Source organism: Perissodus microlepis, chromosome 3, assembly GCF_051167445.1.
Source record: "Perissodus microlepis isolate ML-2025 ecotype Zambia chromosome 3, ASM5116744v1, whole genome shotgun sequence".
Taxonomy (NCBI): Eukaryota; Metazoa; Chordata; class Actinopteri; order Cichliformes; family Cichlidae; genus Perissodus; species Perissodus microlepis.
Window position 1 is genome coordinate 24,040,336 of NC_140463.1, and position 54,060 is coordinate 24,094,395.

Here is a 54,060-nt window from a genome sequence, read left to right on the forward strand (position 1 = left end):
ATGAAGCATGAGGTTTCAACAGGTCAGAGATATACTGGGGAGCTTCACCGTGCAGAGCTCTAAAAGTTACAACTAAAGTTTTAAAATGAACCCTAAAATTTACAGGCAACCAATGAAGAGAAGCCAAAACTGGAGTAATGTGTGACCTCTTGTTTGTACCAGTTAAAAGTCTTGCCGCTGCATTCTGTACAGACTGAAGGCGATCCAGAGCTGATTTGTTGAGACACATAAAAAGACCGTTACAATAATCCAAACGAGAAGAGATAAAAGCATGAATAATCATCTCAAGTTCTGCCTTTGACACCAGTAGTCTGAGTTTAGAAATGTTTCTTAGATGATAAAAACAGTTCCAGACAAGTTGTTTAGAGTGTTTCTCAAGAGACATCGAACTGTCAAATATAACACCTAAGTTTCTGAGACTCGACTGAAATGAAGGGTCTAAAAAACTGATATGCTGCCTAATTTCTGAGAGCATGTGATCAGGTGCAATAATCAAAGTTTCTGTTTTATCTGCATTTAACTGAAGGAAATTGTCATTTAACCATTGTTTGATTTCTGACAGACAATTATTTAAACAAGACAATTTATAAAACTCAGAAGCTTTGAAAGAACAGTACAACTGAATGTCATCAGCATAGAGATGATAAGAAATATTATTGTAATGTCTGATAATGTGGCCTAGAGGGAGTATATACAGCAAAAAAAGAATAGGACCTAAAACAGATCCTTGAGTTACCCCAGAAGGCAGAACTGATGTTTCCGACAGCACATGATTTATACAGACAGTAAGGGATCTCTCAGATAGATACGACATAAACCATTTTAAAACAACACCATTAATCCCAAACAAGTCCTTCAGCCTATTTATCATGATGCTGTGATCAACAGTATCAAAAGCAGAGCTGAGATCCAACATAACCAGAACAGTGTACTCTCCAGAGTCTGCTGCCATCAGAATGTCACTAGACACTTTAAGCAAAGCGGTTTCAGTGGAGTGCAATTTGCGGAAACCAGACTGGAAAATGTCCAGAACATTGTTCTTTTCCAAAAAGTTGTTAAGTTGTTCTGCAACTGTTTTTTCCAAGATCTTTGACACCAGTGGCAATTTTGATATTGGCCTGTAACTGCTTGGAAGAGATGGGTCCAAATTTGGTTTCTTTAATATTGGTTCAACAATAGCTTGTTTAAAATAGCTGGGAACTGAGCCAGTATAAAGAGAAGTATTAATTATTTCCAGAATACAGGGGCCAATAGAGTCAAACACACTAATGAAAAATGATGGAGGAGGTACATCAAGGTGGCTTGAAGTCAGTTTCATTCGACCAAGCAGAGCACTGATGTCCTGTAAGGTAACAGGAGTAAAAGAGGACCAGGTATCAGAGGTAAGCAACGTGTCTGTGTGATACTGAGAGGATGATGGAGAAATATTAGACCTGACAGCAGTGACCTTATTAACAAAATAGTTTAAAAAGTCATTACAATCAGATTTAGTATAGACTGGTACATGAGGAATGTCAGGAGAGACAATGTTTTTAATTGTATCAAACAATACTCTGGGATTTTTCTTTTTTGAAGCTATTAGATTAGCAAAATATTCCGTTCTGGCATTTTTTATCATGTCATTAAGTGAGAAAATTGATTCCTTGAGATGTACCCTATGGACCTCAAGCTTGGAAGCCTTCCATAAACGTTCTAATTTGCGACAATATCTCCTAAAATTTCGAATATTTTCATTTATCCAAGGACAGAAATTTGAAGAATGGACAACATTTAGTTTCAGAGGTGCCACCGTATCTAAAATTGATTTACATTGATTGTTAAAAGACAAAATAAGTGAATCCATATCATTTTGAGCCATGCGAGGGACAAACATGGCAGAAAACCTTCTAGCAGCATCCTGGTTTATAATCCACCTTTGGATCATCAATTTAGGAGGTGAAGGATCCACGTAAAATGACAAATTAAAGAATATACAACTATGGTCACTCACATGGACATCTTCCACACATACATCATGTATATTTAAACCCAGGGAGAAAACAAGATCAAGAGTGTGGCCCTTTGTATGTGTGGGGCCAGAAACATGCTGCTTAAAGTTAAAAGACTCAGTGATAGTGATGAGCTCAGCAGCAGTGTTACAGGAAGCGTCATCAATATGAAGGTTTAAGTCTCCCAATATTACAACCTTCTCCAGTTTAATGATCGATGTCAGAAGGTCGTTAAATTCAGTTAGAAAGACCCCAGCAGGTCCAGGAGGTCGATAGATTAAAATACAGTAAAAGATTTTCAGAGAACTGACCTTCATCATCTGTGACTCAAATGAAGAAAAGAAGTCCGAGGTCACCAGTTTGCATATGAGTTTGTCCTGGTAAACAGCAGCAAGTCCTCCGCCACGTCCTAAAAGATTATTTAGAATAAATGATTTGTTCGTTATAGAGCGAACGTTTAGCAGGGCGAACCGAATTGATGACGGTTTATCTGCGGAATCTACAGCTGACTGCAGCGGTACTTGAATTAAACACCTGTGCAAACCTGTGGACCTGCCGGGCAGGGCAGCAACTCCAGAGTTGGGAAAAACCTTGATCGATGAGCAGACGTAGCTGTCACCAGCAAAACGGAAAATGGATGACAGACACAGAGTGAGCAAACTGCTTTCGAGCCATGGGGCTCGGGTCCCAGGCGGCGGCGTAACATCCCCAGCAAACGACAGGAGAGGAACTGGTCACAGGCACCGAGAGTCACCCCACAGCAACCAGCTAGCCTCCGGTACCTTCTCCGTTTCACCTGGACGCCGGCCCTCGTTCCCCTTTTTCGTCTCTTGAGGGTGGAAATGCCGCGGGTTGTGCACAGTAGCACGCACTCAGGTGAGGAACACTCCAGAGGAGGAGGAAAAGTTTTTCTGTAGCTGTCCCAGTAGATCTCCATTGAGTCTTTGATGTTTAACAGTGTATCCTGATCATAAATTAAAGCAGCAGAAGCAAAGTCAGAATACAAAAGAGCAAAAAGTATATTGCAAACGAAAAGTGATCTCCGGATGCTTCAATGTTTTTAGTAAACTCTAATTTTGATATGTTATTATGTTAGGTGACTTTAACAGGAGGATTTAGTAGCAGAAACAAACACGGGCTCGGGATTCTGGTGGATGCTGATTTATTTACAGTGATAGGGGAATATTTACAAGGGCTATGTACAGTGACAGGGTAAATGTGCGAGGAGATGGAGCCGAGGGGATGAAACAGAACCAACCCAGCCAACATTTATATGTGGGGCCCATATGGTTTGGAAATGGGCTGAAAAATGGGCCCCATATAGGATTGTCCACGGGTTCCGTAATGGCCCCATATTAAATGCCCATATAGGTGTTATGTTAGGAAAATCTGGGAACTAAATGGGCCCCAACTGGGAAAAGTACACAGAAACCCACCTGGGCCCAATCTTTCAAGTTTTTTGTGGGTACCATGTGGGCACCACATAGGCTAAAAAGTGGGTTTTAAGTGGGATTGTCCGCGGGCTCCATAATGGCCCCATTTTATAAGCCCATGTCGGTGTTATATTGGTAAAATCTGGGAACTAAATGGGCCCCAACTGGGCAAAGTACACAGAAACCCACCTGGGCCCCATCTTTCAAGTTTCTTGTGGGTACCATGTAAGTACCACATAGGCTAAAAAGTGGGTTTTAAGTGGGATTGTCTGCGGGTTCCATAATGGCCCCATTTTATAAGCCCATTTTGGTGTTATATTGGTAAAATCTGGGAACTAAATGGACCCCAACTGGGCAAAGTACACAGAAACCCACCTGGGCCCAACCTTTCAAGTTGTTTTGTGGGTACCATGTGAGTACCACATAGGCTAAAAAGTGGGTTTTAAGTGGGATTGTCTGCGGGTTCCATAATGGCCCCATTTTATAAGCCCATTTTGGTGTTATATTGGTAAAATCTGGGAACTAAATGGACCCCAACTGGGCAAAGTACACTGAAACCCACCTGGGCCCCATTTTTCAAGTTCTTAGTGGGTACAACATGAGGAAAACATGAGCTAAAAAGTTGGAATGGCATTAGCAGTGGGTTCTGTATTTGCATCTTACTTCTAGTTTGAATTGACTAAGTTCTGGCACTGAGTGGGCCCCATGTAGTAAAACAGTCACAAAATCAATTTTTCAGACGGCTAATACGGGTTCTGTGACACAAAGACACCAAATATATTAAAGCTGACCGCAAACAAAATCTAGTTTGTAAATAAAACCATTTCAAAAATCACGAGGGTACACAAAACAACATTTTTCACATTTATTTTGTCCAACAACTGTGATTTTACGTAACTGTATTCCAAAGTGCGTAAACGTTTAAAAACTACAAATGTCAAACTACAGCAAAATTCCTTAGATATTTGGAACTGTAGCAACATGGGGAAAAAGTCAGATGGAAAACTCAAAAGCTTATCTTGAATCAGCAGGGTTTCTTTTTTTGTTTTTTTACAGAGCCGTAAGTCTATTTTGTACCCTTGCAGCCCTCGGTCCCCCTCTGTCTTTAGCTCCAGTGAACCACTTGGACAGAGCCTTCTCTGCTTCTTGCAAGTTGACTTTTGATGTTAAATAATTCTTCAGTGCCTCTGCAAATGAAGAAGAAGAAAAATGGGCAAGCCAAAGTAAAGTTAATCTTAGCTTACTTCATTTGGTGATGATTTGCAAAGAACAATGTTTATTTCACTTTATTGCCTCAAAAAATATATACAAATTGCACGATAACCGATCTCAGTTACACTTTCAAACACTTTATTAAAAAAGTTTAGTTTTCTAAAGTTCAAATGTCTCAAGTGAAACTAACTTACCATACACAACATTAAAAAGACGCAAATCTCTGAACTTTTTTTCCCCCATGTCGGCCAAGCATGTTGTACTCCACAGCCAGCTCAGGTGATATGAGGAATTTCATCATCCTTCTTGTGGCATCGTCTACACTTGTTTCCCCTGTATCTGCTACCATGGCAACCTGAGGGGAACATACAAAAAGGACAGATTAGATACTGGCATCTGGTTAGGATGCCTCCCTGGTGAGGTGTTTTGGGCACGTCCCACCAGGAAGAGACCCAGAACACCCAGGATTTGCTGGAGGGACTATGTTTTTCGGCTGGCCTGGGAATGCCTTGGGATTCCCCCGGAAGAGCTGGGCCAAGTGCCTGGAGAGAGTGAAGTCTGGGCCTCTCTACTTAGTACCGGATTGGGTCGAGGGGCAGCAGCCTAAGCTTAAGATAATGGACCGGAATGGAGGATAAATGGACGCTTTACATATTACTTAACGTTTACTGTGTGGTGATAAAAAAAAATATGGTAGTAAACACAAGCTAAACTAAAAAAATTAATTGAGGTTCCTTAACCCTTTATCCCCAATAATGTTACGCAGGATAACTGGTAGGTCTGGTAGGTTTTTTCCACTACTGTATACTATATGAATGTAATCAAGGATTAATAACAGAAAAAAAAAAGAAATTGAAATTTTGCCATTTTTACTAAATGCAATCAAAATGTACATGAATAAAATATTTAAATTAGTCAATTCAAATTAATAACTCTAAAACACTGAACAAAATCAAGTATTTGACCCTGTGGTTTATTTTCGGACATCTCTTTTCTTCTAAAAGTCCAGGCGTGTTGGGCCCCTGGCAGAGCTCAGGTTTGACGAGACAGGTTTGGAAAAACCTGTCGCTGGCGACTTTTTGGGGGCTAAAGGGTTAAAATAAATAGGAATTGGCCAAAATTTGTATAAACTATGAAATAGCAGAACAAAAGTAAAAAAAAAATCTTTATCTGTTATCAGAATCAAATATTTGATTAGAATAAAAAATTTAACTTTCTGGAAGATTTCTCGTTACATCTGTCATAAAAGTAACAACATCTCAGAAAAGAAACATGATAGCAACAGAAAAATATGATAGCAGTGTGATGTGATGGTCCCTGGCCAGATTTTTACACATATTATAAACCCTGTGACACAAAAACCACTGAACTCTGACACGCACAGACTGTTTTCCTTCGTGCTAATGAAGAAAAATGTTGGTCTGGTATGTAAAAGGGAATTTATTCTTCCAGGACCTGAAGCTCCGTAATGCAGCCCTCCAACAGCCAAACCTATCTGTTCTCTGATTGTCTTGATGCATGCTCAATCATCCAGGTAAGTAAATCTCCAAAAGTTGATTCTGTTCATCTGGACGTAGCGCTTGCAGCATTTTCTCCCACTGAAAATGCTACGTCCAGATGAACAGAATCAACTTCTGGAGATGTTCTCTGATTGGATTGTTTAATTGGTGATTGACATGAAATTGACCAATCAGCTGAAAGGAAGAAAAATAGGGTCAAAATTTGGATGTGTAAGTATAAATCCACACACAGCCAGGAAAGCCGAGCGCAGAGTTGTTTGTAGCACCAATTCAGCCAGAGTGGAGCCAGATGGATTTTCCATCCATCCACACTGTAAAGTCTATAGACCAGCAAGTGATAAATTAACAGTGTTGTTGATATTTTCTAAAACAGTTGTATGCAATAGGAATTGCTGTTTATAGTCCTCCTGTATATCTGCATGTTGCCTCCCAATTAAAACCTGTGATAATGGAGATTCAAATTCATGTCATACCTATACCAACAGTTATCAAGTATCCGGATCGACCTTTACTGATGTGCTTAAAGGAAAATTGTTATTTCCATGTATTTTCCTGTTCTGCCTTTAATTTTGAGGACTTCCCCCCACATTTCTAGTTGTGACAGTGCACCTACAACAAAAAAAATCTGCTGTGATTTACATTTGTTGAAAGAGCAATTTTGTAAAATAGTCTATTTTTGTATGCACAGTTTACAAATCTGTCCTGTACAGCATGGACTGACTTCATGCTAAAAAGTTGTTGCTTAAAAATAAAACAATAAATTTTTAATTAATAACACCAGCAGAAAGCCTTGTTATTAATTAGATGTACAATTTCTATAGAATACGAAACAACTCAGTTCATTTTTGATCACATCAATACCAGCATATTACACAACTAGTGATGTTTCTTTTTAGAAAGCCGGCTCTTTCGGCTCCCAACCGGCTCTTCAGGTTGTTTTGTTGCTTTAATTAATTTATTATTAACAACAATATAAAATTATGCACAAAAGGAATTACTAATGTAAAAAAAGAAACGTGGTTCTATTTATATATGTTTATATATAAATATATATGGTGGCCCCTAGAGACAAAGCATGTACAAACTCCAAAACCCATTTCTAGCGTTAACTGAACTTCCAAAACAGAGCTATCTAGATCACTTAATTTACACAATTGAAATCATATGTGTAATGTTTGTGTATTTATACACAAGCACTCATATATATTCATAAAAAATTCCAAATACTGTTCATTTACCTGTTACTACCACACACCAAATCCGGTCGTTGGTACTTCCTGGCTTGTGTAGCCACTAGGTAACAAAAGCTCAACACTGTGCCTAGCATCCTGGAGCACTTCTGTTGTGTTTTTTACGTGCTTTGGAGTTTGTACGTGTTTTGGAATTTTTACGTGTTTTGGGGTTTGTACGTGCTTTGTCTCTAGCGGGCACCGTAAATATACTTTTATTTATTCTCTCCACATAAAATGTAATAAATAAATCATATAATACAAAAAACAACTATTTACATTTCAACTTTTAACTATTTAAATTTTCAGCTTTTTCCTTTTAAACAAATTTAAAGTGAAACAACACAAAACACTGAAAACCACAACACAAATATAAATTAAAATACGAAAACAAAAAGAATATGCACATTCTCTGTCATATGGGCCTGCATGAATAAACTTTCTGAATCCTTTATCATCCGCAATTGAAAATAGTTGTGGATGATTACTATACCTTTCTAATGTGACGTTGTTGTCCCTGGCTCTCTCTCGCTCATCTTCTTCCATCACCATCAGCTGATTAACATTGAGCTGCTGCTGTCAACACCATCAAACTAATTTAGTGTTTAATGTTATGTTATTGAATGCTTTTATTTTTAAATCTTTACCAGCGCTTAAAGTCTGTAGATGTTCACATCTGGTGTTAGAAAACCGAGCTCACACTGTTTTTTTATAACAGGAAATTTAAATTTTTATTGGTTACCGTGTTTATTACCACTTTTATCAGTAATGTACTTCCTATAAAATATGGATTTGATAAGTTACCGGTTTATTGAAATCAGCTAGTGAACACATCGATCACTTTATTGAACTACACGCCTTACACTCTTGTGAGCTCTGGTTACTAACAGCAGGTGTGAATGTTTGGAGTCCAAAACGCAGATAAAGATTAGAATAACAAGGCAATGTAAAATCAGTTTAATGCAGTTGACAGTAGCAGCTCAGATGGAAATCAGCCAATCCGGTTGTTCAGTGATGACGTGACGAATCCTACTTCCGGGTCTAAAGTAGTCTGCGTTTAATATGGCTTTTGTGTTGTTAACATGTTTAATGTTATGTATTTTCTTCTATTTGATCTCAAAAAGCTCCTAAAACAGTCAGTGATCACTGCTGACCTCCCTGGCTTTTATTACCGCTAATCATTTATTTAAGCTCAGTTTTTAAAACCTTAGGATGTAACTACAGCCCAGTCCATGCAGCAGTATATGAATGACTAACCTCGTATTGTGGATGGATTATCTCAGTTGTTCTCCTGGCTGAAGTTTGGTCCTTTTACAGCATCCTGCCATGCGATTACATTTGTTCCTGACCACCGAGAACACTCACGTTAACTTTTATCGAGTGGAAAAAAAGTTAGCTTGTTCATATTATGCTAACATAGCTGTGTCGCTAGCGGTCACGTAGCACATCATTATATACCAGCTAGCCAAACTTCAGTAACCCTACAAACGTCACTGCTGTTTAGTTTTCTGTCTTCATTTATGTTGGAAGTGATAACAGAGCTGTACGTTTGAATTTGTTTCCAAAACTCCGCAGTCAGGACATGCTATATTGTATTTAGATAGAAGCTAGCGAGCTAACTTCCTGCTAACTTCTAACTCCGTTAAATGTCATAAATTCCGTTTTCATGGATGCCTGGATGTTAAACTCAATTGTTACACCTGGTAGAGCAGAACGCTGATCATTTTATTAAAGATGAAAGACTTTAGACAGTTTTTCAACTCTCAGTAATGCCATAGTGATCGTTTGATATATGGACCTGCAGCAGAGTTTAGACCCAGACACGGCTAGTGACGTCAGACTGAACAATCGGATTGTGAGGAGAGCAGAGGACCAAAACTGTCAGAGTTGTGGGACAAGTGAAGAGAACACTGTTGGCATTATTGTTAGCATAAAAGATGGAAATTTAAATAAATGTTAAATTTTAAAATTGATCATTGCCTCCTGTGCCTAAATAAATAAATAATATATATATATATATATATATATATATATACTGAATACTAGTAAAAAAAAGGATGCCCCAAAGACCATCACTTTTCAAAAATAATAATAATAATAAGTAATACAAATAATATGAAAGTTACTTACATGTCAAAGATGGTGCTTGTGATTTTGTAGAATCTAAACGTGATAAGGAAATTAAAGAAAGTGCATGAGAAAATACAAACATTTTTGTTTTTTCCCAGGATAATTCAATATAAAAGATTGTCTTACTAATGCACAAAATGAACAGTGTAATTAAAAGTTTGAAAGGCACTGCATGTGTTTATATGATAAACTGACTAATTCAAGCAGCAAACACTAGCAGTGCAAAAATGTATCTAACTAGCTGACAGACTTTAAAGTCAAAGGGAGATATATCAAAATGGTGACTTATGCCAGAACAAATGACTTGACAGACATAAATCCTAAATTCCTTTAAGTAAAAAATTGGTGACATAGTAATAAGTGGTCCCTAGTGGTTTTCAAATTATTACATGGCTTGTTAATTTTTTATTAAATTATTAAGAAGCCAGATGAGTTCAAAACATTTACAAATTACTATAAAGCACTATCCAAACTTCAAATCAAGTGGCAAAATCTCCAAATTAAAAATACTCGCAAACTATAAAAATTTGATTATACTTAAAAATATGCAAAAACTAATTTAGTGGAATTTTTACCTGCTCAAGAATACATTAAACATGCACTATTTAATTGAAAAGAACAAAATTTGTGTACTTTTAGAAAGGATTATTAAATATTTGGGGATACTAGCCATAAAGAGGGTCTCGTACATTTACGGGCATCTAATTTCCTGGATTTAATGGTTTAAAAGTTTAATAGGTCTTTGAACTTGATAATAAAATTGAGTCCATTATTAGCAAAAAGAATTAAAAAAAAGGAGCAAAAAAATGCTTAATATATAATAATTGTTTTAAACTTAAGCTTTGTAATTGTAGCAGATTTCATTATGTCTGTAATTTTTTATTTAGCCCCACAGTAGTAAAAGCCATAAATGGGAGTTAGATTTATTACTAGTATTTTACACAGCATTCAGCTATAGTAACATGTTCTGCATTTTCCTACTTCACCATCTGATCTGAACAGCTGCACTCTCTTAATTAATTAATGACCTAACATTTCTCAGTAACCAATACCTAGATGGAACAGCACAGTATCTAAGAGATCAGAAAGTGTTTGAGCTAAAGAAGCTGTGTGTTTCTTTTGGGGGCTTTTTGCACACTGATCCACCACCGTTTTCCTATAGTACAATGCATATCTGGTAACATTACCGTAAACGTGACCAGTAGGTTCACGTTCAGATCAGAAAACCGTTTCAGCTGCAGGCACCTACTGCTGTAATTTAAACAATCACCTCATACGCCTCATGTTTTACACCCCTATAAGGTGAGCTTGCTACACTGCACATGAATATTACGTAACATGGTATGACTAGCTCATGTTCAGACATTTAAGATACTGTTCAGCCATTTTGTTTACTGGGTAGTGCATAATGGCCAAGTTAGCTGAGCGGGAATCCACTAAAGCCAAAAAAATAATATAAATTTTTTTAATTAATTACAAAAACTTTATAGGAAAACCTAAGAAACAGTTGCAGAAGCACAGAAAAAAAAACTGCCGTGTACGTTATAGTGTGTAAATTCAAAAACTGTATAGAGAGAATGGTGCGATGAAAACAGAATAAGAACTTTATTGAGTAGAATATAGGCAGTAAGAGTTTTGTAATTAACTTTAAATTATGTTTGCCAAAGACAATGCAGTAAATTAACCCAGTTCTACCTGCTAGCTAAAGATGTTATGCTTCTCCCCCTTATACCGTTTAGGACGACTATAGAAAGTTACTAAAATAACCATTGATGAAAACGTATCGAACTTTAAGTATTTACCTTTGTCATAGTTTTCGATTCTTTGGTATCCTTTTGTCCTCCACGTTCTCAAACACCAGGGAGAGAAAAGACGAACAGACGAAAGACCGCGAAGACTAGACGCTAGGCGGTGCAATCTGCTCCTCCCTCTTTTTAAACAAGCCAATAGGAGCTGCTCACATTAAAAACAACTTTATTTAAAAAGTCGTTTTACACCTGATACAAAAATTTTAAAAGTCAAACAATGCACAAGTTTAAAAGAACAATTTTATTTTTAAAAGTTTTTTAAGCATAGGGATGGTTAATATGTTTAAAAAATTAATATATAATATTTATCAAAAATTGTCGCCCAAATCAACATCATAATAAAAATATAATTAATAAAAATATAATAATGATAAGAAGAAGAATAACAGTTTACCTAAAAGCTCTTCTAACATTAGACTGCTTTTGAAAAGTTTCAATAGTGTCAATACACCATAAGGACAAGGGAGCTTCACAGTTGAAGTGTGACTGCTTGAAAGACCCCATTCCCTCTCCTTTCCACTAGTTCAAAGAAAATATAAATTATTTCTGATTATATAATTTGAGGGCACAAGTTTGAAGAGTAACATTTTAACAGATCGGTAATATACTTCAGGAGCTTTACTGGATCTGATTAACCAAAACTTCCATCTTCCATGTAGCTAACTGTCTTTTCTCTAATACAGTAGAGTGTGTCTGATCTACTAAAAATCCTCAACTGCATGTTTGCTCAAGTAAATAGTCTTAATTGTTTGAACAACCAGTAATCCTTAATTTGCAAATGCCAAATCTGGATTTTGTCTGTGTAATTCACTGTTATCTTAGGTTTTTTATTTGTATTTTTTGCTTTTCTTTTTTTCTACTCTTGTGTCCGTTTTAATCACTTATTATTGCTACTGTGACAAGTGAATTTACCTAAGAAGAATCATGAAGTCCTTATTTTATCTTATCTGAGCCTCACCATGCAGCCTACCATGCAGAGCGCTGAAAGTTCACATTAAGTACTTAAAATGAAATCTAAAATTAAAAAGTAACCAGTTTCAAACCAGTTATTTGGAATAGTGTGCAGAGTGTTTTGAGTAACATTGAATGTTCAAAAACACCAAAGTTCCTATAGTCTCACTTGACAGGTGGGTTGTAGTGTCTGATAACACATAACATCTTGAGGTCTCAATGTGGACTTTGAGTACATTTGCTAGCCAAGGCTAAATACTGAGAGGGTCAAAAATGAAGGGTAAAGAACATCTGACTGTACGTAAGGGTAGCAAAAGTGATAGACTGAGGTTGTGCCAAATATGTTAAAGTTAGGGTGATTTGTTAGAGAATGGTACCCCATGGGTGCCGTCTGCAGGTTATAAAAGAGAGTTATGTTCATACGTTCTTTTGAGATTCTTTTTACAATTTGACTTTCAGAACTCCCTGGGTTGTGTGCAATCTGTGATGGGCTTGTTTGGAATAAATCCTCCTTTATTCAAATAACACTTTCTCAGGCTCTTCACAGAAGAAGAATCCTCACATAAGCATGTGCTACCATTTTGAACCAATGTACACATTTACCATCACTGACCCAACTAGGACCTACATTGGATGCCCACCCATGTGGATTTGATGTTAGAAACCCAAGTGGGTCCCATATATACTAAACAATCTTGAGCCCATGTAAAATATATGCCCATATTAATTTAACATAACCCATTTGGGGCCCACATAGACATGTTTTCAGGGTCTGACTTGCATTTGCCCATGTGTGACACATATAGTTTGACCAGGTGGGCCCCACCTATGTCATCAGTACCAAAAAATATATACTGATTACCTCACTTTGCCCCACCTGGGTCACACAGCAAATGATTTTCTTTAAATGACTGTGTTTGCCCATGTCTAACCCAGGTGAAAAACCCAAGTGGGTCCTACATGTGTTTCCCATTTTGAAACAAGTGAAGTGTTTCCCATGTTTGACCCAGCCAGGACCTACTATATGTTTCCACTTGGTTTTGCCCATATGGCTTTCATGTGAGAAACCCAAGTGGGTCCCATATATACTAAACAATCTTGAGCCCACGTAAAATATATGCCCATATTAACTTAACATAACCCATATGGGGACCACATAGATATGTTTTCAGGGTCTGACTTGCATTTGCCCATGTGCGACCCATGTAGTTTGACCAGGTGGGCCCCACGTGTGTCATCAGTGCTAAAAAATATATTGACTACCACACCTTTGCCCCACCTGGGGCCCACATAGACATGTTTTCAGGGTCTGACTTGCATTTGCCCATGTGCGACCCATATAGTTTGACCAGGTGGGCCCCACGTGTATCATCAGTGCTAAAAAATATATTGATTACCTCACTTTGCCCCACCTGGGGCCCACATAGACATGTTTTCACGGTCTGACTTGCATTTGCCCATGTGCGACCCATTTAGTTTGACCAGGTGGGCCCCACCTGTGTCATCGATACTAAAACATATATTGATTACCTAACTTTGCCCCACCTGGGGCACATAACAACAGCCTATCCTTAAATGACTGTGTTTGCCCATGTCTATCCCAGGTGGAAAACCCAAGTGGGTCCTACATGTGTTTCCCATTTTGGACCAAGTTAAGTGTTTCCCATGTTTGACCCAGCTAGGACCTACTAAAAGTGCTCACTTGGGATGGCCCATATGGGTTTAATGTGAAGAACCCAAGTAGGCCCCATACAAAAAGCCCAGTTTGAGCCCATGCCCACATGGTACCCATCCAGCCCGAGCAAAAACCAGGTGGGGCCCATATATACATGTTGGCTGGGGAGGTATGCGGGAGGATAGGTGGCGCACCGGAGCGACCTGAGGATGAGGGACAAACAGAGTTAAGGGATAGCACCGAAAGTCGAGAGTTAAACTTAGGTGAACTGGGAGAGTTGGAGAGCTTACTTGAAACACAGAAAATACAGGTATGGGCACTGGTCACAGGCTGGTGCGAGGTAAATCTCAGTCACAGATCCGAGAAGGCCAATACCAAACGAAACAGGCAGGCGAGCAGGTGGCGAGACAGGCTGGTGCAGAGGAAAAGCAGGCAGGGAGACGGATGTTTAAACATACAGCTCAGTAGCGTGAATTTAAAGACTCGTTTTGCAAAAACACGTTACCACTTGTGGAAGCGACAATACTCCGACACCAGACGTCCGACACACAGCTCCATAAATGCTCTCACTGATGACGTCCGATGCGCCGCAGGTGTGCCAGAATGCCATCAAGCACCGCCCCGCCTATCTGTGCCGAAAAGGGAAACCAAACCTTATTGGAAACAGCAGGGGTGTCCAAATTCAGAGGCTGCTTCCACCTGAGGACCCGGCCTTCGCGGTCTAAAGAAAGCCGGGTAGTACGTCATGAGCTCCCTCGGTGGAGTGAAACTCTGCTGTCTGTTCCTTGCTATCTAAAATATAACCGGGCGCTGGCGTAAACTCTAGACCGTTTCACACTTCTGTTTAATCATTTTCTGTTTGACATCTATTCAGCTGTGTGGAAACCCCGGAGGAACCCACCCGAGGGATTAATAAAGTTAAATTTAATTTAATCTAATCTAATAACTTTAATCTCAGCCAAAATGATTTACCCACGAACAAATAAAACACTGAAAAAGCCAAACAATAACATTTTTAAGTTATCAAAGTGACTTATATATCATGTTTAACCCGAGTAGCGAAAGACCGCGGGGGTTTGAAGACGATGTGTCGATCGGCTCAGATATTTGAAGTAGTGGTGTGCGGATCAATATTGAAACATCGATTCCTCTGATCCCAGTAATTTATGTTCTAGAATCGATTCTCATATTAAAATATCGATATTTTAGTACTTTGGGGTAAATTTGTAGTTTTTCATTAACAGGAACACAGTGGAAAGAAACTATATCATTCGGATCGTCTAAATTGGAAGAAACTACTTCCTCTTACGCCTTTCATAGTCATATGCGAAATACGGCTGTATAAATGTGTTGCAGCCCCTGGCCAGTGTTACCAACTCCTCAGTAAGGAAAATCGCTATTGGCTATGCTAAAAGTCTCTAGAAGTCGCTAAACGACGTCATCGCCTAATTTGCATAATTGGTCATGCTAATATCATTGTAACCCACGTTGTAGGAGAGAAAAAAAGAAGAGACATAAAGTGAGTAAAAAAAACGTTCTAAATGCATTTAGAATTTATTTAGAATTACAAATTAAATTTTTTTTAGCGATTATTGTTTTTTTGTTTTTTTTATGTCACAATTCCAACCTTATTCCTTTATCTGTGCTTGGACCGGCAAAAGTGACCTGAAATAGGCACTATGGTGGAGTTACTTTGTGTGTGTGTTTAAGTAGTTCTAAACCTTAAAATCCACAAAACAACATAACAGTAAAAGAAGAACTGATTGCGTTACAGTCAGTGCGGGGGCAGAGGCTTCACTCATACGCGATTTATTTGCAGTTTGGGCGCATAGGTGGGAACATCTCCTGCCCTGATAGCAGCTGGGGGAGGACTATCCTCTGCCCGTGAGCGCTCTGGCACGGGCGAGGTGCCCACAGCAGCACCCGCTGCTTGTTGAGAAGAGCGATACACGCTTTCACGTCAAAAAGTTGTCATAAATAAGTCTCCAATAACACCAGAAAAAGTCACCAGATTTGTCACTAGTTGTTTTTTAGAATAAAAGTTGCAAAGGGGCTCTGAAAACTCACTAAATATAGTGACAAAGTCACTAAGTTGGCAACACTGCACCTGGCGTGCGCACTCACAACAATGGCTGAGCGTAAACAGAGTCATGTGTGGACATATTTTACCTCCACAAACAGCCAAGACGTGGTTTGCGATACATGTGGCAAGGCAGTGAGGTGTTGTGGCAACACCACTAACCTCATCAAACACCACAGAGTAAATCATATCACAGAATATGATGAGCTTATTTTGAGGCAAACTGAAGAGGAGGAGAGGACAGGGACAGGTGCTGCTAGGGCAAAACAGACGTCTCTCACGGAGTCCTTTAGTGCTGCAGGCAGGCAACATGCTCAAATAGCGCACAACTTCAGGTTTTTTATTTCTATATGATTATTCTGCATCATTAAGAAATAAGAACAAGTAGTCTGATGTCCTGTAATCATTGTGAAGCTATATTATTATATTATTATATTATTATTACAATTACATAATGCAATTCTATATTGCATTGTGAAATACAATGAAACATTAAGTTTTTGTACAGAGTATCGGTATCACATCAGTATCGTCAATACCACCCTGGATTTTACTTGGAATCGGATTGGAAAGGAAATCAGTGGTATCGCACATTACTAATTTGAAGTTTACACAGCTACATTCTCGCCTGAAAATATGTTAAAAGTTTTTTTGCGACCCAGAAAGAGAAATAAGAGTAATATTAAAACTAAGTAGCTGCCGCCATTGTTGGAGACTGGAATTGGCTGGGCCGCACTATGAATTCTGCGATATGGTTTTTCAATTTTGTTGTCCGGGTGGAAAATCGGGAGAAATTCGGGAGAATGGTGGCTCCGGGAGATTTTCGGGAGGGGCACTGAAATTCGGGATTCTCCCGGAAAAATCAGGAGGGTTGGCAAGTATGGTTGTGGCAACATCACTAACCTTGTCAAACACCTCAGAGTAAATCATATCACAGAATATGACGAGCGTATGTTGAGGCGAACTGAAGAGGAGGACAGGGACAGGTGCTGCTAGGGCGAGACAGACGTCTCTCACAGAGTCCTTTAGTGCTGCAGGCAGGCAAGGTGTTCAAATAGGGCACAACTTCAGTTTTTTTTATTTCTATATGATGAACTCTGCATTATTAAGTGATAAGAACAAGTAATCTGATGTCCTGTAATCATTATGACGCTATAATTTAGATACAATAAATAAAATAAGTTTTTGTACAAAGTATCGGTATCGAATCAGTATCGTCAATACCACCCTGAATATTACTTGGTATTGGATCAGTGGTATCGCACATCACTATTGAATATTGATTTTGCTGGCTTGACAGGACCACTGCCAATGAATCAAAAAGACTCAGATTTTCACATGCTGAGTGGAAAAACTGTTATATACAGGGTCTTTTCATGGGTTAAATAAAAGGCAATTGAGTGGAAAGACAGATACTGTGTGGAGAGACAAGCTACAGGATGAGGATGGTAGAAAACCTATATAGAGGGTCTTTTATAATTGTCGGGAAAGAGAAATAGTTTTTCACATATTTCTTGAATGTAAACGCCTTGAACTACTGTTCATTATGTTAAAGCATGTCTTTGAAAAATGTGGTGTGGTTTGGTCACCAGTGGCATTTCTGTTTGGTGCTGGCTACACAAAAAAGAGTCTTCAAAATGGAAGCTGCTGAATTTTGTGGTGGGTAAAGAAAAATTTTCTATATATAAAAGTCGAAAGGATAAGATTGATAATGTTGCAGAGAGAAGATTTAAAGTTGAGTTTCAGTTTTACTCATTAATGAGTAATTTAACTGATTTTTCTTTTCAATGGTGTTTTAAGAATGTGGTGTATTCTGTTGTAGATGGGCAATTATGTTTCAGCCCTATGTTTGTGTGGCAGTTTTTTTTCCCATTTATTACAAAACTTGTGATGTCTTGATGTTTATTTATTGAAAATAAATGTGTTGTTTAAAATTAAAAAAAATCTTCACACAACAATTCTGACAGCTAAAGAACCAAAAGGGACATATAATAATAATAATAATAATAATAATAATAATAATAATAATTATAATTATAATAATTACATCAGAATGTCGTTCGGACTGGAGAAGTGTAGTGGAATGATAACAAAGAGAAGATCAAACTACCTAACCTCTGTCGTCCACTCATTGATGTGTTTTATAGTGAAATTCAGTGTGAATAGTCAAATTGAGTTGTACAATAACCACACTGCAGGGTATTTGAGTTGTGAATGGTTTATCTCCAGGCGCCCTGAATCGGCTCCCCATTGGATTATACCAGTGACTCCACATCTTAATATCCAGCTGAAGTCCACTTGTCCACTCCGGTGCTAGTGTTGTAAAGCCCTTTGTGATTTTTATCTGTGAAAAGCACTATAAAAATAAATTTTGCTTACTTACTTACTAGGGGTGCAATGATACACAAAATTCACAGTTCGGTTCAGTTCGATACTTTGGTGTCACGGTTTGATATTTTTCGATACAAAAAAATGTTCATGCCTTTTTAATTTGTCATCTATTAAAATTATAAATATATATTTTAACTCAAAAGTACAGTTTTAAATTTAATGTTGCTGAAACAACAAAATAATAAAAATAAATAAATCTATCTGATCGAGAAATCACTCATCTTTGGAAAAGAGTTTATTACACAGAAATGGCTCTTTCCAAAATAAAAGCTATACTATACGCTTCTGGGGTATATTCTCAGCAGCATATTAAATATATCAGGTCCCCATAAGGAGAATCATGTGCTAACGGCTGTCTAAATGACGTAGGCTTGTTGTTTTTGTCTGCTTCCACTTGTCTTTGCACTAGGATGATGTTGGCGTAAATGTGCAGTCATATTCGTTGTGTTCCCACTAGTGCTGTCAGCGTTAATCTCGTTAAAATGACATTAACGCCATAACTCGGCAAATCTCCGTTAACGAGTTACCGCGGATCGCCCTGTGCGTGGGGCTGGATGGCGTCAACACGTTAACAAGCTAACTGCGCTAACGCACTAGTTCCCACCAATTGAGCATTGCGTGGCACATCCGACATACTGTTTTACTTTTGTCCATGACGCGCTTACTATCAGTGTCATGCTTCACATGAAAACCAAGATAGTTCCAAACGCCAGGTCTGAATGAGGGTGGGGAAGGTTCAGTTCCGGGTAGCGTTGAGGCAGTTGCCATGTTGCAACGAGCTTAGCTTCTGTCTTGCTAGCTTGCGCTGCGCTCAGTGGATCTGCACTCGACAGTGCAGCCTAGGCGGAGTAGTCGAACGCAGATCCACTGAGCGCTCAACACAGACAGCATCGTCAGAAGAAAAGTTGATAAAATAAATAAAAAAATTTGTATTCAATACATATGCGTACCGAACCGAAAGCACTGTATTGAACGGTTCAATACTGACACGAGTATTGTTGCACCCCTATTACTTACTTATGTGCGCTGGTGTATTGACCTCCTAAATATAATAAGAACTTACACAAGACTTTTCTGAATTCTTGGCAGGTATTCTTCCAAAGTACGACAGTGTTTTAATCGTAGGGGACTTTAATATTCATGTTTGCTGTTTTAATATGGCAAATGGCCTGTATTTGTATAGTGCTTTTCTAGGACCCCAAAGCGCTTTACACAACCAGTCATCCACCCATTCACACACTGGTGATGTCAAGTGTGTACATTGTACAAGTGTGTACAAGTGTGTACATTGTAGCCACAGCCACCCTGGGGGCGCACTGACAGAGGCGAGGCTGCCGGGCACTGGCGCCACCTGGCCCTCTGACCACCACCAGTAGGCAACGGGTGAAGTGTCTTGCCCAAGGACACAATGACCGAGACATTAGAGCACTTATGGAAATATGTGATGTCTTGATAAATCGAGCAGATATTTGAAGTTTACACAGCACCATTCTCGCATGAAAATATCTTAGAAGTTTATTTTTTGACCCAGAAAGAGTAAGGAGTATTTCAAACTCTGCCACTCTGTGTTCCTCCGCAACTGCCTCATTTGAGTTTTGAACAAAATGGATTGTGGGATATTGCATTCCGTTATTTCGAGCTGATTGGAGATCAAAACAGCCAATCAGAGTTTTTTGCATCCAAGTCTCTGATTGGCTGGTTTTGTGGCACAAATATAACGGTGTACAGAAAGAGTTGCGCGCACTGGCAGAAATGTTGAGAGCACAAGCAACACATTGTGAGCGAGCGCAAATGCAAAAACTGAGCGAGAGGGGCTGCTATTATGTTTGTGTATGGATAATAGCAAACACTGAAATACATTTTTTGCACGCCGCAATGAATTTTGTTCACTCAAATTTATCTTTTCTTTGCTCGAAATAAATTTATCCTCAAAATGCAACACTTGCACCTACAAACTTTTTTTTACGCGCACTCAAATGTTTTTACATGCGCTCAGAATCAGTGGCGGTCCTAGCCTGTTTGGCGCCCTGGGCGAACACTCCCATTAATATTAAAATCTGTAACATAATGTATCTTTTGCTCGTTTCTCCTCCTTTTCTTTTCTCTTGAGTGCCTGATGGCTTTGAACTTTTTTTGTACATCTGCCATTGGTTTTAATTTTGCACTCCAGTATGAACACAAATCCCCCAACTCGAGGATCACCACAACATAACCTAATAGACCTACACCTTAGTTCACAGATTCACTTTGTCTAGGGTGCATTTCTGGGATTTCGCACAACCCAGGATTCAAATCATGAATATATAATGGGCTTGGTTTGACAACATTATGAATGAAATGTGCTCTATTTGGAAGCAGCAGGACCCCCTTCCCTTTCGACAGGTTGTGTGTGAGACTTTAAATCATTAGACTGTAAATTATAAAGTTTAAATTGTTATTGATCCCTTTACCCCTGGTCCTAAAGTCCATATTTATTTTCTTACTCTTCTTATATTTATTGTTTGTTTTCTTGCACTGCTGTAACTGGAGCCTCGTCTTCTCGTCTCTCTATATACTGGACAGTATGAAGCGGAGATTACAATAAAGTTTACTTTGACTTTAGCAGCAAGCAGGCGCACTGAGGGCTCTCGTGCTCACTTTATAGAATTTCGAAAAAACATCGGTGCAAATTATAAGTCTGTATCATGATGTCTGCTGTTTTCGTGTTTGTTGGTTTGTTTTAATTTTGTTTTATTTTGCGAGTTGGTTATTAGATGCTGCTCCAGCCAGCCAGAGAATCCCCCGCTGCCCCGCCCTCTCCTCCCTGTGCCGCAAGCAGCAGGCGCACTTCGCAAACGGAGGGCGCCCTTACTCCCAGCAAATGAGCGGCACAAAGCCGATCGGTGCCTGGCATTATGTCGGGCATGCAGCATGAGTACGAGCAATTTTTTTTTTTTTTTTTGCCGATGCCCGCACTCCCACCACGATGGGATGTGTGTGGGATGTGTCGCCTGTATCAAAAACCACTACTGCTCAGAATAGTGGCACAAAAATAACGCCATAGTATTGGACCGATTCCAATATGTAATATCGGATCGGTCCATCTCTGGGACGAGTCATGAGTTCTCAAAACGGGCTCATTGAACGCAGCACGGATAAGATCTTAGAGAAGCTTGAAGCTGCTGTGAACACTCAGAATAAGACTCTGAGCGAAAACTGGAGAATATCTTGGAGAAGCTCACGGCAGTCGTGAGTTCTCAGAATCTGCTCTTTGAGCACAAGACTGATAACATCATAGAGAACCTCATGGCTCTCGAATGGGAGATTGAGAGACCAGTGTCAGACTGCTAGAACAGCTTTGAAATTCACATGAGTTGTTCGCACTAAAGTAAAAACCACCATCATTCATGCGGCTACCACTTCGCCGCCAGCTGTGGTCTCAAGGCTGGAGCTGAACAAAAACACCCTGATAACAGACTGTGCATAGACTGTTTCTTCCTATCCTATGCAAGGCCACCTGGTTTGGCTGGAAGACTGTTTACTTAGCCTGGCAGGGCTGTGTTTCCCTCCTGTCTCCTGTTCCCTGATTGTTCTGTGGTGTATTTTAGTCCTCTGTCATTCATTCCCTGTTGTTGCATTGTTTACCTACCTATGTGATGGGCTTTCTTCTCCTGTGTTATTAACAATATCCTTGCTCTCAATTCCGGTTTGTTTACTTCTGTTTCTTAATTCTAGGTTCCGGTGCCAAGTAAGTGTTTTTGTTTCACGTTTGAGATTCTGGTTTGTTTTGTAATTGTAGCATGGCTAAATTAACCAGCCCAGAACACAGAATATCTTTGGGGGTTCATTTAATCTGAATTATAAAGTAAGCGCCCAGACGTAAATAGAAAGGTTTAAAAATAAGGAAATAAAATTGGGACAGACAGTCCTCATCCAGTAACAGCTTTGTGCACTGGTAACCCACTGCTACTGCAGGTTATTATCCCCACTTTTCAGGGTTTGGAAGCCAAAGATGTCTAATTTCAATTTGTGACTGATATAAACCCATACAAAAACAAAAACTTAGCAATGTAAAAATAAAACATAATAAAAGCTCCTTTATAGCAATTGTGTGAATAGAGTTCACCATCATGTAGGCACCAGCTTGATAAGTGTGTCATGACCTTGAACAAAACTTATGATTAGTTTTCTTTTCTGATCTTTACAGTCATTCTCTGCTCAAGTAAGTTACAAAGTTACATCTACATACCAACAGTACAAATGAGGTGAAACACAAATTTTCGATAGCATCAGGGTGCTGTGAGCTTTCCATCATACATTGAGCATCTTTACCCCAGATGTTTATATACCTTATATACTTTGTTAAATACCTTGTTCCTTACCATTAACTTTAATCTTCTTTCACCCATACTTGTTGTTTTTTTCTTTAAACCCTATTCTTTTCCCTTCAACCCCCAACTGTTTGCATCAGATGACTGCCTCTCCCTACCTCTTTTTGTGTTTTATGTTTCATCCTGTTAAAATGGATTTTTTTTTCATTCCCACCATTGCCTAGTGCCTGCTCATAGGGGATCATCTGATTGTTGCAGTTTTCTCTGTCATACGTTAGGAGCTTTACATTGCAGTATAAAGTGCAATGTGGTGATAGTTGCAGTAATCTGGGGTTGTTTGCATGAAACTGAATCGAAAGTTGAGTTGAACTGTGTTCTGTTTTCATCTGTTTACAGATGCACGAAACAGTAGATTAGCTGGGCATGGATCAGCTGATGCAGAGATCAGATGCAGAGTGTTCTTGTGTCATCCATTTAGTATTGTTTTTAAATGTAAAAAACAAATAAAAACATAGTTGACTTTTTTGTGCTTAAAAGGTGAGACCATATTAACTGGATCTGGATCAACTCGATGTTCTGGCAGAGTTGAAATTTACTACAATAACAGCTGGGGAACAGTCTGTGATGATGGCTGGGACTTAAATGATGCTGAGGTGGTTTGCAGACAGATAAACTGTGGGACAGCACTCTGGGCTCTTCAATCAGCTCCATTTGGTGCAGGAACTGGACAGATTTGGCTTGATGATGTGACCTGTTCAGGAAGTGAAAGTTCTCTTATTGGGTGTCAACACAGAGGATTTGGATCACACAACTGTGGACATGATGAGGATGCTGGTGTCATCTGTTCAGGTAAAATAACCTGAAATACTAGAAGACATTGCACTTCAGGCTGTTCCTGTGTGTTATACACTATTTATAATGTCACTAACACATGATATAAAAGTTAATCTCTTTTTCCTCATAGATGTGATCAGATTATCTGGATCTGGATCAACTCGATGCTCTGGCAGAGTTGAAGTTTATCAAAATAATATCTGGGGAACAGTCTGTGATGATGGCTGGGACTTAAATGATGCTGAGGTGGTTTGCAGACAGATAAACTGTGAGAGAGCACTCGGGGCTCTTCAATCAGCTCACTTTGGTGCAGGAACTGGACCGATTTGGCTTGATGATGTGACCTGTTCAGGAAGTGAAAGTTCTCTTATTGGGTGTCAACACAGAGGATTTGGATCACACAACTGTGAACATGATGAGGATGCTGGTGTCATCTGTTCAGGTGAGATACATTTTTAGATAGTGAAAAAATTGCAATGCAGTCTGTTCTTGTATCTCGTACATTCCTTTTTTTTAAATTTAAATAAACTATCAAATCATAGTTCTTGTCATTTAACTGATAGGTCTGATCAGATTATCTGGGCCTGGATCAACTCGGTGCTCTGGCAGAGTTGAAGTTTATCACAGTAACAGCTGGGGAACAGTCTGTGATTATAACTGGGATTTAAATGATGCTGAGGTGGTTTGCAGACAGATAAACTGTGGGTCGGCACTACAAGCTCCTCGATCAGCTCACTTTGGTGCAGGAACTGGACAGATTTGGCTTGATGATGTGAGCTGTTCAGGAAATGAAAGTTCTCTTATTGGGTGTCAACACAGTGGATTTGGATCAAACACATGTGAACATGGTCAGGATGCTGGTGTCATCTGTTCAGGTGAGATACACTGAAATACTAGAAAACGTTGCAGATCAGTCTTTTCTTGTGCGTTTTACATGGAGTCCCTTAATTAGTGCAATGGAAATTTTAAAATATCTTTCATCTGTTATGTGATAGATGCACTCAGATTAACTGGATCTGGATCAACTCGATGTTCTGGCAGAGTTGAAATTTACTACAATAACAGCTGGGGAACAGTCTGTGATGATGGCTGGGACTTAAATGATGCTGAGGTGGTTTGCAGACAGATAAACTGTGGGTCGGCACTACAAGCTCCTCGATCAGCTCACTTTGGTGCAGGAACTGGACAGATTTGGCTTAACAATGTGAGCTGTTCAGGAAATGAAAGTTCGCTAACTACGTGTGTACACAATCAATCTGGATCACACAACTGTGATCACAGGAATGATGCTGGTGTCATCTGTTCGGGTGAGATATATTTTTAGATAGTGAAAAATTGTTATGCAGTCTGTTCTTGTATCTCGTACATTCCTTTTTTTTGTTTTTAATTTAAATAAACTATCAAATCATAGTTCTTGTTATTTAACTGATAGGTCCGATCAGATTAGCTGGGCCTGGATCAACTCGGTGCTCTGGCAGAGTTGAAGTTTATCACAGTAAGAGCTGGGGAACAGTCTGTGATTATAACTGGGACTTAAATGATGCTGAGGTGGTTTGCAGACAGATAAACTGTGGGACGGCACTACAAGCTCCTCGATCAGCTCATTTTGGTGCAGGAACTGGACAAATTTGGCTCAGTGGTGTGAGCTGTTCAGGAACTGAAAGTTCTCTTATTGGGTGTCAACACAGTGGATTTGGATCACACAACTGTGAACATTTTGAGGATGCTGCTGTCATCTGTTCAGGTGAGATACACTGAAATACTAGAAGACATTGCAGATCAGTCTTTTCTTGTGTGTTTTACATGGAGTCCTTTAATTAGTGCAATGGAAATTTTAAAATATCTGTCATCTGTTATGTGATAGATGCAATCAGATTAGTTGGATCTGGATCAACTCGATGTTCTGGCAGAGTTGAAATTTACTACAATAACAGCTGGGGAACAGTCTGTGATTATAACTGGGATTTAAATGATGCTGAGGTGGTTTGCAGACAGATAAACTGTGGGTCGGCACTACAAGCTCCTCGATCAGCTCACTTTGGTGCAGGAACTGGACAGATTTGGCTTAACAATGTGAGCTGTTCAGGAAATGAAAGTTCTCTTATTGGGTGTCAACACAGTGGATTTGGATCACACAACTGTGGACATTTTGAGGATGCTGCTGTCATCTGTTCAGGTGAGATACACTGAAATACTAGAAGACATTGCAGATCAGTCTTTTCTTGTGCGTTTTACATGGAGTCCTTTAATTAGTGCAATGGAAATTTTAAAATAAATTTCATCTGTTATGTGATAGATTCAATCAGATTAGTTGGATCTGGATCAACTCGATGTTCTGGCAGAGTTGAAATTTACTACAATAACAGCTGGGGAACAGTCTGTGATGATGGCTGGGACTTAAATGATGCTGAGGTGGTTTGCAGACAGTTAAACTGTGGGACAGCACTACAAGCTCCTCGATCAGCTCACTTTGGTGCAGGAACTGGACAGATTTGGCTTGATGATGTGAGCTGTTCAGGAAATGAAAGTTCGCTAACTACGTGTGTACACAATCAATTTGGATCACACAACTGTGATCACAGGAAGGATGCTGGTGTCATCTGTTCAGGTGAGATATATTTTTAGATAGTGAAAAATTGCAATGCAGTCTGTTCTTGTATCTCGTACATTCCTTTTTTTAAAAATTTAAATAAACTATCAAATCATAGTTCTTGTCATTTAACTGATAGGTCCGATCAGATTAGCTGGGCCTGGATCGACTCGGTGCTCTGGCAGAGTTGAAGTTTATCACAGTAAGAGCTGGGGAACAGTCTGTGATTATAACTGGGACTTAAATGATGCTGAGGTGGTTTGCAGACAGATAAACTGTGGGTCGGCACTACAAGCTCCTCGATCAGCTCACTTTGGTGCAGGAACTGGACAGATTTGGCTTGATGATGTGAGCTGTTCAGGAAATGAAAGTTCTCTAACTGAGTGTCAACACGGTGGATTTGGATCAAACACATGTGAACATGGTCAGGATGCTGCTGTCATCTGTTCAGGTGAGATACACTGAAATACTAGAAGACATTGCAGATCAGTCTTTTCTTGTGCATTTTACATGGAGTCCTTTAATTAGTGCAATGGAAATTTTAAAATATCTGTCATCTGTTATGTGATAGATTCAATCAGATTAGTTGGATCTGGATCAACTCGATGCTCTGGCAGAGTTGAAATTTACTACAATAACAGCTGGGGAACAGTCTGTGATGATGGCTGGGACTTAAATGATGCTGAGGTGGTTTGCAGACAGATAAACTGTGGGTCGGCACTACAAGCTCCTCGATCAGCTCACTTTGGTGCAGGAACTGGACAGATTTGGCTTAACAATGTGAGCTGTTCAGGAAATGAAAGTTCACTAACTACGTGTGTACACAATCAATCTGGATCACACAACTGTGATCACAGGAAGGATGCTGGTGTCATCTGTTCAGGTGAGATATATTTTTAGATAGTGAAAAATTGTTATGCAGTCTGTTCTTGTATCTCGTACATTCCTTTTTTTTGTTTTTAATTTAAATAAACTATCAAACCATAGTTCTTGTCATTTAACTGATAGGTCCGATCAGATTAGCTGGGCCTGGATCAACTCGGTGCTCTGGCAGAGTTGAAGTTTATCACAGTAAGAGCTGGGGAACAGTCTGTGATTATAACTGGGACTTAAATGATGCTGAGGTGGTTTGCAGACAGATAAACTGTGGGTCGGCACTACAAGCTCCTCGATCAGCTCACTTTGGTGCAGGAACTGGACAGATTTGGCTTAACAATGTGAGCTGTTCAGGAAGTGAAAGTTCTCTTATTGGGTGTCAACACAGTGGATTTGGATCACACAACTGTGGACATTTTGAGGATGCTGGTGTCATCTGTTCAGGTGAGATACACTGAAATACTAGAAGACATTGCAGATCAGTCTTTTCTTGTGCGTTTTACATGGAGTCCTTTAATTAGTGCAATGGAAATTTTAAAATATCTGTCATCTGTTATGTGATAGATGCAATCAGATTAGTTGGATCTGGATCAACTCGATGCTCTGGCAGAGTTGAAATTTACTACAATAACAGCTGGGGAACAGTCTGTGATGATGGCTGGGACTTAAATGATGCTGAGGTGGTTTGCAGACAGATAAACTGTGGGACAGCACTCGAGGCTCTTCAATCAGCTCACTTTGGTGCAGGAACTGGACAGATTTGGCTTGATGATGTGACCTGTTCAGGAAGTGAAAGTTCTCTTATTGGGTGTCAACACAGTGGATTTGGATCACACAACTGTGAACATGATGAGGATGCTGGTGTCATCTGTTCAGGTAAAATAACCTGAAATACTAGAAGACATTGCACTTCAGGCTGTTCCTGTGTGTTATACACTATTTATAATGTCACTAACACATGATATAAAAGTTAATCTCTTTTTCCTCATAGATGTGATCAGATTATCTGGATCTGGATCAACTCGATGCTCTGGCAGAGTTGAAGTTTATCACAATAACATCTGGGGAACAGTCTGTGATGATGGCTGGGACTTAAATGATGCTGAGGTGGTTTGCAGACAGATAAACTGTGGGACAGCACTACAAGCTCCTCAATCAGCTCACTTTGGTCAAGGAACTGGACAGATTTGGCTTGATGATGTGACCTGTTCAGGAAGTGAAAGTTCTCTTATTGGGTGTCAACACAGAGGATTTGGATCACACAACTGTGAACATGATGAGGATGCTGGTGTCATCTGTTCAGGTGAGATACATTTTTAGATAGTGAAAAATTGCAACGCAGTCTGTTCTTGTATCTCGTACATTCCTTTTTTTTAATTTAAATAAATTATCAAACCATAGTTCTTGTCATGTAACTGATAGGTCCGATCAGATTAACTGGGCCTGGATCAACTCGGTGTTCTGGAAGAGTTGAAGTTTATCACAGTAAGAGCTGGGGAACAGTCTGTGATTATAACTGGGATTTAAATGATGCTGAGGTGGTTTGCAGACAGATAAACTGTGGGTCGGCACTACAAGCTCCTCGATCAGCTCACTTTGGTGCAGGAACTGGACAGATTTGGCTTGACAATGTGACTTGTTCAGGAAATGAAAGTTCTCTAACTGAGTGTAAGCACAGTGGATTTGGATCAAACACATGTGAACATGGTCAGGATGCTGGTGTCATCTGTTCAGGTGAGATACACTGAAATACTAGAAGACATTGCAGATCAGTCTTTTCTTGTGCGTTTCACATGGAGTCCCTTAATTAGTGCAATGGAAATTTTAAAATATCTTTCATCTGTTATGTGATAGATCCAATCAGATTAGTTGGATCTGGATCAACTCGATGTTCTGGCAGAGTTGAAATTTACTACAATAACAGCTGGGGAACAGTCTGTGATGATGGCTGGGACTTAAATGATGCTGAGGTGGTTTGCAGACAGTTAAACTGTGGGACAGCACTACAAGCTCCTCGATCGGCTCACTTTGGTGCAGGAACTGGACAGATTTGGCTTGATGATGTGACCTGTTCAGGAAGTGAAAGTTCTCTTATTGGGTGTCAACACAGTGGATTTGGATCACACAACTGTGGACATTTTGAGGATGCTGGTGTCATCTGTTCAGGTGAGAATGGTTTTAGATACTGAAAAAATTGCAGTGCAGTCTGTTCCTTTATCTTGTACAATACTTTTTGTAATGTAAAGAAAATATCAAATCATAGTTCTTGTCTTTTAACTGATAGCTCTGATCAGATTAGCTGGGCCTAGATCAACTCAGTGCTCTGGCAGAGTTGAAATTTACTACAATAACAGCTGGGGGACAGTCTGTGATGATGGCTGGGACTTAAATGATGCTGAGGTGGTTTGCAGACAGTTAAACTGTGGGTCTGCACTACAAGCTCCTCGATCAGCTCACTTTGGTGCAGGAACTGGACAGATTTGGCTTGATGATGTGAGCTGTTCAGGAAATGAAAATTCTCTAGCTGAGTGTCAGCACAGTGGATTTGGATCAAACAGATGTGAACATGGTCAGGATGCTGCTGTCATCTGTTCAGGTGAGATAAATTTTTAATCATTAAAAAACTGTGTAAATACAACTTTTAGTTTTTCATCCAGCCTTACATCCACCCATTTGTATACAGTTAAGCTGTACAGTAAACAGTATGTTGGTAAATCATTGCCTTATTTTTTGTAAAAGTGGGTCAAATACAATAAATATCATGCTCCAAGAATTTCTACATCTGTTAAGACAAATGTCCTCTTAAAGACATTGATATTTTTCAGTAACTGCCTGTCATACGAATCACTTTTCTAGTATTGCATGTAAAACTTGCCTGCAGGTGTGATCTTATTGTTAATTAAATCCTCATTAGATACAAATGCAGCTTGTCAGACAAGGCCGAATCACTCATGAAAGTGATCTTGTTGAAATTTGCAACGTAATCAGTTTCAATTTTTAATCTGTTTTTAAATTGAAAATCTCCAAGTTCACTTGCAACAGAAGAAGCTGTGCAATCTTGTGCACACATTTTGAGATGCTCACATGTGCTTCTGCTTCTTGTGTTGAAATATTGTATTACAATTTTATTTATTTCAGTCCATCTATTAATTTTCTATTCATTAGACAAATATTAAAAATCCTAAACGTATTGTGTAATTGAAGTAGAGAAACTTGTATATTGATCAATTATCAACAATATCAAAACTATAATAAAACACAATGACATGCTATAGCTCAGTGTGCTTTGTTGGAACAATGTTGAGGTGGTCAGCTGTCTTGAAAATAGCATCCACATGAATGCCAGGACAGAACTCCCCCAGCAGTACATTCAAAATGATCTGAAATTGAAAATTCCTGAGATATATCTAAATATTGTGGCTGATTAATTTACTCACTGACTAAAGGTGATGTCTTTTCTTTTTTCAGCATGTGGTAGGATTGTGAAAAACACAGGAAGTTTGCCCTGGCGGGTCATTATAGACCCCAGTGGAGAGTTTTGGTGTGAAGGGTCTCTGATTACCAACCAGTGGGTGCTGACAGCTGCTTCCTGTATATCACAGTGAGTCCCCGGGTCTCTTTCACATTGGTAATCATGTTACACGTGACTGTTGGTGCTCATTTTACATTTACTGTAATAATTTTTCTTCCACTACATCATGTCAAAGTTATTCATGAAAGCAGGAATGTTTAATTACCTGCAATTTATATTGCTAAAAAAATTTTTTCAAGGTCACAAAGAGCTCTCCACCATCTCTGTTAAGTAGTACAGCTAGGGCTGGGCAAAATGATTATTTTCCTAATTGATGAATCTAACGATTAATTTTTTTCCTGCTGCCAATTCGCTGTCTCACATTTTCGTCTTTCACCGATTCTCATAATCAGCCTGCGCGCATTCCGACTCATTTTGCCAGCATGGGCCACAAATAAAAACTACTAACAACAACAACAACAACAACTAAACAGCAGCTGCTATGTTATTGCTAAGCAGCTTAAATGTGGGGGCCATTTCCACCTTACAAAGCCGGCAAACGACTGAATCACTTCCTTTTCTGTTAAAATATCCTCATACTGTAGAACTGTGTGTTCGGGTGGAGTGATTTAAGTCGACTGCGGCTGCCTCACTGATGTTGCCACTACTCGCTGCCGCCATGTCTGTTTTGAAAGTGACGACATATCGACGCACATTTTTTTACGTCGCCGTATTTTACATGTCGACGTATTCGATTACGCTATGTCAACGCGTCGTCTCCGCCCTAAATATAGCATGTAACTGATCAAGCAGACCAATTCTGTAAGTGGTCCACATCTCTGGTTTAACTGCTGTCCACAACATATAGACGGACCATAGTCTAAAATATTCATACAACTTAAGAATATCATGTTTTCTCAGAGAACTGTGATACCTCTCATTGTTACTATGTTAAATGACAGATCCATTAAATGCAAAGTTACAGTCAGCAGCTTGTTGTCTTAGCCCTAAAAGATCTGTCATCATGTGTTGATGATGACCTAATCCTACTCTGCAATTTAGGAAAATAGAACCAACCCTGGCTAGCAGGTGCTTCCTGATATAAACTCAGATGATCTAAAGTATGACACTAAATGTGATTCAGAGCAGTGTTTTTCTTTTGTATGTATTTTCTAAAGCAGTTCAACAATATCATTATCACATAATAAAATATCTAAAAGCTTCTATGTTATTTACAGTAAGATGTATCCACAACAGACAACATAAGTTTTTTGGGGTTTTTTTTGGTTTGTTTTGATGTATGAATGGATGTAGGATTTAAATGCATAGAAGTGCCAATGGAATGCATCTGTGTTAGGATTAAAAACTGGTATGTAGTCCTCACTTTCAACAAAATTTGAAATGGAGGCTCAGTGAGACAGCCTTTTGTTGCTATGTCATCTAATATTTGCCATGTGATTTGGACGCACCAGCACATCCATTAACTTTTTATTTTTGAAGGTTAGCATAAAAACTTTAAATAAGAAATCTTCTGCTCTGCCTGAAGATAACAAAATTCAACTATGCAAACACACACGCACACACAAACACACACACTTTATATCTTTGTGGGGACATCTCATTGACACAATGCTTTCCCTAGCTGCTTACCTTAACCATAACCATCAAAAATGAATGCCTAACCCTGACACTTACCCTAAACCTAAACATAATCTAATTGTAACCCTGACACTAAAACCACATTTTGAGTCTCAAAATGCCTTCAAACTCGTGGGGGCTGGGATTTTGGTTGCCACAGGGGCTGCCGGTCCCCACAAGTAAACTTCAAATTTTTGGTCCCCACAAAGATGTTAAAACCCATCCATATGATATCCATCACATTATTTACATTGCTCATGATAAAAGTATTTGTGATAATTTATGCAATAAATGTGTCCATTACTGAAAACGTGTACTGAAAATATTTCTTAGTATCTATTCTGAACTGTGATAACAAGATTCCTCTTTTGTGTTTTTTTGTTAAATCTTTTTTTTAAATCAAGTGATAAACTCAGCAATAAAGTAGTCCATCTGGGCCAGCACATTCAGTCAGCTTTCAGTCAAAATGTGGTGATTCGGACAGTTGAAGAAGTAATTTGTCATCCTGAATACAACAGCACGACATACAACAATGACATTTGTCTGCTGAAGCTGTCAGCTCCTGTGTATTTCACAGACTACATTCAGCCGATCTGCTTAGCCTCAAAAAACAGCACTTTTCACAGTGGGATCAGCAGCTGGGTCACTGGTTGTGGTTTTGATTGTAAGTAAAAATAAAATAAAATCGATATCTATATCTATGTCTATCTATCTATCTATCTATCTCTATGTCTATCTATCTATCTATCTATCTATCTATCTATCTATATAGAGAGAGATATTACAGTCTTATGATAGATTCTTTCAAAAGTTGCTATCCTGCAATCTGTTTCAAAGATAGTGACGGGTATTTCTCCAACATCCAACAGATGTTACTATTCCAATAGTAGGAAGAAATGAGTGTCAGTGCCACTATAAACATGGCAAAGTGATCACAGAGAACATGATCTGTGCTGGGCTCAGAGCTGGAAGACAAGATTCATGTGGGGTAATCACAACTTTTTATTTGTTTCTTATGTAATCAGTTGTTAAATGCTAGTGTGAAAAAATATATAAGTTTTTGTTTCTGCAATTATTCATATATTTATATAGTAGCATACCAGTTCTTATGGTTGTTTAAAAGCTAATTCATTTTATTTGATATATTTTGAATTTTCCATGAGACAATTCTTTCTAAAATGACAGGACTGAGCTCCTTTGTGGAACAGGTCTACCAGCTAAAGTCACATTTATCGTGAGAAATATTTGTCAGATTTCATTTTATGATTTACTATAATAGAAAAAAAAACTCCAATGGGTGTTCAGTCTTTAATCTTTTCAGTTAAAAAGAACATGAAAACTATTAACTTCTTGAAAGTAACTCCAGTGCTATTTCTGTATTATTTTTGTACAAATATACACAGACTGTAAATAAATGGTGGCATTCTCCATTCTCCGTTTTGAAACTTCCATTTTTGTATTTATCTGCTACCATGTTGACTTTTACCAATTTCTTTTCTCAGTGGAAAAGAGGAGCTCCAATTATGATCAAAAAAGGATCAATCTGGGTCCAGAGTGGAGTTATGACCCTCCATGATTCCTATGGTTACCCAATGAAACTAGAAATCGGCACTCGTGTGTCCAAGTACCAGGAATGGATCAGAAACACAGTCACTGGGACACCACCAGGTTTCGTTAGCTTCACCTCTCCAGCCACGGACAGTGACTTAAAATTCACCTGCAGTGGTGAAAATCTGATCCACTTCACCCCTTTCACCTCACTCTGTTTTCTTGCTGTGTTGCTCCATGCATATTTTGGATGTGGCATATAACTCAAGATCCTGTACTAAAACAATAACGTCAAATACTTATACTTTAGTAGAGTACTTAAATTTTTACTTTTTCCCTTATGACATTTTACAACTTTGAGGTGAAGTAGTAGTTTCTATTCTATTTATGGGACAGCTTGGGTTTGTGGTTACTTTACTAATTAAATAATATTTTTGCTTCCAAAACATAACATAACATAACACACACACACACACACACACACACACACACACACACACATTATTTATTCTAAACATTGTACTTTTTAAACATGTGACTAGGAGTTGAAACTATATAAACATTTTGACAAACTTTTTTTTGGCAAATATGATGATTTTTTATTATTATATTCTTTATATTATATTCTTAATTACTAAATACATTCTTTATTAATCTTTTATTAAAGTTAGATTTTCATTAATAAATAAAATGGTGAAATTTCTTTTTTCTGTTTTTGGTTGAATCTGGTTCTTGTTTGACATCCTTACATTTCTTGTTTTGACAGGATTTTTGTATACAGTTGTGCTTAATGATTAAATAAATACATAAATAAAACAACGTTTAAGCATTTCATTCCAGGCAGTAGAGAAATTTAAAAAAAACAAAAAAAAACAAAGCCAAAACCTTGAGAAATGTTTTAAAAAATAGCTTTTCTACATCCAGGAGTCAGTATATGACTATATGATTCTTCAGAGCTATGATATGAACATAGCTCTGAGAAATGATCCAATGGAGTAGTGCTAGAACCAAAACACATTAACAGTTGCCTTAAGTCACTTTATATTGTATGGTAAAGACCCTATTATAATACAAACAAAACAGAGAAAAACCCAACATCATAATCAAGGGCTTCGGAGACAATGGGAAGAAAAAACTAAATTTAAACAGGAAGAAAACCTCAGCAGAACCAGGCTCAAGAAGGGGTGGCAAGGGGGAGGTAAGGAAGACAGGACAGAGATATGCTGTGGAAGAGAGATTAATATTCAGTAATACTAATACTAATAATAATAATGATAATGATAATAATAAAAATAATTAAATGCAGAGAGGTGTATAAACACATAATGTAAAAGGTGACTGAAAAAGAAATATTCAGTGCTACATGGGACCCCCCCTAAACATATTGAACTTTAGTTTAGCTTACGTGTTTCCGAACTCCATGGACAGACGATCATCAACTCCATGAAGTAGCTGGGAGAGTCCATTCTGGCTCAGGCCCATTTTGACTAGAGACCGGCCCACCCGGTATTATAGGTAAAACAATAAAGCCTTCAAATGAAAACAAACGCTGTTGTCACAGTGATGTACACTGTCTTGTATGGTATATATGTATCAATCTAATAAACTTAAACCTACACCATCCTTCCTATTCTGGTATTCTAAACAGTACTTAGCCGAAACCCAAAGACTGCTTGGTCGAGTAAACCTCCTGAACACATGGTGGAAACCTGAAACTAAGACAGAGAAGACTAAAGGTGAGACATGATCATTACTGAATATTAAAAAAAAAAAAAAAATAACAGATTTAGAGATATTTTCATAAACTATTAATTTACCACATCAATAAACAGCATGGCAGGGCAAAATATTTTTTCTAACATGGCAACCTTTAAAAACTGAAAGGAGACAGTGATAGGTTTGTAGCATAAACCTATTCGCTGGAACGTTAAGGACAATTCAACTACACAGCAAAAAGCATTAAACACCAAGTAGGCAAAGTTCTTCGTGTTACTCATGCATGAGGGAGAGAACCACGACAAGCGCCGTTCCTTCGCTTGACCCCAGTCGCTCTCGTCCGCTGCCCCGTAACACTGCTCTTTTATTGAGGTTACATAAATATACATAGGTTCATTAACATATGACGTCTACATACACACAAAGAGTACCTTGCCTGTGCGTTGTGTAAGTGTGTGTGTGTGTGTGTGGTCAGAGTGTGACCCCATAAACGACTTCCCTAACCCTGCTGGTTTGGAAGTCCAACAGTTCATCTAAACAAAAGGCACTTAGCCTAAAACAGATATAGACACGTTTCCTACCATAAAACAATAAGAGAAGGTATGCCCTCTCCCATGCTCCCAGAATGTGGGTGTGAATGCCAGAACACTCTGGAATGCGCACAAAGCCTTTGCAGACTATTAAGGATAACACATCCTATCACTACACAATCGATTATACACCACTAAGCATATATGGTTAAATATTTCTAAGCATAAATGACAATAAACAATACAAATCTAACAGACAGAAAGACAGGTGAGAAAGAATAAAATTTAATTGAATTTTTGATGGCCATCAAGAAATGGTTCTTTGGGGCACCTTTAATGGTTTTTCAAAGAACCTTTTTAAAATGGTTCTTTAAAGAACCATTTTAAATCTTTCAAAATAAAATGAATCCTAAATTGAATATGAGTAGGGTAAAATAAATACGAGCACAGCATAGACATATATTAATGGTTTATTGCCGTTTCGTAATATACCAAAAGACAAAAAGGCATTTTAACCCTCAGCACCACATCACTACTAATACATGTCACATATTAGTCATTTAAACAGTAATGATTAAACATTTTTACTATACTATGAATAAATAAATAAATATATATAAATACTATATCTATAGATAACACAAAAATTAATACATGTATTGTTTAATTAATAAAACATCAGAAAATGATAAAAACACATTAGAAATAGCAATAGCTTCATAACAGACCAATAAATCAACACATTTTCATCAGCAGATGTTTGCATGTTCAGTAAAAATATTTCAACAAGTTTTTGATTAAAATGATCAATGAACTTCAGCCTTACGCTATGTAATGTACGTTTCATGTTGTACTCATGGTCCTTTGTTAGTCCAGTGTAGGATAATGTCTCTGACGTATGTATCATATCAAATATATTTTATATCAAAACAAGGCCACACCTGCAGTTGTTTCAGTTTTTCACAGGTGTTTCCTGTTAGCTGGTAAACCTCACTCAGGTGGACATCCATATCAGCCAACCAAATGACAAGCTCCTCCCTTTGTGCTTCAAATCCCTCCCACTCTGAGACAAGGAGCTGAGAGAGAGAAAACAAGGGTCAATTATATAAAGAAGAGAGAAAAGTGAAACCCTCCTCAGAAGGTCTGACTCGCATACCTGCAATCGACCTGTGATGGACTCCTGTTTGGCGTTCACGTCATCCCAGCGGCGGCCGCACTCCCTCGCTGTTGCCAGCAGCTGAGTCTGCAGGGTGCCCTGGAAGAGCTGAGTTAATGTTCGACTCCTCCTGATCAGGCTGTCCAGCTGGATGAGCCGAGGTCTCCCCTCTTGCCGCCGCCTCTGAACACACAAACACAAATTGCATGTGAAGCAGGAGGTGCAGATTCTTTTCTAAATCCAGGCTTGATCACGTGGAGGTATTTGGAAAACTTTTTTGGCCAGTGGACGACTGTTGTCTCGCAGAAAGTCAAATCAAATGTATGCGATACACAATCAATTCACAAGAACACATTAAAAAAGAAAGTGCCTGATTTTAACTGAATTCTGCATCAAAACAGGGTAACAGAAGTAAAACAAGTGTTTGCAGCAAATCTGAGCACAAAGCTTCACTTTATACAAGCCTGCTATTAAAATTCTCCTCTATGCAGACGACTTGGATCAACTTGGATCTGCTGTACAAATCTTATAGATTCACGCTAAATGAAACTGTAGTCTGCATGACTCCAGATTCTGATCCCTCATCCTAATATGGTCCAAAAAGGCTCACAAAAAAAACAAAGCAATAGCAATAAAGCAAATGTTGAGGCTTCTAAATACAAAGTCCATAAACCAATGGCTGACATGGGTTTTATCATAAGGGTGATAAATATACAACATATGTTCTTAAGACTAAAAGAATAATACAGATTTTAGTCTGAGAGATTTGATGTTCATTTACCTGCAGATGCACTATAATTCATTTGTGCAAACAAGAAAAATCTACAGCTTTTCGGTCAGAAGTGGTCTTGTGATTTAAGCCGGGTAGATTTATGTGTTGATGCTACCTGCTTCATCACTGTGACTGGCTGCTGAGTGATATTTATACCCCGGCTGGATTACAAACTTTAACCACGTGCTGAACTTTGGCCCAGCGTTGATACGTCTTGTTAGTATAATGAACTCTTCTTGGCTTAATGTATGATGGTGGATAAATTAAATGTACAACCATTACGAAAAAAAATCATAGCTGGACTGATGGCCAGTCTAGCTATGGCCATGCCATCAGTTAACCCTTCACGTGCCAGCTGTTTGCCAACCCCTGGCCTAAACCCGACAATAACCTGTAACCCTGACACTAAAACCACGCGACCCTGAAAAGGATGGATGGACAAAGACGTCTAGACATACATACACACACAAACACACACACACATAGTGGAGGGAGAGTATAAAAAGCAGAGACCGTGACGCTTGCATAAGGACCCCTAAAAGATATAAACAGCTCTGCTTGGAGCCAAATTGTTCCAATATAATTTTTGATCAAGTATATAGACTGAATCAAACACGTCTGGAAAATGAAAAGCATTCATATATTTAACTTGAAAAAAAAATTAGATATATATAGATACATATAATTTGCTGGTGCTACACTGTGCTTCGAGGATCAATAACAGCATAACAGAACTCACTTATGGTACTGCATTCATTCTATAAAACAATAACTGTCTGTGACTTTAAACCGCAGTATAAACACAACATTCAAGATAACAGTTAAAAGTAACGTAACCATAAACAATAAAACAATGACATCTAAACAGCAGCACATGTCCCAAGGCATGATGGGAGAGAACTAGCTGCTCCCCCAACATGCCACACAGCCCCCACCTGAGTGGTTAGCTGTCCCCAGCAACCGACATGTCCATAGCAAAGTCTCTGAGGTGTTGGGGAAGGCGACGGCGTCTTTGAGGACATTCCATGGGGGGATCCGAAGACCAAGTCCACTGGGGTACGAAGCTCGTGCCCGAACATCAAGGCCGCTGGAGTGCACTTAGTAGATTCCTGGACCGCCGAACAGTAGGCCATTAGGACCAGGGGAAGGTGTTGATCCCAGTCGCGCTGCTGGCGGGAGGTCAGGATAGCAAGCTGGGTGGCTAGGATGTCGTTGAAGTGTTCCACCAACCCATCGCTTTGGGGATGCAGTGGCGTCATCCAGGTCTTCCTGATACCCAGCCGCTAACAGACCTCGTACGTAGAGTCGTACGTAGAGTCGTACGTAGTGAGGAATGTAAAATTATTAACAAGATAATCGACCTCTGATGTGTTAGTGTTCAGATAGCTGCTCTATGAGTATTGAAGATGATAACAGTGGGTGGATTATATTCTTAAACTTAGTTACAGCGCTTTCAGAAAGACCTATAATTGATAAAATCTACTCTCCACTGTTGTGGAGGGCGGGGCCCCGGTAACCCTATCTCGGGCAGGGTAAACTGTTCCGTCGATGTTTTCCTCATAAGGGGCCTGCTCTGGCCCCTGGAAGACAATTGACTATGGTTGCCGGTGTCTCTAGTTTCACATGTCTGAGAACAGAATCACCAATTACCAGAGTTTGACCCCCGACGGGTGTGTTGCCAAGTGGGGAAACACAGTTAGACACATGAACAGGTTGATGGTGTACCTGGGGCTTCTGTTTAAGACTATGCTTCCTCGTCACCGTCACCCAGCTGCCCTCTTTCCCCAGCTGCTTGGGGTCTGCCGGGGAACAGCTAGCAGGGCCTACACTATCTTCGGCTGCACCAGCTACAGGTGCCTGGCTAGCTACGAGTGATTGAAGGTTGCGAAGCCGAGTCTCCAATTCAGTAATCCTGACCTCCAGAGCTGCAAACATGCTACATTTGTTACAAGTATCATTACTGCTAAAGGAGGCCGAGGAGTAACTAAATATCTGACACAATGAGCAGGAAAGTGCAGGAGGGACTGGTGAAGTAGCCATGGTGCTAACGAGTCGGCTATGAGCTAAGCTAAGCTAGCAAAACAGTACAGACACAGTGAGTGAATACTTTGGCTATAAATTAGGTAGTGAGTACACAGAAGGTGTGCTTCAGATGAAGCACGTGAAGATCATACTATGAAAAAAAGAATGTATTTGAAATTTTTTAATTTTAATCACAACCGAGCGAGCGAACACCAAGTGACAGCGCCACCAGTGGAAGTGTGTCAGTGGAAACCCCTGCTCCACTGACAATGTGACCGAAGAAAGTCGTCTCCTTTCGGAAGAGGTGGCACTTTTTGGGGTGGAGACGAAGGCGAACCTGGCGGATAGCATGGAAAATGGCAGTCAGGTTAGTCAAGGCTTTCTCATAGTCTGTCGCATGGACGAAGAAGTCATCCAGGTAGACCACACATCGGTCGTGGGTAATGTCAGCCAGAACCCTCTCCATTAGGTGCTCGAATGTGGCTGGGGCATTGCAGAGGCCGAAGGGCATCACCTTAAACTGCCACAGTCCCTGGCCAATGGAGAAACCAGTCTTTGGGCGGGCCTCTGGCATCAGCTCCACCTGCCAGTAGCCACTGCGCAAATCAAGGGAACTCAACCAGCAGGACCCAGCAATGTCGTTGAGGGCATCGTCAATCTAGGGCAATGGGTAGAAGTCCTTGCGTGAGATGTTGTTGAGTAGACGATAGTCGACACAAAATCACCAGGTACCATCCTTTTTCCGAACAAGCACGGCCAGGGCTGCCCAGGGGCTGTTTGAGTGTTCTGTGATGCCCGCCTCTGCCATTTCCCTGATCTTCTGCTCTGCTACGGCACGCTTGGCAAGGGGAAGGTGACAAGAGCGGAGGCGGATGGGGTGTGCATCCCCAGTGTCAATGTCGTGTTGTACCAGGTTGGTTTGCATGCAGTCCTCATCCTTGGCTGCAAAGATAACAAGTCAAGTAACTCCCGCAGCTGCTGTTGTTGATCAGACCCTCGCAGCTCCTCTGGTATAGGTCCTCGACAGCTTTCTTGGTCTCTGTGGACAGTTGCTGTAATGCTGATGAAGGGGAAGCCCCTTCCACCGCCAGTGGCGACAGGCCCTCAGGCTTCCTGACACTGGCTGAAAAAGTGGAGGCAGGCAGCGGGACTTCCTTGGTGGTGTGGAGCTCCACAGCCTCCTTGCCCAGGTAAAGGATTGCTCTGGACCCACCCACCGTGGCCTCCCATTTGGCCAGCAGGTCCAGACCAATGATGCATTGGTCCTGGATGCTGGCTAGTGACAAAATATAAATATATATTTTTAGTGCTTATTTTCTGATTATATTGTTTTTGTACTTTGTAATAAAGTCTGTGAGAAAGAACTAGATCAGAGGGTGACAGGTTGCCTAGCAACAGAGGCTTCAGTAAGGGGAAGTTAAGAAACAGGAAGTTTAGTGCAGAGCTGCAGAGGCATATTAATAAAATACAGGAAACCAGACAGAAAAAGCAGAACTAGTAACATACACACACATTAGTCAGACCTGAGGGAGTTGTTTTGGTCGAAGCTCTGTGTGGGTGTGTGACGTATGGCAGAACTATATATACACGTATTTCGCCGGCCATGCTTTTAGAACTGGGGGGTACATGCTTGTGTTTGCAGTTCTCCTTTTCTGGAAATGTAAAATAAATATCATTTTTTGAACTTGACCACTCTGAGACGGAAGTCTTTCTCTGTCGCCAAAAGAATTCAAACAGAATTAAATACTAGCCAGAACCAGTGGTCCACAGTGCAGTTAGCAACAGTCACCAGAAGGGATCTTTCCCCCTCAACTCTGGCGCGCTCCCCCATGACTGTGGTGATGTGGTGCTGAGTGTGATTCGGCGGGTTGGCCGAGGACAGATTGGTGGTGGGGGGCAGTTCCTCTGTTGTGCCACCCCGCCTTAGTTTAACGGCAGCTGGGGTGCCAGGCTTCGTGGGCTCGGTGCTGGACAGTAGCGTGCAATGTGGCCTGGTTCTCCGTGTGTTAGGATGCCTGGGTCGTTGTCCCAGAGTTTTTGAGTTTATTATTATTTATAAATTCTAGTCTTTGGTTTCTTTGTTAGAGTTCTGTCTTTTGGTTTATGTCTCTGTCTTCTCTAGTCGCTCTGTCTCCCCTGTCAGTTATATCCCCTTGTCTAGTTCGCATCTCTGTGTATCCTTAGTTGCGATATCCCCGTGTCCAGTCAGTGTCTGTGTTTGCCCTGGTCCCACGTCTCTGTTCCCTCTGTAGTGCCTGCATGTGAGTCTTTGTCTTTTGTTCAGTCTGTGTTTTGTGTTTCCTGTTTTACTTTGAAGGTCTCTGTCTCATCTCAGTGTGTTCAGTTTACGCTTCCTTGTCTCGTCAGTTCTGATTTGCCCTCCTGTTACCCATTCCCTGATTGCTCCCTCTGTGTATTTAAGCCCTGTGTTTCTTTGTGTCTGTGTCGCGATCTACCGTTTACCTAGCTGTGTGTTCTGTCAGTCCTCCGGTTTAAGTTTATTTTGATTTTTTCCAGTTATGTTATATTTGAGTTTAACATTAAAGCTGTTTTGAGTTCACGTTTGTCTCCGGAGTCTGCACCTTGGGTCCTATTCCTGTCTGCACACAGCCGTCACATAACAGAAGATCGCGACCATACTATGGACCCAGCAGACATTGAACTTCAGGAGCGACGCCGAGCAGCCTTTGCCCAGCTGGAGGAGGAACTCCGCTGGAAGCCATGGCTTACCCCTGACGTTGGGCGCATTTTCCATGGCACTCGGCTGGCTCTCGGCGGTCCCCGGAGCTGCCAGAGGTCTCCACCTGTTGCTCCGCGGGCACTCAAGATGCGGCTGCTTCAGTTGGGAGTCCTCCGTGTAGCTTCAGGCGCTCACGCTCCGGCCTCAGCGTCACCGTTCATTGCACCAGAGGCTCAGTTGCTCACACCGCCAGCTACCTCTGCCCAAAGGAAACGGCGCTCACGTCGCCGTCATATGGACACTTCGGAGCAACCTCCGGTGGTGAGTCAAAAGGACTACACTTTCCAAACTCCACCTGAGCCGTTAAACAGTAAAGACTATGAACTCACCTCAGACACTTTTGGGATTTCTTTTCTCGACGAGGATTTGGATTGGGAGGCCAGTTTTGGTTTGAATCTTCCCGCGCTAGTTCATCACAATAAGCATTCGTCTGAGATTTTTAGTTCGAGGTCTGCTCGTTGGGGTGGGAACAAATTAAAACCTGAGTTTGCCGAGTCTGTTTTTTCTGAGACTGTGAACACTGCTAAACCTAGGACTGTACAGACTGTTAAACGTGGTGGGAAAGGGTCGTCACCTATTTTTGATGAGCCAGTTTTCAGTGAGCCTGCTCCTTTGCCTTCCGGTGCTTCTCCGCCCAGGGCAGCTGCGGTCCAGCCATCTCCTGCACCTGTATCAGTTCCTCGGGTGAGGGGGGCTAGGGCCCAGTTTGTCTCTGCTCCAGTTTCCAGGCCAACTGAGGCTCCGCTAGTCTCTGCGCCCGTGCCTATTCCGCAGGTGGGAGCGGCTACTGCCCAGCAGGCCCCTGCACCGGTTTCTGTCCTCGCTGGAGGCTCAGGTGAGCCCATCCAGCAGTTTTCTTCAGGTTCTGGAGGCTCAGGGGAACTAGCTCAGCTTACTGCTAATCCACCACCTTACTCACCGTTACTACCATCTTTACAACAGTCGATACATATTAAACTTCTCTCCATAGCTCAGACTTTAGCTCACCTATCGGCTCAGTCACCTGCTCAGTTACCACCTCAGTCGTTTACTCCACCGTCTGTTCCTGCTGGGGGGTCCGAGGAACCGCTTCAGCCGTCTGTTCCCGTTGGAGGGTCCGAGGACCCGCTTCAGCCGTCTGTTCCCGCTGGAGGGTCCGAGGAACCGCTTCAGCCGTCTGTTCCTGCTGGAGGGTCCGAGGAACCGCTTCAGCCGTCTGTTCCCGCTGGAGGGTCCGAGGAACCCGTCCAGCCTCCTGCCTCGTCAGCTGGGGGGCCCGAGGAGCCCGTTCAGCCTCCTGTCTCCGCTGGAAGGTCCGAGGGGCCCGTTCAGCCTCCTGTCTCCGCTGGAGGGTCCGAGGGGCCCGTTCAGCCACCTGTCTCCGCTGGAGGGTCCGAGGGGCCCGTTCAGCCTCCTGTCTCCACTGGAGGGTCCGAGGGGCCCGTTCAGCCTCCTGTCTCCACTGGAGGGTCCGAGGGGCCTGTTCAGCCTCTTGCCTCATCAGCTGGGGGTCCGGGAGGACCCAGCCAGCACATCCTAGTGTCTGCTGACGGTTCTGGCGAGACCATTCAGCCACCACCGGCTCCACCGCCTGCAACCTCAACATCCACGCCGCCTGCAGCATCTGCTTCCGCCTCGCCTGGTCCAGCCTCCGAGTGTTCAGCTGCGCCTGGTCCAGCCTCCGGGTCTTCAGCTGCGCCTGGTCCTGCCTCGCTCCGTCTAGCTTTGTTTGCGCCTGAGGTCCCCATGCTGTCTGGTCCTGCACGTCCCGTCAGGCCTGCTCGTCCTGTCCGGCCTGCATGTCCTGCACGTCCTGCTCGTCCTGTCCGGCCTGCTCGTCCTGCTCGTCCTGCTCGTCCTGTCCGTCCTGCACGTCCTGCACGTCCTGCACGTCCTGCACGTCCTGTCCGGCCTGCACGTCCTGTCCGGCCTGCTCGTCCTGCACGTCCTGTCCGGCCTGCTCGTCCTGCACGTCCTGTTCGGCCGCTTTCCAGGCAGATGACTGGACGTCATTGCCGTCATGGACGGCCCCCTGACCTGCTCGGTCGCCGCCGGTGCCTCCCGCCTGCCCGGCCCCCTGAACTGTTTTCTGGGCTCTTGGGCCATCAGCCTCCGGGCCGCCCCCCTGAACTGCCCGGGTTTGGACTATCGTGCCGTCAGCCTCTGGGCCGGCCCCCTGACCTTTGTGTGAACTGTTTTTCCTGGCCGCCTGCGCCTGTCGTTAGCCTGTGTTTTGTTATGTTGCTTTCCGGGCTCCGGTGTTTGCATTATTTTTTTTTTTGTTTTTGGCTCCTTGTTATTTTGATTTTTTCCAATTATGTTATATTTGAGTTTAACATTAAAGCTGTTTTGAGTTCACGTTTGTCTCCGGAGTCTGCACCTTGGGTCCTATTCCTGTCTGCACACAGCCGTCACATAACACCGTGTAGCTGGTCTGGCCTTAAACTCTGATTGCCGTTAGTTCTCTGCGTTGCGTTGTGCGAATGACCAGAGGAGTCAGCTCTCACTTTGCCAGCTGGGGTGGATTTATTCTCCCATAACTGTTTAAAATAAAAACAGAACAGTACAGCGACTTCACTTTACTGGACTTCTGCATGAACACCTCTCCTCAGCGGGGCCTCTAGGCGACTGAGGTGCAACATCACAACAAATCGAATTAACAAATAAAACTGCTAAAATACTAAAATGTATTTATAAACATATCTAACAAATTAAAATGCACTTCATTGTGACCATATAGCGACAATTACCTCATCAACAAAATTATTCTTTAGGGAGACTTCCTTTACCAGCGGCAATTTTACATATTTTTTTAGTTAAATATATCTAACAGTAAGTTCAAACAGTGAATATGCATCACAAACAAACAAAAGATATAACCAGTATACATGACACAAAAATAAAAGAGGGAGCTCACATACCTCTTTAAAAAAAATACAAAACAGTACAGCGACTTCACTTTACTGGACTTCCGCATGAACACCTTCAAGGGGGAGAGAAGGATAGCGGACCACATGAGAAACCACCTGCATGCTCCTATGCTGTCATCTGAGAATGGCTAACTAGCATCTTACAATAAAGTGCTGTACTTGACAGAGAAAGAATAATTCACATTTAGTGTGAATTATTCTTTCTCTGTCAAGTACAGCACTTTATTGTAAGATGCTAGTTAGCCATTGTAACAGAACAGTGAGACAAAATGCACAGAGGGAACGAGCACTGTTTGAATTACTTTTAGTTACTTTAACTGTGTTTATTCGCTCTGTAACTGAGAACACTAGCGTACACTCACCTATCCTCAGCGGGGTATTAAACCCGATTCTTTGATCCCCATGATAGAACAGAGAAAACCCGACTCAGAGTGGTCAAAACATTTATAATTCTTTATTCAATCATCTTCCGGAAGAGAGAGCCCTGCACAGCCCAAAGCCAGTTGCAGAATCTCTAACATTAGAAGCTCAATATGAGTCTCATATAGGTGTTATTTTGGTACTTCACACGTCACACAGTTTCGATACAAACAACTCCTTTTACTCCGTTCCTCTTTTCTTTGTGTCTTACTTCCTGTGCAGCTTGCAATAACTTCCCCTTTCTGAGGTGTGTTGCCAGGGCAACCTGTCACCCTTCATCTGAACTTAGTTTCACTCTCTGTCTGCTCCTCATATGCTGCAAAAACATGCAGTTTCCTGTCAGCCTGCGACCTAGTCAAGTCTGGGCCTTTCATAAAACAATCTAATCAGCAAATAAGCATTAAGAATATATATTTATTTCTTAAAAGGGCCTCTAGGCAACTGAGGAAAATAGCACGCAGCTACAGCAAGTGACTTCGTGGAAAGTCAAAGGTCACACAAACAAAATAAAAGCTACCAAAATATAAATACAGAAAATAAACATGTATAAATAAACACTTATACATAACCAATACTGACAAAGCAAAGTAACACTGCAGGATGGATCTTTGGTGAAATATAAATTATTTTTTAATACACCTGTTACATCCGCATCAATGGCAGTTGTCCCTGGATTGACCACCTGCTCGTCTACTCCCTCGCCAAGATTGCCAGGGTGGTGTGATGGTGGTTTGGAGGGCCTTCTCCTCCTGGTCACTCCCTTCGTAGTCCATTTGACGCACTCTGTGACTTGTGCCAGTGCTGCATGCACCTGAGCTGAGCACATGCTCCACTCTTTCTGTCTCAGTTAGAGCTGCTGCCAGGGTTTCTGGTGCATGCAGACCAATGTGCTCTTGTAGTTGTTTTGGCTGGAGACCCTGAACAAAAGCCTGGAGAGCAAGCTCTTCCTGTGCTGCAGCATCAAAAGCAGGGTACTCTCTTCATGCATAAAGACAAAGGTCTCCAGCATAGGCACCCAGGCTCTCCACTTGTCTCCGTGGGCGGCTGGCAAGTTTATCTTGGGCATCATCTGCATGTTTACGGAGGCCAAACCTGCTCTGCATTGCTCTGGCTACAGCAGGACAACTTAAACGCTCTTCTGGCTGAAGATCTGTGAGGATCTGCAGGGCCCTGCCTTCCAAGGCGAGAGCGACTTGGACAGCTGTCTCCTCTGTTGACCATCCGTTTTCTGCACGCATTATGTGTTGCTAGCGGAATGGAAATCAGTGGATGTCATGTGGTAGCCATGTAAAAAAAAAAAAAAAAAAGTGAAGTTATTCTGGGTTGTGTATTCAAAAGAAATACAACAGTAGATACATACGACACCAGGAATCTGTAGTTTTGTTGGCAGATAAAATAATTGTATAATTATTTTTTTTAAATGACATTTTGTATGTGTTGATGCGAAACGCATCCAATTATTATTTTCCCTGTTGGACTGCCTGATTACAGTACAAGCACACCTAAAAACACACAGCTTTCACTTCATTTTTACATAGAAATTTAGTTGATTAATTCGATCGATTCCAGTCACCCGGAATGACGTCACCACGTTGCGGAGCGTCATTTACCTGGCAGGAAACATGGCAGCTCAAACGCTCAAAAGTTTTATTATACTTTATGAGAACAGATGACAACAGGGCAACTTGCAATACTTGCAAAGTAGATATTTCATGTAAGGGAGGAAACACTACGAATATGCAAAAGCATTTGCTCACAAAACACGCGATGACCTTAAATGAATGTCGTGTTTTTAATTCCGCTCCGGACTCGTGAATCTCAACCCAGCAGCAGCGGTAACGTTTGCACGTCCTCTCCTGTTAATGCGGCAGGTAAATAATCAACTAACAGTGCATATTATGTTAGCGCGATCTGCCTTATTACAAAACCTGCCATTACTGTGCATTTAGGTGACCATGATGAGAGAGACAGACAGAGTCTGGCTCAGATGCTGGCAGTTCTCGCTGCAGTCTACCGGTAGCGTCTCCTTTCAGGCCAGGATAGACGAATGTCACCGAGCAGAGACTAAGTTTGTGGTAAAAGGTTTGCACCCATTTGCCACAGCAGATGCCCCCGATTTTCCGTAAGTGAATGTGTTTAATTGTAGGCAGGGACATTACTGGATATTCTTGTGTAATTGCTACAGAATAATTTATGTTATACTTTGTTATTGCTAGAGAAGAATATTTGTTTTATTGTTTTACATTTACAATTTTTTTTTCCTGGGGACCCTGTGACACCCCATTGAAGAGCCGTAGGCTGTGGATCTCTTAAGATCTCACTGTTGGGTTTGTAAGGCCATTAGGGCTGCGTATCATCACTGATTTCTAGAATCGATTCAATTACAATTCACAAGGTCCCGAATCAATTCGATCCACGATTCGATTCAATTTGATTCGATTAGATTAAAATCTGGGAAATTTTGCCTCAGACACAGAGTCACAGGTTCTACACTCCATAGTGTACATAAATGCCATTTCTTTTGCACAATATCCAATTGCTAACGTCTGTATATTTTTTATTTCATATATATGTACACACACACACACACACACACACATGTATGTATATATATATATAAAATTGAGAACCTTCTGGAAACTTAAGCATTTTATTGTACATGGATATACTCACTCTTTAGAATAAGTAAACTTAACTCTTTTCCTCTAAAACAGATGAATAAAAATGTATTACTAATTGCAAATATGTACTCTGTGACATGTGATAATCATGCATTCAAATCAAAATCAAAGATAAAAAACAAGTTATAATTACAATTCCAACATTTATTATGCCATTCAAAAATATTGTAGCAATGACATAAGTTTTTCTTAATTAAATTTTCTTCAAAATCAAGCCACATTCTTGTAGGATTCAATATTATTTAAGATATAAATAAAACCATCACAGATTAACTTATTGCAAATATGGCAAAAAAGAGGGGGGGGGGGGGGGGGGAGCCGACTTCTTGTTGGTTATCTGAATAACCACAGTTTTCTGCACGCATTATGCGTTGCTAGCCGAATGGAAATCACTGGATGCACTGGATGTCATCTGGTAGCCATCTAAAAAAAAAAAAAGTGAAGTTATTCTGTGTTGTGTATTAAAAAAAAAAAAGAACAGTAGATACAGTACGACACCAGGAATCCGTAGTTTTGTTGGCAGATAAAATAATTGTATAAATAACATTTTTTTAAATGACATTTTGTATGTGTTGATGCGAAACGCATCCAATTATTATTTTCCCTGTTGGACTGCCTGATCAAAGTACAAGCACACCTAAAAACACACCGCTTTTACTTCATTTTTATAGAGAAATTAAGTTGATGGTTTCCTTGATGGTTCTTTACCTCTTCCACGTCTTCCACGTCTCCAGTTCCTTAAAAATCGAAGTCCACTTGATGTTGAGTTTCCAGCACTTGTGCTCTAAAAAAACAAAACAAAAAGCAAATCAAACAATATTAACAAGAAGCAAATTAGCTGTGATTAACAAGAAAGGAAAGAAAAAAGGAACATGAAACCCATGACAGGGAAACCTGTTCTTACCCCTGTCCTACTTCTGGACGGTTGTGACCATGATGCTATTGCTGACCGCACCTGATAAATGAAATGTCAAATGTTAGAACACTAAAATAGAAGTCACACAAATTTGATAAATTTGTTCTTATTGCCAAGCCAAACACTATAAGCAAACTATCTTGTATTGTTTTTGCTCTATGGTGATGTTCATCATATTTTTTTGTGTGTGTTATTGTGTGGAATATGAGCATAAGCACATAACTGTTATTTATTAAATGGTCCTGTCTGCTACTTGTCTACTTCTATCCTCAAGTCTGAGTAGCCATTTAAATGGGCTTACAGAGAAACCATGACATGGCACTGAAAGTGGAAGTTTGACTTGACAAAAGAGGTTTTTAGTGCAGTGTTATTAGAATTTATATTTCTGTTCTTAAAATTGAGCTGTACGTACCTTACTGTCCAGCAGTGTTCCAAACACCAAAATAAAGAAGCCCTTTTTTAAAAACAGAGTAACATTAGTTATCAAGGATTCAGTGATTAGAGATGCTACTATCATGGTATACAGATAGGGAAAAAAATGAATTTGTACCTGTAGCGAATTGAAGAATGCAAATGCAATATGGATTCCTTCATTTGTTGGATCAGCCAGAATTCCAGCTCCCAAACCCCAAGTTATGCCAAAAAATGGTGTGAGCACAGCCAAGCTCTTGGCAATAACCACTAAGACGTGCTTTTCCTCTGCTTGTGCAGCAGTTGTTCCAACCCTTCTCCTTATGATTTTGTACAAAACCACAACCAGGATAATGAGGTTTATCACCACTATTAAAAGTGCAGGAATCACAAATGCCAGCAGAGCTTTGGACTTATCCCAGTTGAGCCAGCATATGGTATCTTTTCGAATGTATCCGTTGTCAGGTGCAGTTGCAGCTATAGTTACTGTTGCAATGATGAGAGGAGCTCCGTAGCCTAGAAAAAATCCAATGGCCAGCATAGATGCTTTAGACAAACCCCCACCAAAAACATTAGTTGTACGGTAGAGCAGCAGCATAGCTGAGGCCAGCATCCAGAAGAACAGGGCTAGGTAGAAAAAATGGATAAAAAAGGTAGCTGCAGTGCATGCTGGGGGGTTTTTAACTGCTGCATCTGAAATGGCCGCTCCAATTATAAACCAAATGTTTGCAATCAGGAGGGAAACGGCGATGTTAACAATGGCAACATGACGCAAGTAAGAGGTTTCATTCTTTCTTATTTTTCTCCAAATGAGGCCTTCAATGATGAGACATATGACCAAGGATCCCATTGAAATGCCAACTCCAATGTAGGTTATAATGTCCAAATAGGGTTTCTTTGGACTGTTCGGTGACATGAGGATGGAGAATGAGGTCAGGTGGTTGCAGTTGCAGATGACAGTTTCTGTTTCATTTATGTTTAACACTAACTCGCAGCCCTTGCCGTCCCATCCTCCCAGACCATCAAAGAGGCTGAAGTTCCAGAAGACACATTCAGGGTTTCCCAGTGTATCATTTAAAATATCATATGTGAAAGAGATATTATTGATTTGGCCACTGGACTGAACAAGTACAACCCTGCCGTTTATGGACTTGAGCGAGGAATTGGCCTCATCTCTTGCAGGTAGTACGTTATCTAACGAGTTAAATACTATCATAGTGATTGTTTTGTTATCTCCATTAGACTCTGGTATTTGTATTGTCACTGAAGAATTAAATTCAGCATTGAAAGTGTCTGTGAATGTAGTTCTGTTTAACTGAATAAAGCCTGTCACAATGTCAAAAGTTGCATTGACAAGATGAGATGTTATTATTTCAAGGGAGTCCAAAAATGATGAGCTAACACTTTCAGGATCAGTGTTGTTTGAGATGCTTTTGGTTTCATTGTTATTCAGAAAGTTCCATGTTTGCTTTGTTCCATTGATGGTGAGAACCCCTGCTGTTATCAAGATATTCTATAGTAAAGAGAAAAGAATGACATTTGATTGAAAAAATTAACTGTTCAGAATGTGAAAACGTCTGCAATCTAATCAACATACCTCCATTGAATCTCTGCTAATTGAGATATTGAGGGATGAAGATGTGTTGGCGACATTGATGAGTATTCTCACAATAGCTTTAATGTTGGGAGGAGATGTAATCACTTCTTCAGTAAAATTGACAGTGACGTTCTTGAGCTGTTCCAAAAATACTGGCAATGTAGTGGCAGTCAAGAACTGTGAGATTTGGACAGAGGAAAGAACAATGTTACATGGTAACCCTGCTTAATAATTTTATGTATTCTACTTATTTTACTTTCTTCTAGTTTTCCTGCTGGTTTAAGCACAAATGATGCACTTGCTTTTAAATCTGTATTACATATGAGGCTTCTGATGCATTTTTCTCATTCCCTTTTTAAAGAGAACACTGGACAACACACACAGGACCACTGTGCATCAGTACGATATTCATTCATAGATTGATAATATTCAAAGGTTTCAGTTGCAGCTGCAGTTGATAAAGCCTAACACATAAAACTATCTCATATTTAGATTACATACAGCCAACATACTGATATATAATTATTATTACACATAATTATTTACTAGTCTTGATAGTCAGGGATTGGTTTGCCAGGGCGTCCGCTCCTGTTTGCCGCCCGACACACATTGCACCCAACCATTAAGGTCCCTCCTGCGGACTGTGGGACCAGAGGAGGATGGGCCCATGTACCTTTTGTGGGCTGTGCCTGGCCAGGCCCTGTGGACTAAGGTTTGGCCACCAGACATTTGCCCTGGTCTTGGCTCCAGGGCGGGAGCCAAGACCAGTAACCCTATCCCAGGCAGGGTGAATTCTGGTAAGGCTTCTGCCCCCGCAATCTGGCCCCATATAAGCTAAGACAAGACCTAGAGTTTGGTGATAGAAATTATATTTAGTGTTTGCTTCCATGAAGCTCTCTGCGCACTGTTCTTTAACTAATCTGGAGGCTACATAAAGTTTGAAGGTCTATAGTGATTTACTCTGCCAAAAATTGGCGACCACTGCACACTGTGTGTCTCGGTGTCTGGTGACCCTGTGATTTTACCATTTTGTGGCTGAGTTTCTACTGTTTCCAGTCTGGTCCACAAGGTGAGAAACATCAAAGAATTGATTGTGGACTTTAGAGAGCACCAGGAAGCCAATGAATACTCTTTCAAACTAGGAGGTTGATGGGGATATTGTGGAGGACTATAAATACCTCAGAGTGCACACTGACAATAAACTGGAGTGGGTTAAAAAAAACCACAGCACTCTACAGGAAGGGCCAGAGTTTTGTCTATTTTCTGAGGCAGCAGAGGTTGTTTAACATCTGCTGGACAATACTCAGATTTTTCTATGAATCTGTTGTGGGCAGTGCCATCCCCTTGCATGCTGGACCCATTTAAGATGGTGTCAGAGAATAGAATGTTGTCTAAGTTAAGGACAGTGCTGGATAATACCTCCAACCAACTCCTTGACAGTTGCAGATTTAGGGTTTTATTGAAAGTAGGTTTTTAAAGCAAAAAAAATTTTTTTTGTTGGCTCAGACCATTACTACATCTGCTGCTTTGTATTTCCTTAAGCTAATCAATGATTTGCGAACTGTTAAATAACCAGAAAGCTAGGTTACCCGGGACTGGTCAAGCAGCTCCTGAACTGGCAACAGGATGCAGTTGTCTTCAACATCGTCAAAGTTCCCATTTTCCTTACACACTGCAGTTATTTCTCCCACCTTGTTTGGTTGTGAACAGGGCACTGCAGCTTTGTAGCCTGTATATCCTTGGCCAAATGTGTCATTTATACAGGTGTCTATAAAGAGAGAGAAAAAATACCTCAGCAGTTTTAACATGTATTTTTCAGTTTGCAGTTATTAATGCATAATCACATTCATACTTGTGAATATCTGAATGTATTAACTAATACTCACTATTTGTGTTATTGTACTCTAGTGTTATTGTATTTGTAAATAAAGTCTTGTTTTTTAACTGACAGATGAATGTCTTTTCTCCTTTTTCACAGTCTTGAGGTGTAGTATAATTATGGCGAATCAAATCGCCAGTGCCTAAACAACAACAGTAAAAGTAAGTTAAAAAATCAAGAGTAAGTTAAAAAAAATCAAGATTGAAAAGTTACAAAATAATATTAATCAATAATATAAAAAATATTAATCAAATATAATAACATTAATCAAGTTAAATATATTTTAGTTTGTTTATTTTTGTGTCATGCTTACCTGCTATAGGAAAGTCCGGAAACTCAACCTGATACCCACCACTCACACTGCACTTCAGATTCACACTTCCTCCAGGACATTGCACATACTGTCTGATTGGTGAGACTGTGATTGTGGGTTTTGTTTTCAGACTGAATGATGTTGCAGATTTCTGACGAAAAAATGCTTTGTCGTCTGTGCGCATGAGCCGACATTCATAAACTCCTGTAGTTAAAAGTGAATTGTTCAAATTAAACCAACAAAAGAGGCATAAAATATTTGCATTAACAATAAC

The 54,060-nt window shown here is 40.4% G+C and overlaps 2 protein-coding genes, 1 long non-coding RNA gene and 1 pseudogene across 3 annotated transcripts; 2 read left to right on the plus strand and 2 right to left on the minus strand.

Moving 5' to 3' along the window:
- Positions 1-3,996: 3,996 nt before the first annotated feature.
- Positions 3,997-11,373, minus strand: LOC146390672 (uncharacterized). Its single transcript, XR_014799096.1, has 4 exons — positions 11,315-11,373; positions 9,513-9,545; positions 4,828-4,988; positions 3,997-4,608 (listed from the first exon to the last, which is right to left on the minus strand). It is a non-coding gene; the product is annotated as an uncharacterized LOC146390672 (long non-coding RNA).
- A 2,679-nt stretch (positions 11,374-14,052) lies between these two features.
- LOC146390673 (scavenger receptor cysteine-rich domain-containing protein DMBT1-like) lies at positions 14,053-30,632 on the plus strand (annotated as a pseudogene).
- Positions 30,633-31,939: 1,307 nt separating this feature from the next.
- LOC146390674 (prostasin-like) lies at positions 31,940-33,987 on the plus strand. The gene is made up of 4 exons (XM_084921945.1): positions 31,940-31,950; positions 32,581-32,837; positions 33,022-33,164; positions 33,679-33,987. The coding sequence occupies exons 1-4, from the start codon at positions 31,940-31,942 to the stop codon at positions 33,985-33,987; spliced, it is 720 nt and encodes a 239-aa protein (XP_084778071.1).
- A 15,975-nt stretch (positions 33,988-49,962) lies between these two features.
- adgrf7 (adhesion G protein-coupled receptor F7) lies at positions 49,963-53,980 on the minus strand. The gene is made up of 5 exons (XM_084921956.1): positions 53,787-53,980; positions 53,481-53,615; positions 53,184-53,362; positions 51,595-51,771; positions 49,963-51,510 (listed from the first exon to the last, which is right to left on the minus strand). Exons 1-5 carry the CDS (start codon positions 53,968-53,970, stop codon positions 49,978-49,980), a joined length of 2,208 nt encoding a protein of 735 aa, XP_084778082.1. The 5' UTR covers positions 53,971-53,980; the 3' UTR covers positions 49,963-49,977.
- Between the last annotated feature and the right edge of the window lie 80 nt (positions 53,981-54,060).

Excerpts from the sequence above, each read along its gene's own strand:
- LOC146390674 (XM_084921945.1), top strand. Across the intron at positions 32,838-33,021 it reads GGTCACTGGTTGTGGTTTTG|GGGTATTTCTCCAACATCCA; the intron begins ATTGTAAGTAAA and ends AAAGATAGTGAC. Across the intron at positions 33,165-33,678 it reads GAAGACAAGATTCATGTGGG|TGGAAAAGAGGAGCTCCAAT; the intron begins GTAATCACAACT and ends TTCTTTTCTCAG.
- adgrf7 (XM_084921956.1), bottom strand. The coding sequence starts at position 53,970 with ATGCGCACAGACGACAAAGCATTTTTTCGTCAGAAATCTGCAACATCA. Across the intron at positions 51,772-53,183 it reads AGCTGCTTGACCAGTCCCGG|TTCTTGACTGCCACTACATT; the intron begins GTAACCTAGCTT and ends CAAATCTCACAG. Across the intron at positions 51,511-51,594 it reads TTAGCAGAGATTCAATGGAG|AATATCTTGATAACAGCAGG; the intron begins GTATGTTGATTA and ends TCTTTACTATAG.